We start from the raw sequence: 72,089 nt of genomic DNA, 5'->3' as shown, positions 1-72,089 counted from the left end.
TACCGTATTTTACTATATACCGGTATTGATGCACGGACCGGTTTGAGTTTTCACTTTATGTTTTATAACGGTTTTTCAGTGTTTGGTTTGTTAAATGTGATGCGCAACTCCGACATGTGTAATGTCCAATTTGATAGTTTACTCAATTTTCTACCTGAGTCATCGCTCTCCTTCACCTCCCGCTGCTGCGTGCCGCTAACCACACCAAGCCCTGCTCCCTGTCACTCAAGGAGAGATCAGTTGCTTGACCACGGAGTCACGAGCACTTTCTTGCCGTTTACTCTTCATGGTCAGATGGATGCAACAATGTTGGTGACATGCTGCTTTCCACAAGCGTTCTATAATTATTGTACACTATTAGTTTGTGTATCTTACCGTCTGCAAACTACTGTTTGCTAGTTTGTCTTTTCTTAGCAAGGTGTTGCTAAAATAATTTGTGTTAGCCACTAATGCTAATCGCTAGCTAGCTGGCTAGCTAGCTTGCTAAATGTACTAAGAGTCAGAGCAAACGTAGCTAGTTAGCTAATACTGCCTTGTACGAGTGCTGGTGTAGGCCTAGATAAGCATGTTTGTACAACGGTATCTTATCAGAGAGGAATAGGCGAAGCATGAATATGTTGGCTAACTAGCTAGCTACATGAAGTAGGAAAACATCTAATTAGGGTCAACTGGAAACACTGACCAACACTTTGGTCCCTACCCTGTCAATAATTCCTCACTGACTTATTAATTCATTAACATGTCTAACAACAATGTATTCAAGGTTCTGCCCACTATATTCCAACTATAGAATTAGATTAATCATTATATTTCTATGATTCCAACAGTTCACCAATTAACTAGGCCTAGATTTTCTTGCCCACATCATGCTGTGTGGCACAGTATGGAAAATATAATAAAATTGCAGGAAATGCAGAAATTGATGAAAATGCTGAAAATTCAACAGTATAAATTGAGAAAGCCCCATTTTGTATTTGTATTTATTAAGGCAGCAGCTACTCTTCCTGGGGTCCAGTAATATTAAGGCAGTTATATACAATTAAAAATATTACATGGCATTACATTTCATAACACTTTTCACAACACATTAAGTGTGTTCCCTCAGGCCACTACTCTACTATCACATATCTATAATACAAAATCCATGTGTACGTGTCTGTAGAGTGCGTGTCTTATCATGTGTATGTGTGTCTGTGCCTGTGTCTCTTCACGTTCCCCGCTGCTCCATAAGGTTTTTATCTGTTTAAAAAAAATCTGATTCTACTGCTTGCATCAGTTACCTGATGTGGAATAGAGTTCCATGTAGCCATGGCTCTATGTAGTACTGTGCGCCTCCCATAGTCTGTTCTTGACTTGGGGATTGTGAAGAGACCTTTGGTGGCATGTCTTGTGGGGTATGCATGGGTGTCCGAGCTGTGTGCTAGTAGTTTAAACAGACACCTCAGTGCATTCAGCATGTCAACACTTACAAAAACACTTACAAAAACAAGTAGTGATGAAGTCAATCTCTCCTCGACTTTGAGCCATGAGAGATTTACATGCATATTATTAATGTTAGCTCTCCGTGTACATTTAAGGGCCAGCCGTGCTTCCCTGTTCTGAGCCTGTTTCTGGGATGCTTGATTGTTTTCATTGTTTACTGGGAAGCTTAGCAGAAGTAGACATGCTCATGTTATTTATGTTAGTGCAGGGTGCGCTGCACCCAGTGGACTTCCTACTAGGGCACACCGCCTCAGTGCTAACAGTATAACTCTGGTTCATAGGCACATGATTAATGCATACAATAGCTGTAGGATCAGCAGAGGCATTCAGGGCAGTTAGAGGGACATAAATTAGGTTACTTACATTATGTCTTCCAACGCCCCTGGTATAATGTACATTTGCTGAAGCATTATGACAACTCAGCAACACAATGGTAGGGATTAACTGAGCTGGGATTGGGTCATTGATAAGTCATTGTCTCAACTCAGCCTTATAATGCTGTGAAATGATCCAGGAACTCAAATTTTTTGGGTGGATCCCTTCCTCCTTATAAAACTAGCTTTGTTTCCAGAAGGTATCGAAATTGTGAATAAATGTTACACCCACAGAGTTGCAGTAGTCATGTAGCCAGTTATGGAGGGCTAAAAGTATTCTGAAACGTTCAATGCCATGATTTAGGAGGGCACAGGGCCAGATATTATGGGGAGTTTGTTGGTGTCAAGCAGAGACCCATTCATAATGTCATTGAATCCCACATGAACTATGATAGACTCAATTTCTTGCTGCAGGTTTAAAATGTTTGGGAGCAGCTTATTGATGTCCTGCACTCAGTTTTTGCTCCAGGTACTGAGACATTTCTCACCATTGAACTGCCCAATACAACGGCTGGAGAAGGGGATGGAGAAATCCGGCCATTCCTACACCTCACACAATTCATGGAACCTTTCACGGGCCCACGAGAAGCAGGATAGCATACGCCCGCAGCTCCCGGCGATAGGTCCAGACCTCCCATGGCAGGCAATGCCCCGTCAGATCCAGAGAGACGGAAAGGAGCAGAACTCGATGACGAAGCCGCTGCTGGAGTCCGCGTAGTTGGAGTCAGCTCAGCCGTCGCAGACACAGGCAGTCCCAGCGATGAAGGTGCATGTAGATCAGGCACCAGGGCTGCAAAGCTATTCCTCATAACAATCTTCTCCGGACCTCTCGCAGACACTCCAGTCCACTTAGCAGAATGCCGCTGCCTTCGGTCTCCACGACTTGTGACATGGGACCAGCGCTGATTGGAACAATCCTCTTGCTGTTCTCCGTCTACTCTACTACAAGATGGAGGAGGAAAAGCAGATGGAGACGACTTCCTTGGCAGGCAGATTCCAGGTAGCACAGGCCATTCTGATAGGGACAGATGACAAGGCGGGGATACATCCATCAAGTCCGAGTGGCATCCAGCCACAGGTGTTGAGAACGAGAAAGTTCCAATTTGCGTTTTCCCCAAAGGTTCGTGACAGGAGTTCGTGGCAGGAAATCACTTATAATTTATGTGTTGCTACCCTAGGGGTCATGAACTACTCAGAAAGCATATTTAGAACTTTTACCGTCAAAAATGTGAAAAATATCGTGATATGATATTTTGTCCATATCGCCCAGCCCTAATTTTAATTATTAATGTGCAAACATTTCTAAAAACATGTTTTCACTTTGTCATTATGGGGTATTGTATGTAGATGGGTGAGAAACAAAATCAATTTAATCTATTTTGAAATCAGGCTGTAACACAACAAATCATGGAATAAGTCAAGGGGTATGAATACTTTCTAAAGGCACTATGTTGACACCTGCAGATGGGTCACCTATAGCACACATAGAGACATGTAAGTAGTACACAGTACAGGCCTATTGATGCTGTAAGTCGCTCTGGATAAGAACATCTGCTAAATGACTAAAATGTAAATGTAATATCACAGAGAAAGTGCAATTTTTCATAGTGCAAAAGCATTGTGCAAAATGCAAAAAATACCATAAACCTCATTATAATCTTGCATTCTGATTTTATTTGAAACTTGTCGTCAACAATGTGCGATATGACGAGGCGATTATTTAACTTGAGTTTAGTAAACTGAGCAATACATAAATAGACAATTTATGTATGTCATGCCACATGGTCATATGTAGCCTACTGTGAAATCTCTCAAGGTTTCTTCTACCTACTGCCGAGTTAGGCCCAGGTTTCTGTCAAGCACTTGCTGTCAAACATGTCGGAGATATTGTGTTGAAAGACATTGACATTTCTGAATGATTTTTATGACGATAGGCTACATGGAAACTTATATATATTTTCCTAGATACAGATAAATGCTAAACTCTTTCATAGACTATGCCTGTAAACAGTGTTGGCTAATGTTACATAGCAATAGTCAAATGAGGAGTTGCTAATTTATGCGGATGCTATGAGATTTCAGTTACTTAAGCCTTGCTAATGGTGGCTAATGCTGCAAAGTTACTAGGCAGCTGACTGTACTCAATGAGGCTAACGCTATAGAGTTACTGACAGCTGGAAGTCTCACTACTTACAGTAAACACTAAAAGTGCTAGCTAACAGCCAGGTTTAGCTAATGTGGCTGGTGCTATAGTAGTGAGACAAAGGGATACTTGCTAATAGCAGCTAACACCTCAGTATTGCTAAAGAGAATCCTATCACCAATGGTGGTTGAGGCTGTTTGGTTATTGGTGATGCTAATGCTACAAAGTTGCTAACAGCCTTAGCTAAAAAAAAAATCAGAAACTTGTGGGTACATTGAAGCCTGAGTTATGGTGGCCAGTACCACATGTACTGTCAACAGAGAAGCACACAGTCAAGATTTGCATGCCAAGAGAGAGAACGCTGTAGGGAGTTCCCCATAGAACCCCCACCCTCCCCCTGAAGAGAGGGAGAAAGATAGGGAGGGAGAGGAGGGCTGGAGGGGCTGTGCAAGTTGTTTTGTCTGAGACACAGGAAAGGGGCCGGGGCTAATCTGAGGCCGTCTGTTTTGAGAGTGTGTGTTTGTTGATACTGTGTGTATGTGTGTGTGTGTGTGCGCGCCCACGGTAGAACTAGAGAGAGGTAGTTAATTCAATATGCCCTGGCAGAATAAATCCTAACTGCTGAGTGAAGACATCATGTCTCACCTTCTGTGACCTTCTCCCCAACAAGAGGGGGAGGGAGAGAGCGAGAGAGAGCGAAATAGGGAGAGAGAGGGGGAGCTGTAGAGACATAGCTGTAGACTAGATCAGGCTTCAAATGTCTAAGGACTTTGCTCAAAGTCACATGTAGATCCATATCCTGTCTTTCTGTCACCCTCTCTCCCGTTCTCTGTCTCTCTCTTTCTCTGTCACACACACACACACACACACACACATGCATGAACACACGCACGCAGGCACACACAAACACACACACACATTAAATACTGTACAAACTCAACCCCCTCCATTTACACATAATTAACCTCCCTGCCACACACACACCCTTTCCCCTGCTGTTTCCAGAATGCTCCAGGTACAGTCAGAACAGTATTGACCCCAGCAGCTGTAGTAGCAGAGCAAAAGTGACATCATCACACACTACATGAGACTTGGTACAGGGTGCGAATTATACATTGACTCTTGGAGGTGCCCTGAAAAGTTCTCTACATAAACAATTTATATTTTCATATTTTCAAGGTTTATGAGGGTGCCCTGATTTGAAATGGGAGAAGCCAGTGTCACGGGCGGGATCTGAACCCAGGTATCCCAAGGGAGAAACCAATGTCTTGACCGTTAGACCAAGTGTGACACTGATTTTGAAGTCGCAGGCAGTGCTGCCTCATTATGAGACCATGTGTCCGACTCATGTCCGCTACATTCACCTCCCTTAGACCACCTCCTCCACAAGAGACTATCCCACAATTGGGTGCCATTGAACCCAAAATAAAATATTTGCTAAATAAACTAAAGGAAAAAAGGTATCCTACAGGAGAAACCAATGACTTGACCGTTAGACCAAGGGTGAGGGTGACACTTATTTTGAAGTCCCAGGCAGGGTTACCTCATCACAAGACCATAAGTCGGCCTCATGTCCCCTACACCAGCATCCCCGGTAACCCCTATCATTTCATCCCTGACTTTAGCCCAAGCCTGTATAAACTGAGGCTAAAGTCTCTTGTGTCTCTAATGTCTCTGTTCCTCTTCCATAGAAACCTCATGAAAGATTATCATGAGGTTCCATCTTTGCTTCAATCTGCATGACAGACAGTATATTTTCACATCCGTTTAATATTTAATCATATTTATTTTCAGTGTTAAACAATATGAAATATAACCACATTGCCTATTGATTAAAACATGCTGTCATTTTGTACAGGAATATATTTATTTTTAACAGTTGGGTCATTCCACCAATAGAGTGCCTTTTAGGTAGTGTACTTTTGTAAAAAAAAAATATATATATATATATACAGTGGGGAAAAAAGTATTTAGTCAGCCACCAATTGTGCAAGTTCTCCAACTTAAAAAGATGAGAGAGGCCTGTAATTTTCATCATAGGTACACGTCAACTATGACAGACAAATTGAGATTTTTTTTTCCAGAAAATCACATTGTAGGATTTTTAATGAATTTATTTGGAAATTATGGTGGAAAATAAGTATTTGGTCACCTACAAACAAGCAAGATTTCTGGCTCTCACAGACCTGTAACTTCTTCTTTAAGAGGCTCCTCTGTCCTCAACTCGTTACCTCTATTAATGGCACCTGTTTGAACTTGTTATCAGTATAAAAGACACCTGTCCACAACCTCAAACAGTCACACTCCAAACTCCACTATGGCCAAGACCAAAGAGCTGTCAAAGGACACCAGAAACAAAATTGTAGACCTGCACCAGGCTGAGAAGACTGAATCTGCAATAGGTAAGCAGCTTGGTTTGAAGAAATCAACTGTGGGAGCAATTATTAGGAAATGGAAGACATACAAGACCACTGATAATCTCCCTCGATCTGGGGCTCCACGCAAGATCTCCCCCGTGGGGTCAAAATGATCACAAGAACGGTGAGCAAAATCCCAGAACCACACGGGGGGGACCTAGTGAATGACCTGCAGAGAGCTGGGACCAAAGTAACAAAGCCTACCATCAGTAACACACTACACCGCCAGGGACTCAAATCCTGCAGTGCGAGACGTGTCCCCCTGCTTAAGCCAGTACATGTCCAGGCCCGTCTGAAGTTTGCTAGAGTGCATTTGGATGATCCAGAAGAGGATTGGGAGAATGTCATATGGTCAGATGAAACCAAAATATAACTTTTTGGTAAAAACTCAACTCGTCGTGTTTGGAGGACAAAGAATGCTGAGTTGCATCCAAAGAACATCATACCTACTGTGAAGCATGGGGGTGGAAACATCATGCTTTGGGGCTGTTTTTCTGCAAAGGGACCAGGACGACTGATCCGTGTAAAGGAAAGAATGAATGGGGCCATGTATCGTGAGATTTTGAGTGAAAACCTCCTTCCATCAGCAAGGGCATTGAAGATGAAACGTGGCTGGGTCTTTCAGCATGACAATGATCCCAAACACACCGCACGGGCAACGAAGGAGTGGCTTCGTAAGAAGCATTTCAAGGTCCTGGAGTGGCCTAGCCAGTCTCCAGATCTCAACCCCATAGAAAATCTTTGGAGGGAGTTGAAAGTCTGTGTTGCCCAGCGACAGCCCCAAAACATCACTGCTCTAGAGGAGATCTGCATGGAGGAATGGGACAAAATACCAGCAACAGTGTGTGAAAACCAAAACAGTAACCAAAACAACAAACTTAACCGTGACGGTCCAAAGGCTAACACACAAGCCTAAACATGAACATAACAAAATTCCACAACGCAGGCAGGAAAACTGGCTGCCTAAGTATGATCCCCAATCAGAGACAACGAGCGACAGCTGCCTCTGATTGGGAACCACACCCGGCCAAACATAGAAATACAAACCTAGAATATATTCACACCCTGACCAAACTAGCTAGAGTTATATAGGCCAGGGCATGACAGCTAAACACAAAGATATACCATTACATTTTATATTCTAAATTTAATAAAACAACAAACTTTTGAATGTAGTTTTTATGACGTGCACCCCATAAGAAGTAATACCTCATAGCCTACACAGGTTATACACGTGTAGCTTGTTCTTGTTGTCAGGGACTTCATGTGTAGCAAGTGAAGTGGGAGATTTGTAATCAATGCAAAATGGAATTACAATTACGGAATGAAGTTGTCTAAATGAGAAGTAGAAGGCTACAATGATCAACCAACAGGTAGGCTGTTGTTTAATATGAATGGAGTTGTTGTAGACAATGACAGGGAGAGCAGCAAAAAAAAACGAAATTAGCCTTGCTACTGTAGCTAGTTAGCATTTTTACATTGATTTGATGCAGTCAAGATAGGCACTACCAGATGGTATGATAGCTCACCTATAAAGCGACAAGTTTGTCCTAACTAGCGCAAGTCGGTTTGGCTACTTTTTTCTCTCCCTCCATGCCACACACATAGACTGTCACACACACTGGCCCCTGCTCCTCTTCCGCCGCTTCCCCATCCTTCCCCAAACAAGCAGTGCGCAGCGCACCGGCTCTCTCCCGAGTCGCACGAGCAATTCCCCAACAAGTTAAACATGTATTTTGACTATCTGGATATCCGAAAAAATATCATGATATTATTCGGATTGTGAAATCATTTAAAATGGCCATCCCTAATACCTCACTTCCTCTTTCTTCCAGGTCTTTCTGCAGCAGCGGGGATAGGTGTGGATGACCTCCGGAGGCTGTGTATCCTGCGGCTGAGCTTTGTGAAGGGCTGGGGGCCCGACTACCCCCGGCAGAGCATCAAACATACCCCCTGTTGGGTGGAGGTACACCTGCACCGGGCTCTGCAGCTGCTGGACGAGGTACTACACACCATGCCCTTGGCCGACCCAGGACCCGCTAACTGAGTGAAAGGAAAGAGGAACAGTTAAAAATCCATACTGGGTTAAAAACTTACAATCACACATACACACACACTGATTCCCCCTCTTGACGATACATATAGACCGATACAGATTGACACATGCACATACAACCACATACATGTTTTCTTTCTATTTAACGCAATGTAGAGCCACTCAAAGCCCCACAAAGGCTAACCTCAATCTCTCCGTCACACACAGACACACACTCAAGCAGCCAAAAATCACTGCACTCTCCTTAACCACTTGTACTGTCTCCCACACGCCCATGCAACCACTAACCAAACCTGTGGGCATGCAGACATAAAACTACTGATGTCTTTAGCATACTTTCCAAGTTTTGTGAACATTCATTCTTTTTCACAACTCCCACATGCTAAACACAAACACTACAAAGCAGCCTTGACCCCTGAATTACCTTTCATAGAGGTTCTTTATTATAGTATAATCAGGTAACTTTAGTGAATATGTATACTGAGTAATTTATGTTTATTCTTCTTCTGTTCTCTACAGAAATAGATATGCACTGTAGAAATCTAGGGATGTGTTTCAGAGATCCAGTGTCCTGACATGATACAAGCACTTTGGTACTCCTCAAATGCACACACAATCCACACTTGCTTATTTCCTGCTTACACACACACACACACACACACATACACACACGTCAGAAATCCAGAGATCACCCAAACCCAGGAGGACTAAAGAACTTGACCCAAATAACTTATGAACAATATGACCTGGTCATACACAAATCTCACACAAAAAAATCTGATGTGGATTCCGAGGTTAACCTAGAAGATGTACAGAGTTTTTGGCAAATCCAGACCAATAGAACAGACACTTGATATCAGTGATTAGAACCTGGGTCACAGAACCAAAATGGCTCGGAACTGTGGAAGAACCACAGAGTGATGGAACCAGCGTCATAATTAACCTAGCCAGCCAACCTTTTGTCATCTCTGTGCTTGTGTTGTGTTCTCTTGTGTGTGGATCTCAACTCAAATAGTTAGGCATTCTTATCTTGTTAGCTCTATAATAAAGCTAATTTATTTTCTTACCAAACGACGAAAAAAGCCAAAAAATGTCAGCTTTAAAATAGTTGTGTGGGTATTTGTGATGAAGCAGTACAGTGTATGTAACCAAACAGTTTGCCATACGGCGGAACTCACCAAAACCAGAATACCTCATGATAACAGTGTAAACCCACAGTTTGTCTTTCAGCCAAAACCTCAGACGCGCAGCATTTTCTCTTGTAAGTTCCCCCTTAAGGCGTCCGCATGCTTCCCAGCCGAAACAATTTGGAAGAGTTTGTGCATATATTATGACAACATTTTGTGACGTTTTTGTTTGTTTTGGACATCGGTAAGGTTTTTTTCGGCTGTTCCCGGCACACAACATTTTTTCTCGAGGACAGCCGAAGGTCGGGAGCCGGAGTCTACGCCCCTTCGTCCGTGATTGGTCAATTGTAGGGATTCTTCAATAAAGTATTTGGGTGTGTTTGTAAATTGCCTCCATTGTGTCAGAGTGTGCTCTGGGTCATTCGTAAATTCAGAGCGTTGTCAGATTGTCTGTTCTAAATTCAGAGCGTTTCGCTCTCGGAGCATTCAGAGTGCACACTGGACGCACTGGCCGAGGAGTAGGGTTGATCCGAGTATTCTGACCTCAACGACAGTGAAGCACCCAAACTAACTGGCTAAAGTTGGCTAGTTTGCTAGCTAGTTCCAGACACAAATGAGAGACCATTTTACTCGCCCTAGCAGAGCTGGTTAGGCTGTTTTCATGTTATCTAGAGCGTTAGTGACTGTAACTGTGCCGCTGGCAACAATTTAATTCCGTTTTTTTGCAGACGTTTACTGACACCGGTCATATTCATCGGGTGTTGCGTGATCGTAAATTCATCAGTTATTCTGTGCTCTGGCACACTCAGACAAGAGTACTCTGAAATCGGAGTAAATAGCCAGAGTAAATTTACGAACACACCCATGGTTGTCACTCAATGAGAGACGACTCGTTTTCATGCACATTTTTTCATTGAGAAATACTGCACCAAACATCTTAGTTAGATGTAAAATGAATGACAGATTTCTTGAGTTATCTTAGATTAATTCTGACTATTTTGAGGAAGTGTATACTGGCTACGGCATGTCAAAATTGACAAACAGTACTATTGCCGCTTTTTTCTCGTTTTTCAAGGGAGTATGCGAGAACACTCTTTTGGTTCACTAGCCGCCAGCCGAACTGAAGCATGCTGATGCCTTTACAGCCTCATATCACACTATGCCTTTATCACCAAATCAGTATAAGATATAATATGGAGTGGACCCACAATGGAGCCTTGGGGAACACCAAGACATGATCCAGGCTGTAATACAGTAGTTATTAAGCTTTAAAAGTTTAAATCCAGTGACTCGTGGGAATACCGTATTTTCCGCACTATAAGGCGCACTTAAAAGCCTTTAATTTTCTCAAAAAACGACAGTGCGCCTTATAATCCGGAGCGCCTTATATATGGATCAATTGGTTAATTGGTTGATCCATACTGGTTGTACACGGCGCTCAAGGCGCTCTGTCAAAATGCTTCAGTATGAAAAACCAATAAAAACAATTTAATAATAATGAAATGTTTCAGTACGACTGGTAAACTACAAAGCCGCACCGCTTGCAGCATTACGGCTACCGTAGTCAGTAAACACCGGTACTGTGCTTACTCACAGTCCCACACCACTTGTGTGTGTATAAAGACCCCAAAATGGCACCTTTCAAGAGACACGCTTACGACGCAGAGGTCAAGCTCAAGGCTGTCGGTCACGCAGTAGAATATGGGAATAGAGCAGCAGCGAGAGAATTCAACATTAATGAATCAATGGTACGGAAGTGGAGGAAGCAAGAAGATGACCTGCGCCAAGTAAAGAAGACTAAACAGAGTTTCCGTTCAATTCGGACACTGAAGAGAAGAATTCGAGGGATTCGTGGATGGGGAATGAACTGAAAAAGTGAGCTTTACGTGTTATACGTAACTGAACAATGTTGAGTTATGCACTAACGTTTGATTTAGTGGTATCAGACTGTTTCTTTTACTACGTGTATACTGAATCAGGGAAAAGTTCCCCTCCACGTTTGGGATAAGAGTGAGCAAGGCTGGGAGATATTGTTAATATGCACATTAACGTTTGAACAACGTTACCATGGGAGTGAACGGAGTTGTCAGAACGCTTAATAAAGTTTAGACTTTATCTGACTGTTTTGTTGACATTCCCTTTAGCACAGCTCCATCTAGTGGATACATAACGCAACCCCAGTCAAACGTTTGACTACAGTATCTTCTATTCTATGCGCCTTATAATCCGGTGCGCCCTATATATGAAAACAGTTCTAAAATAGGCCATTCATTGAAGGTGCGCCTTATAATCCGGTGCACTTTATAGTGCGGAAAATACGGTAATCTTTTGAGAAGAGACCCAACACAACTTATAAAAATATCATTGTAATAGGATGCCCCAACTTTGGATACAATGATTCAATCTCAGTCAGTTTAAATTAGGCCAGAATAATATCACTTATACTGTGACTGACACTGAGTGTACAAAACATTAAGAACACCTTCCTAATATTTTTTTTGCATTCATTTAAATCAGGTACCCTAGTTTTGGTAACAATCAACCTCAAGCCTACTGAAGTGAAGTTATGACAGATGTTCTAACATTGATGCATGATATGATATGCAAGCTAATCATTTAAGACGTGGTAACACACTTTCTACAACAGCAGGAAGTAGGCCAGCCTTCATGATTTTGCGTTGAAGAACCTGAACTGAATGCAAACCTTCACGCTATCCAGGGGCAGGAACATGAGTGCTTTTATTGGATCCTTCCTGTGCTCTGGTGCATTTGATACCTGTGCCTTTCCATTCTCCAAGTCAGGCTTTTTAGGGATGTACTTCACAGACGCTAGGGTTTATGTCGTTCATAAGTTGGACATCTCCAAAGCATGACTATTTGCTCCAGTTGGAGTGTGATTTCTACTAAGCCTACATGTTGGCAAAATAATAATAATAATATAATATGCCATTTAGCAGACGCTTTTATCCAAAGCGACTTACAGTCATGTGTGCATACATTTTTACGTATGGGTGGTCCCGGGGATCGAACCCACTACCCTGGCGTTACAAGCACCATGCCCTACCAAATGACCTATAGAGGACCACATACCCTATGCTCAAGGTCAAAAGGTAAATTCTTTCCCCCATAGTTAGCAAATCAGAGGTGTCCATTTATTCTCACTGTTTGTGATTTGTGCCTTTAGTTTTAGTCAAAGTAGATGACACCCCTCACAGTGGATTGTAACACACAAACAATACTTTGTCTTCCTTTGTCTGTAGATATACAGTACCATGATATACGGGTTGTCATCTCAATAGGTTTATCCCTTCTGTTGAGTGTGTTGGTTGGGGGGAAATAAAAAAGAACACAGCTCAAGTGTTTGTACATGTCACTGAGTTTTGCTGATCAATTCGGGCAATGCAGCAATAAGAAGTGAAATGTGTTGAGCTCAACAGCCCCTGAGTTAGATTGAGACCAACATCTAGTGGTTCCCTCAGGTACTGGGTTACAGCCCCATTGTAGGTGTTATTACATAACATGTTATTATTGCATCAGGCTGGTATTGGATTAATACTGTTTGACAGTTATACCCCAAATATCCATATAGCCCTTGTGGTTTTATTTAGCCTTACCGAATTATTATGTTACTAAGGTGTCTAATAGGAATTGGAAAACTTGCTGCCCCTTGAAACTGCGCATGCACTCCACACCCCCATGTCACAATTTATTTCATTATTTATCACTTAGGCTCTGGGACTGTTTCGTATTCAGGGATGAAGACAGGTTTAAAACTATTGTTGCTCCATCTATGGCTCTGCTTATCATAGTGCTATATCTACCCCACTACATCTCCCCTCTACCAATGCTTTAACCATTGAGAATAGGTTTGCAAAGATAACAGTAGTTTACCAAAGTTACCAGAATCCTTAGTAATTTAGGTAATTAACAGAAAATCTATGGCAATCTATCGTAACTTTGGTAATTTATACTTCAATAACTTTTAAAAAATGCATTCATATATAATAATCCTTTTTTTATATATCGGTGTCCATATTGTCCATTAGTTTCTAGTAAATAGACCATATGGTTAAAGGAAAAATAGTCTTATTAATGAAAAAAGCATGTAATCAACAATGGCATTATTTTACATTTTAGTCATTTAGCAGACACTCTTATCCAGAGCGACTTACAATAGATATAACTCTGCAACTCTTCCAACCATTGACTCTTTTTTTTTTTTTTTTTTTTACAACTGCCATCAGTTTGAAGCCAGAACAATGACAACAAATACGTACAGTGCATTCGGAAAGTATTCAGACCCCTTGACTTTTTCAACATTTTGCTACGTTACAGCCTTATTCTAAAATGGATTAAATAGTTTTTCCCCCTCATCAATCTACACACAATACCCCATAATGACAAAGCAATAACAGGTTTTTAGAAATGTTTGCACATTTATTACAAATAAACAACTGAAATATCACATTTACGTAAGTATAATATAATAATAATATGCCATTTAGCAGACGCTTTTATCCAAAGCGACTTACAGTCATGCGTGCATACATACCATTTTTTTGTGTATGGGTGGTCCCGGGGATCGAACCCACTACCTTGGCGTTACAAGCGCCGTGCTCTACCAGCTGAGCTACAGAGGACCCTTTACTCAGTACTTTGTTGAAGCACCTTTAGCAGCGATTACAGCTTTGAGTCTTCTCAGGTATAACGCTACAAGCATGAGACACCTGTATTTGGGGAGTTTCTCCCATTCTTCTCTGCAGATCCTCTCAAGCTCTGTCAGGTTGACGGGGAGCGTTGCTGCACAGCTATTTTCAGGTCTCTCCAGAGATGTTCGATCGGGTTTAAGTCCGGTCTCTCCTGGGCCACTCAAGGACATTCAGAGACTTGTCCCGAAGCCACTCCTGCGTTGTCTTGGCTGTGTGCTTAGGGTCATTGTCCTGTTGGAGCAGGTTTTCATCAAGGATCTCTCTGTACATTGCTCCGTTCATCTTTGCCTCGATCCTGACTAGTCTCTCAGTCCCTGCCGCTGAAAAACATCCCCACAGCATGATGCTGCCACCACAATGCTTCACCGTAGGGATGGTGCCAGGTTTCCTCCAGACGTGACGCTTGTCATTCAGGCCAAAGAGTTCAATCTTGGTTTCATCAGACCAGAGAATCTTGTTTCTAATGGTCTGAGAGTCCTTTAGGTGCCTTTTGGCAAACTTCAAGCGGGCTGTCATGTGCCTTTTACTGAGGAGTGGCTTCCATCTGGCCACTCTACCATAAATGCCTGATTGGTGGAGTGCTGCAGAGATGGTTGTCCTTCTGGAAGGTTCTCCCATCTCCACAGAGGAACTCTAGAGCTCTGTCAGAGTGACCATCAGGTTCTTGGTCACCTCCCTGACCAAGGCCCTTCTCCCCTGATTCCTTAGTGTGGCCGGGCAGCCAGCTCTTGGAAGAGTCTTGGTGGTTCCAAACTTTTTCCATTTAAGAATGATGGAGGCCACTGTGTTCTTGGGGACCTTTAATGCTGCAGAAATGTTTTCGTACCCTTCCCCAGATCTGTGCCTCGACACAAGCCTGTCTCGGAGCTCTACGGACAATTCCTTCGACCTCATGGTTTGGTTTTTGCTCTGATATGCGCTGTCAACTGTGGGACCTTATATAGACAGGTGTGTGCCTTTCCAAATCATGTCCAATGAATTGAATTTACCACAGGTGGACTTCAATCAAGTTGTAGAAACATCTCAAGGATGATCAATGGAAACATTATGCACCTGAGCTCAATTTCGAGTCTCATAGCAAAGGGGCTGAATACTTATGTAAATAAAATGTTTCTATTTTATTTTTATTGTATTTTTATAAAATTGCTAAAAATTCTAAAAACCTGTTTTTGCTTTGTCATTATGGGGTATTGTGTTTAGATTGCTGAGGAAATTGTTTTATTTAATCCATTTTAGAATAAGGCTGTAACGTACCAAAATGTGGAAAAAGTGAAGGGGTCTGAATACTTTCCGAAGGCACTGTAGATCATTTGTGTTCACTTGTCGCATCTGTGCTTGGTTGCGTTTTCCCTGTGTTTGTGTCACCGATGCACTTGGGACCTGGCTGCGCGCTGCTCATTCTAAAAATATAACTTTTGGTAGGCTAATCAAAACAGTGGTCTGAATACTTTCCGAAGGCACTGTTGACATAGTAAAAAAATAAATATATATATATATTTCATGCTGAAACCCTCATATTAAACATTAATGGTATTCACTAAGTTGATCATTTATATTTAGGATAATGTTTTACAGCTTATATTTTACATGTGATAATGCTACACAGAGGGCCAGAGATAAATACAGACACCTATGATAATATGACTACCCAAAAGGGCCACTTGATGTCTTATGATAGATAACATTAAATCCTTGAAAGATAAAAACAATTCTGGTAGTTTACTGGTAAACTGAAAGTATCCAGTAATATACCCTCCCTTTGCAACCCTAATTGAGACCCATGTCATGTTCCTCTGCATTTGACCACATTCAAACTGATACCTGTCACAAAAGAGAACGTGAGTGAGATGACGGCCACTCAACAGGAATCGTACATCATTCCGTACATAAATTAACTATTTCATTTTAAAACAGAAAATATAATAGACAATATGTTATCAAGTGTGAAATTACTCAATTTGGCTATTTTATGGGTATTGTTATGTCTATTATTGTTGTAATTGTAATTATTTTATTGTAAAAAGACATGCTGCTCTTGTAATGTTGACTGTACACCAAAGTGAAATAAAAATACAGCATTGTAATTTTGATACAAACTTTGTTTTGTCATGTGTTGCCACTGTTTAAATGACTTTTCATGTTCATTTAGTTATAATATTCAGGTCCTTCAAGTCCTGAGGAATGGAATTAATAGTTTCTTCTCACAGCCACTGTATCTCTGGCTTTGAGGAGAGACTATTATTCTAGTGGCCGTAGTCTTGCTACTGTTCAGGTTGAACACTGGAGGGCATTCTCTCTCTATCCAGCCATACCCTTTCCCCTTTCCCTTTTAGTAGTAGCAGGAACTGATGACAGACTGGGAAAAACACACCATATGTTGCAGAATCTATTAGTTACATTGGCAACCTATCATAAACAGTGCTTATGCATTGGGAATAGATTTTACATTCTATTCATCCTATTGACTTTTTAGTATAGCCTTTTCTATATTCTGTTCCAAACAATTATACATAACCTAGGCTATCCTATATTAGTCAATGGTACCCATATTAGCATTTTCGCACTTCATGTCCACATTATCCCGGAGTAGAATGTTTTATATTGTGTAACTCAATTGTGATATTGTTATGGCATACAATTCAAAATAATGTCCTACATTAGGACTTCATAACTGTTGGGTTCTAACTTGAAATATACTTATTTCTGTCACTATAGAAGAACTTATTGATTACGTTACATGTATGATAACTGTTTATGTTCTCTGTCAATGAAGGGTGAATAAGGAATGTATGGAAAGTTACTGAGGGAGGCAAAGGGCAACAATCTCTGATAAGGCAGGCCAGCTGCGGAACTAGGGCAGAGCGAGGAATTCGGCCCGAGGTCAAGTCAACAGATGAAGTGAGAAGAAACCTCTGGGAGGGGGGCCAGAGGGGCCCACCCCAACAACCGTCCTACTACAGTCCTATCTCACACTTCCACACCCACGAAAGTTCTTGCATCAGGCAAGGCCATGACTACACCAGTGAGAGGAACCAATTAAGTTCCTGCCTAGCAACAGAGATGTATTGGCTGTCTAGATGTGTAAGGAGTTGACCTCGCCTAGTAGGAGGTTAAAAATATATGTGCTTGTGTAATCATACCTTGTCTTTGCAGCTGTATGACCCAATGGGATGAATAAACTTGGCTTGAGCTTTTTCTAGTCACCATTTCAGTTATTAATATTTGTTCTGAACCTAACATAACCCATTCATAACCCATACATACTGCATTCATGAGCACAGACATGAGTGCACACCATTGGTGCATACAGACACACACACACAAAGGAGGGAAGTTGTGTACAAAGACTTGTGCTTTTAGTTGTAACGACTTGCTTGTGTGTGTGTGTGTGTGTGTGTGTGTGTGTGTATGTGTATGTATGTGCATGTTCATACTCTTCCTCATTGTTGTTGCTGTTGTTCACATTGAAGAGAACCTGCACACCGGGGGTGTTTCTCACGGGGGTGTTTCTCAAAATGCATACTACCATGCTCCGAGCATGCAAATTGGAGCACGGGATGGTCGGAGTTGGAGTCCAAATCAAAGTATGCCAAACGGAGCAAGGAGGACACTTCTCGAATGCGTACTCCATTTGTACATATTTAGAAGCATGTATCGATGCAAGCTTCAATGGAAAGTATGCAAAGAAATATGACGCAACCATGTAAAAAACGATGCAAAATTGATTGAACTCAATGGTGGCCATTATTTGAGCTGAAGCGAGAGAAAATACCCTCAGACTTCAGAATGAAATGTTGCCTATTCACATTTACATTTTTACATTTACATCATTTAGCAGACGCTCTTATCCAGAGCAACTTACAGCTTTGACTGGGCTGAGCGGGAACTGTGCTTCCGTAGAGGTAGGGGGGCTAGCAGGCCAGAGGTGGATGAACGTAGTGCCCTCGTTTGGGTGTAGGGTCTGATCATAGCCTGAAGGTAAGGAGGTGCCGTTCCCCTCACAGCTCCGTAGGCAAGCACCATGGTCTTGTAGTAGATGCGAGCCTCAACTGGAAGCCAGTGGAGTGTGCGGAGGAGTGGGGTGACATGAGAGAACTTGGGAAGGTCGAACACCAGACGGGCTGCGGCGTTCTGGATAAGTTGTAGGGGTTTAATGGCACAGGCAGGGAGCCCAGCCAACAGCGAGTTGCAGTAATCCAGTGCCTGGATTAGGACCTGTGCCGCTTTCTGTGTAAGGTAGGGTCGTACTCTGCAAATGTTGTAGAGCATGAACCTGCAGGATCGGGTCACTGCTTTGATGTTAGCAGAGAACGACAGGGTGTTGTCCAGGGTCACGCCAAGGTTCTTTGCACTCTGGGAGGAGGACACAATGGAGTTGTCAACCGTGATGGCGAGATCATGGAGCGGGCAGTCCTTCCCCAGGAGGAAGAGCAGCTCCGTCTTGCCGAGGTTCAGCTTGAGGTGGTGATCCGACATCCACACTGATATGTCTGCCAGACATGCAGAGACCTGGTTATCAGAAGGGGGAAAGGAGAAAATTAATTGTGTGTCGTCTGCGTAGCAATGATAGGAGAGACCATGTGAGGATATGACAGAGCCAAGTGACTTGGTGTATAGAGAGAATAGGAGAGGGCCTAGAACTGAGCCCTGTGGGACACCAGTGGTGAGAGCACGTGGTGTGGAGACAGATTCTCGCCACACCACCTGGTAGGAGCGACCTGTCAGGTAGGACGCAATCCAAGAGTGAGCAGCGCCGGAGATGCCCAACTCGGAGAGGGTGGAGAGGAGGATCTGATGGTTCACAGTATCAAAGGCAGCGGATAGGTCTAGAAGGACAAGAGCAGAGGAGAGAGAGTTAGCTTTAGCAGTGCGGAGAGCCTCCGTGACACAGAGAAGAGCAGTCTCAGTTGAATGACCAGTCTTGAAACCTGACTGGTTTGGATCAAGAAGGTCATTCTGAGAGAGATAGCAGGAGAGTTGGCTAGAGACGGCACGCTCAAGAGTTTTGGAGAGAAAATAAAGAAGGGATACTGGTCTGTAGCTGTTGACATCGGATGGGGATCGAGTGTAGGTTTTTTGAGGAGGGGTGCAACTCTCGCTCTCTTGAAGACGGAAGGGACATGGCCAGCGGTCAAGGACGAGTTGATGAGCGAGGTGAGGTAAGGGAGAAGGTCTCCGGAAATGGTCTGGAGAAGAGAGGAGGGAATAGGGTCAAGCGGGCAGGTTGTTGGGCGGCCTGCCGTCACAAGTCGCAAGATTTCATCTGGAGAGAGAGGGGAGAAAGAAGTCAAAGCATAGGGTAGGGCAGTGTGAGCAGGACCAGCGGTGTCATTTGACTTAATAAATGAGGATCGGATGTCGTCAACCTTCTTTTCAAAATGGTTGACGAAGTCATCCACAGAGAGGGAGGAGGGAGGGGGAGGAGGAGGAGGATTCAGCAGGGAGGAGAAGGTGGCAAAGAGCTTCCTAGGGTTATTTAGAGTGGTAGAAAGTGGCTTTAGCAGCGGAAACAGAGGAAGAGAATGTAGAGAGGAGGGAGTGAAAAGATGACAGGTCCGCAGGGAGTCTAGTTTTCCTCTATTTCCGCTCGGCTGCCCGGAGCCCTGTTCTGTGAGCTCTCAATGAGTCGTCAAGCCACGGAGCAGGAGGGGAGGACCGAGCCAGCCGGGAGGAGGTCAAGCGTATTGCCTGCCTTGTGAGTAGGGGGGGATGGTGAGAGGGTGAGGTCAAAAGAGGAAAGGAGTGGAAAGAAGGAGGCAGAGAGAAATGAGTCAAAGGCAGACGTAGGGAGGTTAAAGTCACCCAGAACTGTGAGGGGTGAGCCATCCTCAGGAAAGGAACTTATCAAGGCGTCAAGCTCATTGATGAACTCTCCAAGGGAACCTGGAGGGCGATAAATGACAAGGATGTTAAGCTTGAATGGACTAGTGACTGTGACAGCATGGAATTCAAATGAGGAGATAGACCAGGGGTGTCAAACGTCCGGCCCGCGGGCCGGATCAGGCCCGCAAACGGGTTTAATCCGGCCCGCGAGATGATTTTGTAAAGTATAAAAATGCGCTGCAATTTTTCAATAAACTAAACTGCTGTTCCAATTGCGTCCACTGGATGGCGCAATAGCAATTGTGTTAAGCAAGCAAACTGTTTATACCGGGGCAGAGCAAGTAGGTCAAGCACGTGCAGCCAATGAGCTACTTTGTTTTGCCCGCGATATTTATTACGGCTTCTACTTTTAACATTATGTGCTTTGGCACCCTCATTGCCCCAATATGTCTCTGTCAAAAAAGAGAAAAGTTGACACAGAGTGCAGAGTGTTCCAAGAAAAATGGTCATCCTCCTATTTATTCACGGAATTGAATGGGAAAGCTGTATGTTTGGTGTGTTCACAGCATGTTGCAGTGCTGAAAGAATATAACCTTCGTCGCCACTATGTGAGTCTTCATGCCGACAAATTTGACAACTTTCAAGGACAGCGGAGAAGAGAGAAGGTGAATGAACTGTTGGCGGGTCTGAAGAAACAGCAGTCTGTGTTTACTCACAGCCGAGACATCAGTGACGCTGCAGTGAAAGCTAGCTACCTCATTGCTAATGAAATCGCAGTGGCTTCAAAACCATTTAGTGAGGGTGAATTTGTAAAAACATGCATGATGAAGGCAGCGGAGATTGTGTGCCCTGAAAAGCGGCAGGCTTTTGCAAATATCAGCCTGACAAGAAACACAGTTGCAGACAGGATTTCCGATCTTTCAGTGGATTTGGACAGCCAGTTGAAGCAAAAAGTAAAGTCATTTATTGCGTTTTCGGTTGCAATTGATGAAAGCACGGACATTACAGATGTTGCACAACTGGCCATTTTCATCCGCGGAGTTGATGACACATTGACCGTCACCGAGGAGTTCGTGGAGTTGGTGCTGATGACAGATACAACGACAGCAGCTGATATTTTTACCGCACTCGTCGGCGCGCTGGACAGGGTCGGAGTGGACTGGTCCCGCGCTGTCAGCCTGGCTACAGATGGTGCGCCCTCAATGATCGGGAAAAAAGCAGGCGTTGTGACAAAGTTCAGAGAGAAAGTGCAATCTGCAAATGGAGGAAGTGATTTTTTGACTTTTCACTGTATTTTGCACCAGGAGGCTTTGTGTTGCAAGTCATTAAAGATGGATAACGTCATGAAGGTGGTCATCCAAACTATTAATTTCATCCGATCCAGAAGCCTGAATCCCCGTCAGTTTGACAGCCTTCTCAGAGAGAAAGACCACATCTATGGCCTGCCATACCACACTGAGGTAAGATGGTTAAGCCGAGGTGCTGTGCTGAGGCGTTTCTTTGATTTACGAGAAGAAATTGAACAGTTCATGGAAGAAAAGGGCAAACCAGTGTTAGAATTTCATTCCGCAGAATGGATGCAGGACCTTGCATTTATGGTGGATGTTACAGAGCACCTGAATAACTTGAACAAACAGCTGCAAGGGCGCAACAAAGTTGTCACGCAGTATTATGACAGCATACGTTCTTTCAAGTTGAAGCTGTCATTGTGGGAGACGCAACTTGCCGGTGGTGATGCAGCTCACTTCCCTTGTCTGAAAAATGTGTGCGCGACCCAACATGTGGCAGACATGAAGCGGTTCAAAGATAAAATAACGGGACTGTTACGGGAGTTTGAGCAACGCTTTCAGATTTTTGGTGAACTGGAGAAAGACTTCAACGTTTTTTGCTCGCCATTCACCGTGAATCCCTCTGATCTGCCCGTCAGCATCCAACTTGAAATAATAGACTTGCAGTGTGACTCGGATTTGAAGGGCAAATTTGCTGCAGCTGGCTTGGACACATTTTATCAGAATCTCTTGCCAGGTTACCCCAACTTGACAGCCCTCGCTGCAAAACTGTTGTGCATGTTTGGAACCACATATCTTTGTGAGCAAGTTTTCTCTGTAATGAGCATAAATAAAACAAAGCTGCTCTCAAGGCTCACGCACAAGCACTTGAATCAATCAATCAATCAATCAATTTTATTTTATATAGCCCTTCTTACATCAGCTAATATCTCGAAGTGCTGTACAGAAACCCAGCCTAAAACCCCAAACAGCTAGTAATGCAGGTGTAGAAGCACGGTGGCTAGGAAAAACTCCCTAGAAAGGCAAAACCTAGGAAGAAACCTAGAGAGGAACCAGGCTATGAGGGGTGGCCAGTCCTCTTCTGGCTGTGCCGGGTGGAGGTTATAACAGAACCATGCCAAGATGTTCAAAAATGTTCATAAGTGACAAGCATGGTCAAATAATAATCAGGAATAAATCTCAGTTGGCTTTTCATAGCCGATCATTAGAGTTTAAAACAGCAGGTCTGGGACAGGTAGGGGTTCCATAACCGCAGGCAGAACAGTTTAAACTGGAATAGCAGCAAGGCCAGGCGGACTGGGGACAGCAAGGAGTCACCACGGCCGGTAGTCCCGACGTATGGTCCTAGGGCTCAGGTCTCTCAGTTGGCTTTTCATAGCCGATCATTTAGAGTTGAAAACAGCAGGTCTGGGACAGGTAGGGGTTTCGTAGCCGCAGGCAGAACAGTTGAAACTGGAATAGCAGCAAGGCCAGGCGGACTGGGGACAGCAAGGTGTCATCATGCCCGGTAGTCCTGACGTATGGTCCTAGGGCTCAGGTTCTCAGAGAGAAAGAGAGAACGAGAGAATTAGAGAGAGCATACTTAAATTCACACAGGACACTGGATAAGACAGGAGAAGTACTCCAGGTATAACCAACTAACCCCAGCCCCCCGACACATAAACTACTGCAGCATAAATACTGGAGGCTGAGACAGGAGCGGTCCGGAGACACTGTGGCCCCATCCGAAGAAACCCCGGACAGGGCCAAACAGGAAGGATATAACCCCACCCACTCCGCCAAAGCACAGCCCCCGCACCACTAGAGGGATATCCCCAACCACCAACTTACAATCCTGAGACAAGGCCGAGTATAGCCCACAGAGGTCTCCACCACAGCACAAACCAAGGGGGGGCGCCAACCCAGACAGGAAGATCACGTCAGTAACTCAACCCACTCAAGTGACGCACCCCTCCCAGGGACGGCATGAAAGAGCACCAGCAAGCCAGTGACTCAGCCCCTGCAACAGGGTTAGAGGCAGAGAACCCCAGTGGAGAGGGGAACCGGCCCGGCAGAGACAGCAAGGGCTGTTCGTTGCTCCAGCCTTTCCGTTCACCTTCACACTCCTGGGCCAGACTACACTCAATCATATGACCTACTGAAGAGATAAGTCTTCAGTAAAGACTTAAAGGTTGAGACCGAGTCTGCGTCTCTCACATGGGTAGGCAGACTGTTCCATAAAAATGGAGATCTATAGGAGAAAGCCCTGCCTCCCGCTGTTTGCTTAGAAATTCTAGGGACAATTAGGAGGCCTGCGTCTTGTGACCGTAGCGTACGTATTGGTATGTACGGCAGGACCAACTCGGAAAGATAGGTAGGAGCAAGCCCATGTAACTCTTTATAGGTTAACAGTAAAACCTTGAAATCAGCCCTTGCCTTAACAGGAAGCCAGTGTAGGGAAGCTAGCACTGGAGTAATATGATCAAATTTCTTGGTTCTAGTCAGGATTCTAGCAGCCGTACTTAGCACTAACTGAAGTTTATTTAGTGCTTTATCCGGGTAGCCGGAAAATAGAGCATTGCAGTAGTCTAATCTAGAAGTAACAAATGCATGGATTAATTTTTCTGCATCATTTTGGACAGAAAATTTCTGATTTTTGCAATGTTACGTAGATGGAAAAAAAGCTGTCCTTGAAACAGTCTTGATATGTTCGTCAAAAGAGAGATCAGGGTCAAGAGTAACGCCTAGGTCCTTCACAGTTTTATTTGAGACGACTTTACAACCATCAAGATGAATTGTCAGATTTAACAGAAGATCTCTTTGTTTCTTGGGACCTAGTACAAGCATCTCTGTTTTGTCCGAGTTTAAAAGTAAAAAGTTTTCAGCCATCCACTTCCTTATGTCTGAAACACAGGCTTCTAGCGAGGGCAATTTTGGGGCTTCACCATGCTTCATTGAAATGTACAGCTGTGTGTCATCCGCATAGCAGTGAAAGTTAACATTATGTTTTCGAATAACATCCCCAAGAGGTAAAATATATAGTGAAAACAATAGTGGTCCTAAAACGGAACCTTGAGGAACACCGAAATGTACAGTTGATTTGTCGGAGGACAGACCATTCACAGAGACAAACTGATATCTTTCCGACAGGTAGGATCTAAACCAGGCCAGAACTTGTCCGTGTAGACCAATTTGGGTTTCCAGTCTCTCCAAAAGAATGTGGTGATCGATGGTGTCAAAGGCAGCACTAAGGTCTAGTAGCACGAGGACAGATGCAGAGCCTCGGTCTGACGCCATTAAAAGGTCATTTACCACCTTCACAAGTGCAGTCTCAGTGCTATGATGGGGTCTAAAACCAGACTGAAGCATTTCGTATACATTGTTTGTCTTCAGAAAGGCAGTGAGTTGCTGCGCAACAGCTTTTTCTAAAATTTTTGAGAGGAATGGAAGATTCGATATAGGCCGATAGTTTTTTATATTTTCCGGGTCAAGGTTTGGCTTTTTCAAGAGAGGCTTTATCACTGCCACTTTTAGTGAGTTTGGTACACATCCGGTGGATAGAGAGCTGTTTATTATGTTCAACATAGGAGGGCCAAGCACAGGAAGCAGCTCCTTCAGCAGTTTAGTAGGAATAGGATCCAGTATGCAGCTTGAAGGTTTAGAGGCCATGATTATTTTCATCATTGTGTCAAGAGATATAGTACTAAAACACTTAAGTGTCTCTCCCGATCCCAGGCCCTCGCAGAGCTGTGCAGATCCAGGACAGCTAAGCCCTGGAGGAATACGCAGATTCAAAGAGGAGTCCGTAATTTGCTTTCTAATGGTCATGATCTTTTCCTCAAAGAAGTTCATGAATTTATCACTGCTGAAGTGAAAACCATCCTCTCTTGGGGAATGCTGCTTTTTAGTTAGCTTTGCAACAGTATCAAAAAGAAATTTTGGATTGTTCTTATTTTCCTCGATTAATTTGGAAAAGTAGGATGATCGAGCAGCAGTGAGGGCTCTTCGGTACTGCACGGTACTGTCTTTCCAAGCTAGTCGGAAGACTTCCAGTTTGGTGTGGCGCCATTTCCGTTCCAATTTCCTGGAAGCTTGCTTCAAAGCTCGGGTATTTTCTGTATACCAGGGAGCTAGTTTCTTATGACAAATGTTTTTCGTTTTTAGGGGTGCAACTGCATCTAGGGTATTGCGCAAGGTTAAATTGAGTTCCTCAGTTAAGTGGTTAACTGATTTTTGTCCTCTGACGTCCTTGGGTAGGCAGAAGGAGTCTGGAAGGGCATCAATGAATTTTTGTGTTGTCTGAGAATTTATAGCACGACTTTTGATGCTCCTTGGTTGGGGTCTGAGCAGATTATTTGTTGCGATTGCAAACGTAATAAAATGGTGGTCCGATAGTCCAGGATTTTGTGGAAAAACATTAAGATCTACAACATTTATTCCATGGGACAAAACTAGGTCCAGAGTATGACTGTGGCAGTGAGTAGGTCCAGAGACATGTTGGACAAAACCCACTGAGTCGATAATGGCTCCGAAAGACTTTTGGAGTGGGTCTGTGGACTTCTCCATGTGAATATTAAAATCACCAAAAATTAGAATATGATCTGCTATGACTACAAGGTCTGATAGGAATTCAGGAAACTCAGAGAGGAACGCTGTATATGGCCCAGGAGGCCTGTAAACAGTAGCTATAAAAAGTGATTGAGTAGGCTGCATAGATTTCATGACTAGAAGCTCGAAAGATGAAAACGTCATTTTTTTTTGTAAATTGAAATTTGCTATCGTAAATGTTAGCAACACCTCCGCCTTTGCGGGATGCACGGGGAATATGGTCACTAGTGTAACCAGGAGGTGAGGCCTCATTTAACACAGCAAATTCATCAGGCTTAAGCCATGTTTCAGTCAGGCCAATCACATCAAGATTATGATCAGTGATTAGTTCATTGACTATGACTGCCTTTGAAGTGAGGGATCTAACATTAAGTAACCCTATTTTGAGATGTGAGGTATCACGATCTCTTTCAATAATGGCAGGAATGGAGGAGGTCTTTATCCTAATAAGATTGCTAGGGTGAACACCACCATGTTTAGTTTTGCCCAACCTAGGTCGAGGCACAGACACAGTCTCAATGGGTATGGCTGAGCTGACTACACTGACTATGCTATTGGCAGACTCCACTAAGCTGGCAGGTTGGCTAACAGCCTGCTGCCTGGCCTGCACCCTATTTCACTGTGGGGCTAGAGGAGTTAGAGCCCTATCTATGTTGGTAGATAAGAGGAGAGCACCCCTCCAGTTAGGATGGAGTCCGTCACTCCTCAGCAGGTCAGGCTTGATCCTGTTTGTGGGTGAGTCCCAGAAAGAGGGCCAATTATCCACAAATGTTATCTTTTGGGAGGGGCAGAAAACAGTTTTCAACCAGCGATTGAGTGCTGAGACTCTGCTGTAGAGCTCGTCACTTCCCCTAACTGGGAGGGGGCCAGAGACAATTACTCGATGCCGACACATCTTTCTAGCTGATTTACACGCTGAAGCTATGTTGCACTTGGTGACCTCTGACTGTTTCATCCTAACATCGTTGGTGCCGACGTGGATAACAATATCTCTATACTCTCTACACTCGCCAGTTTTAGCTTTAGCCAGCACCATCTTTAGATTAGCCTTAACGTCGGTAGCCCTGCCCCCTGGTAAACAGTGTATGATCGCTGGGTGATTCGTTTTAAGTCTAATACTGCGGGTAATGGAGTCGCCAATGACTAGGGTTTTCAATTTGTCAGAGCTAATGGTGGGAGCCTTCGAGTCTCAGACCCCGTAACGGGAGGAGTAGAGACTAGAGAAGACTCAGACTCAGACTCCGACTCGCTACATAATGGGGAAAACCGGTTGAAGGTTTCTGTCGGCTGAATGAGCGACACCGGTTGAGCATTCCAACAGTATTTCCCTCCAGAAGCCATGAGAAAGTTGTCCGGCTGCGGGGACTGTGCGGGGGGATTTATACTAACATTACTGTCTGTACTTACTGGTGGCACAGACGCTGTTTCTTCCTTTCCTACACTGATATTACCCTTGCCTAACGATTGCGTCTGAAGCTGGGCTTGTAGCACAGCTATTCTCGCCGTAAGGCGAGAATTCTCCTGTATATTATGAGTACAGCGACTGCAATTAGAAGACATCATGTTAATGTTACTACTTAGCTTCGGCTGTTGAAGATGTTGATGAACCATGTCCAGATAAAGCGTCCGGAGTGAAAAAGTTGAATAAGGGAAAAAAGTTGCGATGGAAAAAAGGAAAATAACGTAAAGTTGGCAGCTAAAACGCACAGGAAAAAGACTCTTCTGACTCTTCTGTCTCGGGATAAACGTCCGGGGTGAAAAAAGTTTAACGAAAAAAGATGAGTGAGGACAAAACTAAAAAGTTGGTAAATTTGTTGAACACAGAGATTGATTAAACGTTTATTAAAAGTAAAACGTGAATAGTTTGTTAGGTAGCCAAGTAGCAACAAACAGCAGAGCAGCACGGAGACATCCTGAAGTTGGCTGCCACTCAGAATGTGACGCCTGATATTGATGCGCTGGTGAAAGCTAAAAGATGCCAGGTATCAGGAGTCAAATAAACTATGCAACCCCACTTAAAGTGCTGCATGAGACACCCTGATATAGTTCTGTGATCTGTGATATACTTCTGTGAATCACTGAGGCATTGTGTGTTTGTGTGTTCTTTGTCCTCAGAACTTTCAAATAACTTGAGGTGTTTTATGATTAATAGTGATGTTGTGCTTTTAGACACACTGTCCTCAGGCTCCAGCTTTATGTTTATATGTTTTTATGTTGATGTGCTATTGTTTTTAATTGATTTTATTTTATTTGTATATTTAACCTATTCTTGACTCTGTGGTTCTTGCACTTGTTTGGGGAACAGGATTTCATTATTTTTATCTACATTTCTGCCTGAGAAATGACACCCTGATATAGTTCTGTGATCTGTGATATACTTCTGTGAATCACTGAGGCATTGTGTGTTTGTGTGTTCTTTGTCCTCAGAACTTTCAAATAACTTGAGGTGTTTTATGATTAATAGTGATGTTGTGCTTTTGGACACACTGTCCTCAGGCTCCAGCTTTATGTTTATATGTTTTTATGTTGATGTGCTATTGTTTTTATTTGATTTGATTTTATTTGTATATTTAACCTATTCTTGACTCTGTGGTTCTTGCACTTGTTTGGGGAACAGGATTTCATTATTTTTATCTACATTTCTGCCTGAGAAATGACACCCTGATATAGTTCTGTGATCTGTGAAACAGTTCTGTTAATCACTGAGGCATTGTGTGTTTGTGTGTTCTTTTTCTTTAGAATTTTCAAATAAACTTGACGTGTTTTATGATTAATAGTGATGTTGTGCTTGTACTATTTTGGACACATTGTCCTCAGGCTCCAGCTTTATGTTGTATGTTGATCGTATTAAAACAAAGAAAACAATCTGAAGTTGTTGTTTTTAAGTTATATATACCATGATTTTTCCGGTCCGGCCCACTTGGGAATATATTTTCCTCCATGTGGCCCCTGAGCTAAAATGAGTTTGACACCCCTGAGATAGACAGATGGGTCAGGGGAAAAAGAGAGAATGTCCACTTGGGAGAGATGAGGATTCCTGTGCCACCGCCACGCTGACCAGATGCTCTCGGGGTATGCGAGAACACATGGTTAGACGAGGAAAGAGCAGTAGGAGTAGCAGTGTTTTCTGTGGTAATCCATGTTTCCGTCAGCGCCAAGAAGTCGAGGGACTGGAGGGTAGCATAGGCTGAGATGAACTCTGCCTTGTTGGCCGCAGAACGGCAGTTACAGAGGCTGCCAGTGACCTGGAACTCCACGTGGGTCGTGCGCGCAGGGACCACCAGATTAGAGTGGCAACAGCCACGTGGTGTGAAGCGTTTGTATGGCCTGTGCAGAGAGGAGAGAACAGGGATAGACTGACACATAGTTGACAGGCTACAGAAAAAGGCTACAATAATGCAAAGGAGATCGGAATGAAATGAACTAAACATCTGGGATGTTTAAACATCTCATATGTTGCTTGACTACAATATTTTATCTTGATACGTTAATAAATACATGCTGTGTTAATTTTGGTATACCTGCATACGTACCGTAGTTTGCAAGCCCATAATAAGTCAATAGGGCTAACTGGTTAGCTACTACTGTTATCTAACCAATAATTGTTAGCTAGCTACCCACAAAGAATTTACATCTATCTTGCATACTATTTGTTTTAGGTAATTTTGCCTGTTAAACTATTTAGTTAGCTACATTATTACGATTCACATATAGCTATCAGCTGATAGTTATGAAGTAAAACGGTTGCTTTGTGTATATCTTTTTTAGTCTCTATTGCCATTGTCCTGGCTGGAAGATGGTTCAGTGAATGGGTAAGTCCATAGGTCAATAGGGCTAACTGGCTAGCTAGCTAGCCACAACATCTTTTACATCTACATTGCAGAACATTAGTTTTAGGTCATTTTTGCCTTTTTAACTAGCTGGCTAGCTAGATTATTACGATTCACATATCTAGCTGATAATTATGAAGTAAAATGTTTGCTTTGTGTATATCTTGTTTCGTCTATTGTTGCCATTGTCCTGGCTGGAAGAAGGTTCAGTGAATTTATACAACAGGTGTGTCTAATCCTGAATGCTGATTGGTTAAAACCGCATTCCAGCCTGCTAAATCTATGATGTTAAAATGCCTATTTACTCTGTTATGCTGACTGTGCAATCCACTGTCTCATCAGACCAGCCAGGCAATTTATAAACTTTAGACATTATCTCACATTTCTTTTAGACTAACATTTTGTTTTTTAGCAGCTGAGATTTTTATAAACCTTGCTGTCAGTCTCTCCGACATTTGCAACATTGTTGGTTTGCTCCTGACGAGAGCACATTTTCTATGCCAGGCGATATCGCAACTCATTAGCTCATTGTTATGGATGTGTCCAAATAAATGTCACTAGAAAACAGCTTAAACAAATGCAGTTACTGTTGTTATTCTGGCTGCACTGTTTGCCATGACTGTAAGTTAGCCGTAGTTGGCTAGCAAGGGATAAGAACATTGCCAGCCAGTATGGAACATTTAGAACGAACGACTGGGTCGCATCTCTGGCAACCGAACCGATAGAGCGAAAAACCAGTCGGCTTGGGTAGCAACCCTAGAATTGTGTTGGGACTATATCTTGTGGAAGGATGAAATAGTATGAATAAATTCATTAAAATAACGTTAATAATCATTTTTTGAATATGTTGGTAACCCGTTATATAAAAGTGATAAAGCCCTCGAAGCCGGTGTTTGAAGGATATATTGGCACGGTTTGCCGGCCCTCAACTTTTTTGTTGTTGTCATTTAGCAGACACTCTTATCCAGAGTGACTTACAGGAGCAATTAGGGTTAAGTGCCTTGCTCAAGGGCACATTGACAGATTTCTCACCTAGTCGGATCAGGGATTAGAACCAGCGACCTTTCGGTTACTGGCACAATGCTCTTAACCATTAAGCTACCTGCTGCCCCCGGGCTTAACAACACCCGTGCCAATACATCCTCCAAACACCGACTTCTCTGGCATTATCACTTAAGGGGAGGTGAAGCGTGAGGTAATACAGTAGGGGGAGTAGGAGTGCTTCTGAAATGTAATGTTTTACGCATTCTCCATACTCTCGTCCTCACAAGAACGTACTCAAGAGAACGTCGTCTGAGAATGCAAATGGAGCATGAGAGTGTGGAGCACGGTAGTATGCATATTGAGAAACATCCCGGGTCTCCTTGTACACCTGTGTTCCTCCTTCGTCTCCCTTTTCTCCCCCTCCATATCCAACTTCACATTTCTCAATGGCAGCCATGTTTAGTGCCAAGATATCGACCAATAAAAATCGTCAGAATGTTACGAGGCACTCAAATCTGCTCTAGAGACTCAGGGAGGCCAGTGGAGGACTTTGAGGAAGGGTTTGCTGGTGTTTGCTACTATTAATTTAATATTACATCTACATCCAATATGCTCACTGTGATTCAATTTGACATCTTATATTCATAATTACAAACTTTTGCTATTATTTTCACAGCAGACATGGACCCCATCTTCAAAAAGTTGGTATGGCAGGTGCAACAACCTCGACCGCAAGGTTCTACAGAGGGTGGTGAAGAATACAGTGAGGGAAAAAAGTATTTGATCCCCTGCTGATTTTGTACGTTTGCCCACTGACAAAGAAATGATCAGTCTAAAATTTTAATGGTAGGTTTATTTGAACAGTGAGAGACAGAATAACAACAAATAAATCCAGAAAAACGCATGTCAAAAATGTTATGAATTGATTTGCATTTTAATGAGGGAAATAAGTATTAGACCCCCTCTCAATCAGAAAGATTTACATTTACATTTTACATTTTAGTCATTTAGCAGACGCTCATCCAGAGCGACTTACAGTTAGTGAGTGCAAAAAGGAGTGGGACAAAATCCCTCCTGAGATGTGTGCAAACCTGGTGGCCAACTACAAGAAACGTCTGACCTCTGTGATTGCCAACAAGGGTTTTGCCTCCAAGTACTAAGTCATGTTTTGCAGAGGGGTCAAATACTTATTTCCCTCATTAAAATGCATATCAATTTATAACATTTTTGACCAGAGTTTTTCTTGATTTTTTTGTTGTTATTCTGTCTCTCACTGTTCAAATAAACCTACCATTAAAATTATAGACTGATCATGTCTTTGTCAGTGGACAAATGTACAAAATCAGCAGGGGATCAAATACTTTTTCCCCAACTGTACACAGTCCATCACTGGGGGCCAGCTCCCAGCCCTACAGGACATCTACACCAGGCGGTGTCTGAGGAAGGCCTGGAAGATCACCAAGGACTTCAGCCACCCCAGCCAAGGCATGTTCTCTCCGCTTCCGGTACCGGAGCATACGGTCCCGGACCAACAGTTTCCGAGACAGCTTCTAACTCCAGGCCAACTGTTGAAAAGCCGACGTTAGCTGTCCACCTGCACAACCTGCTGTTCAACTGCACCATAAGAGACTATTTGCACTGACTACACACAACACACACACTACCGTCACTGCTGCTATAAATTTCTTCAATGTTTTATTACTGCTTACTTTATTTACTTATAAATAACTCATATTATTGACATAGCACATTTCATAGTACATACTATATATTCTATAGTGTACAGTACCTTCAGAAATTATTCATACCCCTTGACATACAGTGAGGGAAAAAAGTATTTGATCCCCTGCTGATTTTGTACGTTTGCCCACTGACAAAGACATGATCAGTCTATAATTTTAATGGTAGGTTTATTTGAACAGTGAGAGACGGAATAACAACAAAATAATCCAGAAAAACATATAAGTATTTGACCCCTCTGCAAAACATGACTTAGTACTTGGTGGCAAAACCCTTGCTGGCAATCACAGAGGTCAGACGTTTCTTGTAGTTGGCCACCTGGTTTGCACACATCTCAGGAGGGATTTTGTTCCACTCCTCTTTGCAGATCTTCTCCAAGTCATTAAGGTTTTGAGGCTGACGTTTGGCAACTCGAACCTTCAGCTCCCTCCACAGATTTTCTATGGGATTAAGGTCTGGAGACTGGCTAGGCCACTCCAGGACCTTAATGTGCTTCTTCTTGAGCCACTCCTTTGTTGCCTTGGCCGTGTGTTTTGGGTCATTGTCATGCTGGAATACCCATCCACAACCCATTTTCAATGCCCTGGCTGAGGGAAGGAGGTTCTCACCCAAGATTTGACGGTACATGGTCCCGTCCATCGTTCCTTTGATGCAGTGAAGTTGTCCTGTCCCCTTCGCAGAAAAACACCCCCAAAGCATAATGTTTCCACCTCCATGTTTGATGGTGGGGATGGTGTTCTTGAGGTCATAGGCAGCATTCCTCCTCCTCCAAACACGGCGAGTTGAGTTGATGCCAAAGAGCTCCATTTTGGTCTCATCTGACCACAACACTTTCACCCAGTTCTCCTCTGAATCATTCAGATGTTCATTGGCAAACTTCAGACGGGCCTGTATATGTGCTTTCTTGAGCAGGGGGACCTTGCGGGCGCTGCAGGATTTCAGTCCTTCACGGCGTAGTGTGTTACCAATTGTTTTCTTGGTGACTATGGTCCCAGCTGCCTGGAGATCATTGACAAGATCCTCCCGTGTAGTTCTGGGCTGATTACTCACCGTTCTCATGATCATTGCAACTCCACGAGGTGAGATTTTGCATGGAGCCCCAGGCCGAGGGAGATTGACAGTTATTTTGTGTTTCTTCCATTTGCGAATAATCGCACCAACTGTTGTCACCTTCTCACCAAGCTGCTTGGCGATGGTCTTGTAGCCCATTCCAGCCTTGTATAGGTCTACAATCTTGTCCCTGACATCCTTGGAGAGCTCTTTGGTCTTGGCCATGGTGGAGAGTTTGGAATCTGGTTGATTAATTGCTTCTTTGGACAGGTGTCTTTTATACAGGTAACAAGCTGAGATTAGGAGCACTCCCTTTAAGAGTGTGCTCCTAATCTCAGCTCGTTACCTGTATAAAAGACACGTGGGAGCCAGAAATCTTTCTGATTGAGAGGGGGTCAAATACTTATTTCCCTCATTAAAATGCAAATCAATTTATAACATTTTTGACATGCGTTTTTCTGGATTTTTGTTTTGTTATTCTGTCTCTCACTGTTCAAATAAACCTACCATTAAAATTATAGACTGATCATTTCTTTGTCAGTGGGCAAACGTACAAAATCAGCAGGGGATCAAATACTTTTTTCCCTCACTGTATTCCACATTTTGTTGTGTTACAGCCTGAATTCAAATTGTATTAAATATATGTTTTCTCTCTCAGCAATCTACAAACAATACCCCATAATGACAAAGTGAAAACATGTTTTTAGACATTTTTGCTAATTTATTGAATGAAATACAGAAATATCTAATTTACATAAGTATTTCACCCATGAGTCAATATATGTTAGAATCACCTTTGGCAGCAATTACAGCAGTGAGTCTTTCTGGGTTAGTCTCTAAGAGCATTGCACACCTGGACTGTACAATATTTGCACATTATTATTTTCAAAATTCTTCAAGCTCTGTCAAGTTGTTTCTTGATCATTGCTAGACAGCCATTTTCAAGACTTGCCATAGATTTTAAAGCCATTTAAGTCAAAACTCTAACTAGTGCACACAGGAACATTCAATTACATTTACATTTACATCATTTAGCAGATGTCGTTTAGCAGATGTCGTCTTGGTAAGCAACTCCTGTGTATATTTGGCCTTGTGTTTTAGGTTATTGTCCTGCTGAAAGGTGAATTTGTCTCCCAGTGTCTGTTGGAAAGCAGGCTGAACGCAGTTTTTCTCTAGGATTTTTCCTGTGCTTAGCGCTTTAAAAAAAAATTTTTTATCCAAAAAAACTCCCTAGTCCTTTCAGATGACAAGCATACCCATAACATGATGCAGCCACCACCATGCTTGAAAATATGAAGACTGGTACTCAGTGATGTGTTGTGTTGGATTTGCCCCAAACATAACACTTTGTATTCAGGACATAAAGTTAATTTCTTTGCCAAATGTTTTTGTTGCTGTTTTACTTTAGTGCCTTATTGCAAAACAGGATACATGTTTTGGAATATGTTTTATTTTGTACAGGCTTCATTCTTTTCACTCTGTCATTTAGGTTAGTGTTGTGGAGTAACTACAATGTTGTTGATCCATCCTCAGTTTTCTCCTATCACAGCCATTAAACACTGTAACTGTTTTAAAGTCACCATTGGCCTCATGGTGAAATCCCTGAGCGGTTTCCTTCCTCTCCGGCAACTGAGTTAGGAAGGGCGCCTGTATCTTTGTAGTGACTGGATGTATTGATACACCATCCAAAGTGTAATTAAGGACTTCACCATGCTCAAAGGGTTATTTAATGTTTTTTTTTTTTTTTACCCATCTACCAATAGGTGCCTTTCTTTGCGAAGCATTGGAAAACATCTGTGGTCTTTATGGTTGAATCTGTGTTTGAAATTCACTGCTCGACTGAGTCAAGGGGTGTGAATACTTCCCGAGGGCACTGTATGAGTAGACTTTTATTCTGTATTTTTCAACATAAATCACTGTTGTTCCAGTTAAGCCCCAACTTCAAGGTTCTAGCAGTCCTAACCTGTTATCATGGCTCACATCAACACCATCATCCCGGAAACCCTAGATCCACTCCAATTCGCATACCGCCCCAACAAATCCACAGATGACGCAATCTCAATCGCACTACACACTGCCCTTTCCCACCTGGACAAAAGGAACACCTATGTGAGAATGCTGTTCATTGACTACAGCTCAGTGTTCAACACCATATTGCCCACAATAAGCTAAGGACCCTGGGACTGAACACCTCCCTCTGCAACTGGCGGGCCTCCCCAAGGTGGTAAGGGTAGGCAACAACACATCTGCCTCGCTGATCCTCAACACCAGGGCCCCTCAGGGGTGCATGCTTAGTCCCCTCCTGTACTCCCTGTTCACCCACGACTGCGTGGCCAAGCACGACTCCAACACCATCATTAAGTTTGCTGGCGACACAACAGTGGTAGGCCTGATCACCGACAACGATGAGCCTATAGGGAGGAGGTCAGAGACCTGGCCGTGTGGTGCCAGGATAACAACCTCTCCCTCAATGTGAGCAAGAGAAAGGAGATGATTGTGGACTACAGAAAAAGGTGGGCCGAACAGGCCCCCATTAACATCGATGGGGCTGTAGTGGAGAGAGTTTCAAGTTCCTTGGTGTCCACATCACCAACAAACTATCATGGTCCAAACACACCAAGACAGTCGTGAAGAGGGCACAACACCACCTTTTTCCCCTCAGGAGACTGAAAAGATTTGGCATGGGTCCCCAGATCCTCAAAAGGTTATACAGCTGCACCAGAGCATCGTGACCGGTTGTATCACTGCCTGGTATGGCTACTGCTCGGTATCCGACCGTAAGGCGCTACAGAGGGTAGTGCGTAAGGCCCAATACGTCACTGGGACCAAGCTTCCTGTCATCCAGGACCTATATACTAGGCGGTGTCAGAGAAAGGCCCAAAAACTGTCAAAGACTCCAGTTACCCAAGTCATAGACTGTTCTCTCTGCTACCGCATGGCAAGCGTTACAGGAGCGCATAGTCTAGGTCCAAAAGGTTCCTTAACAGCTTGTACTCCCAAGCTATAAGACTGCTGAACAATTAATCAAATGGCCACCCGGACTATTTACATTGACCCCCCTTTGTTTTTACTACCTCGACTAACCTGTACTCCTGCACATTGACGCGGTACCGGTACCCCCTGTATATAGCCTCGTTATTGTTATGTAATCTTATTGTGTTACTTTTTATTTTTTACTTTAGTTTATTTCGTAAATATTTTCTTAACTCTATTTCATTGTTGATTAAGGGCTTGTAAGTAAGCATTTCACGGTAAGGTCTACTACACCTGTTGTATTCGGTGCATGGGACAAATACAAATGTATTTGATTTGATTTGACAGGTGTATAAAATCGAGCACACCAGCCATGTGCTGTTATTGTGTAGTGGAAACATCTAGGAGCAACAACGGCTCAGCCGAAAAGTGGTAGGCCACACAAGCTCAAAGAATGGGATCGGCGAGTGCTGAAGCGCGTACCGTGTAAAAATCATCTGTCCTCGGTTGCAACACTCACTACCGAGTTCCAAACTGCCTCTGGAAGCGACGTCAGTACAAGAACTGTTCGTCGGGAGCTTCATGAAATTTTCCATGCCGAGCACCGCCAAAGCCTAAGATCACCATGCGCAATTCCAAGCGTCGGCTGGAGTGGTGTAAAGCTCGCCGTCATTGAACTCAGTGGAAACGCGTTCTTTGGAGTGGGAGATCACGCTTCACCATCTGGCGGTCCGACGGACGAATCTGGGTTTGGCGGATGCAAGGAGAATGCTACTTGCCCGAATGCCCAGTGCCAACTGTATAGTTTGGTGGAGGAGGAATAATGGTCTGGGCAGTGGTGTAAAGTACTAAAGTAAAAATACTTTAAAGTACTAATGTACTTTTTACTCCATGCATTTTCCCTGACACCGAAAAGTACTCGTTACATTTTGACAGGAAAATGGTCCAATTCACACACTTATCAAGAGAACATCCCTGGTCATCCCTACTGCCTCTGATCTGGCGGACTCACTAAACACAAATGCTTTGTTTGTAAATTATGTCTGAGTGTTTGAGTGTGCCCCTGGCTAACCGTCAATTAAAAATAAATAAAATTGGTCCGGCTGGTTTGCTTAATATATGGAATTTTAAATGGTTTATACTTTTACTTTTGATACTTAAGTATATTTTAGCAGTTCCATTTACTTTTGATACTTAAGTATATTTAAAAACAAATACTTTTAGACTTTTACTCAAGTAGTATTTTACTGGGTGACTTTCACTTTTACTTGAGTCATTTTCAATTAAGGTATCTTTACTTTTACTCAAGTATGACAATTGAGTACTTTTTCCACCACTGGGTCTGGGGCTGTTTTTCATGGTTAGTTCCAGTGAAGGGAAATCTTAACTCTACAGCATACAATGACATTATAGATGATTCTGTACTTCCAACTTTGTGGCAACAGTTTGAGGAAGGCCCTTTCCTGTTTCAGCATGACAATGCCCCCGTGCACAAAGTGATGGTCCATACAGAAATTGTTTGTTGAGATCGGTGTGGAAGAACTTGACTGGCCTGCACAGAGCCCTGACCTCAACCCTATCGAACACCTTTAGGATGAATTGGAACACAGACTGCGAGCCAGGCCTAATTGGCCAACATCAGTGCCTGACCTCACTAATGCTCTTGAGGCTGAATGGAAGCAAGTCCCCGCAGCAATGTTCCAACATCTAGTGGAAAGCCTTCTCAGAAGAGTGGAGGCTGTTATAGCAGCAAAGGGGGGACCAACTCCATATTAATGCCCATGATTTTGTAATGAGATGTTTGAGGAACAGGTGCGCACATACTTTTGGCCGATAAATCCCGGTAAATCTCGGTAACCGGGTTCCTGCCATTCAACCTTTGCCCAAACAGTTTGGACGCTACAAACGGAAGTTGGCACATTGGACGGTACCAACTTCAGACGAGTACCCTGACACTTGTTGGGGTCAAAGACGCTTCGGACACTACAGATGTTTTCGTGAAAAGACTGATTTTCGGGATGTCTCATGGTTTGACAAACACTGCTCTATCTCTGTCACCTTTCACTGCAAATGTGGAAGTGCGACATCGGTGGATGCAGTGGATTGAGACGCATCCAATGCAAAAACCCCCAAATATCTCTATGTTAAACTGACGGATTTTGATGGGGATCTTTTTTATTACGCTACTTAGATTGACGCACCGGTGCGTTAAATTACTCTAGGGGGTTAAAGACATTTTGATAATTCATTCATTACTACATTTAGCTAACATTAGATAGTTAATCCAGAGATTCTTACCTTTGCCTTAATTTGGCAGTCACGTCCAGATCATCATGGCATTTGTAGTTCTTTATGATAGCCACATTAGCAGCTTATTAGCATTTCATTTTTGGGGGGTAAATACAGGTGAATATATTGATAAAAGACACCTTAGAGAGCCCTAGAGAGATTTATACAGTTATCACAACGTCATGCCAGGGTAAGCCTACACAAAACACAGCCCTTATTTTTTGTGTTTCTAAAATCCCCTATAGGAAAAATGAATGGTGGAAAAATGATTGGAACCATTTTTCCCTGTTTGACCACAAGGTTTTATGGGTATTATGACTCATACTGTGGTACTCTATACACACACACACCTCTCCCCCCCTCCCCTCCGACTCCTCCTCTCCTCCCAACCTGGAGTCAGGTTCACGTTATATGCCAACCCATCCAGCCTGACCAACCACCCTACTTTCGTATTTGACTTAAGTAAGCTTCTGTCTTATGGAACCATACCAAACGTAACATATTATAGTAATTTAAGTGTCACGGAATTACATCTACTATGTTACGTATAGTCTATGAGACCAGGCTGCTTCTCCCTCCCTCTATTCCTTCCTGATGGAGAGTGTAGTTGTCATTCTGTCATACAGTCTGTGACCTGTTGTAACAATGCGTTACCTGATTCTATTCATTCTCCTCTGCTCCGGAACTCTCCTGTCTATTACACTCATAGACTACTACCAACACCAAAGGTACGTTTGTAATGCTGTGTATGTGTGCGTGTGTGTGTAATGAGGAAATTTAAGAGTGATTTATACTGAACATAAATAAAAGCGCAACATGCAACAATTTCAAAGATTTTACTGAGTTACAGTTCATATAAGGAAATCAGTCAATTGAAACAAATTCATTAGGCCCTAATCTATGGATTTCACATGACTGGGAATACAGATATGCATCTGTTGTTCACAGATACCCCCAAAAAAGGTAGAGGCTTGGATCAGAAAGCCAGTCAGTATCTGGTGAGACCACCATTTGCCTCATGCAGCGCAACACATCTCCTTTGAAAAGAGTTGATCAGGCTGTTGATTGTGGCCTGTGGAAGGTTGTCCCACTCCTCTACAAACATGCTCAATGGGTGATATGTCTGGTGAGTATGCAGGCCACGGAAGAACTGGGACATTTTCAGCGTCCAGGAATTGTGTACAAATCCTTGCGACATGGGGCCATACCTTATCATGCTGAAACATGAGGTGATGGCGGCGGATGAATGGCACGACAATGGGCTTCAGGATCTCATACATTTACATTTACATTTTAGTCATTTAGCAGACGCTCTTATCCAGAGCGACTTACAGGAGCAATTAGGGTTAAGTGCCTTGCTCAAGGGCACATTTACGTCATTTAGCAGACGCTCTTATCCAGAGCGACTTACAAATTAGTGCATTCACCCTATAGCCAGTGGGAAAACCACTTTACACTTTTTTTTTGGGGGGGGTAGAAGGATTACTTTATCCTATCCCAGGTATTCCTTAAAGAGGTGGGGTTTCAAATGTCTCCGGAAGGTGGTGAGTGACTCCGCTGTCCTGGCGTCCTGTGCATTCAAATTGCCATCGATAAAATGTAATTGTGTTCGTTGTCTGTAGCTTATGCCTGCCTATACCATAACCCCACCGCCACCATGGTGCACTCTGTTCACAACGTTGACATCAGCAAACCGCTCGCCCTCACAACACCATACACGTGGTTTGCGGGGTTGTGAGGCGGGTTGGACGTACTGCCAAATTCTATGGTAGAGAAATTAACATTCAATTATCTGGCAACAGCTCTGGTTGACATTCCTGCAGTCAGCATGCCAATTGCATGTTCCCTCAACTTGACATCCATGGCATTGTGTTGAGTGATAAAACTGCACATTTTAGAGTGGCCTTTTATTGTCCCCAGTGCAAGGTGCACCTGTGTAATGATCATGCTGTTTAATCAGCTTCTTGATATGCCACACCTGTCAGGTGGATGGATTATCTTGGCAAAGGAGAAATGCTCACTAACAGGAATGTAAACATTTGTGCACAAAATTTGAGAGAAATAAATTATTTGTGCGTATGGAAAATTTCTGGGATCTTTTATTTCAGCTCATGAAACATGGGACCAAAACTTTACATGTTGCGTTTATATTTTTGTTCAGTGTAGTTTAAAGTGATCAACACAATGTTTAGCATATTTGGAGTTTCTGTAATACACATAATTTCCAGTGTTCTGTTTGTGACACTCAAGGTGCGGGTTCATGGTCACTAGACTTGAAGCTGAATGTTATGGATTATTCTCATATCTGTTGATAATGCTTGACGCCAGATTGGAGGTAAAAGGACCGAGGACACAATTATTATTCACTGTTAAATTGTATCGATAACATTCTGTGAACACTGTGTGATTCTGTAGCAGCTGACAAAGTCACTATCTTTTTATTTGGCTTTCACACAAGCCTACCGGGCTGGTGCTGTCTAATTAGGATATGAAGGGCCTGTCTCCAAGAGGCCAGTTACATTTTATTTCTGCTTCTGTGCTGGTGGTGGCTCCCTGTTTCAACTTGCAATAAACCAGATAGATTTACCAATGACTGCTCTCCTTCCACTGGGCAGAGACGTCAGTTCAACATCTAGTTTTGATTTAAATTTGGATGAGTTGTCAATTAACGTGAATTCAATGTGAAATAAAAAATAAATAAAAAAAATAGAAAGGAAATTCCCTGATGTTGATGACTTTTTGCAAATCTGTTTCCCACATTGATTAAATGTCATCACATTGCATTATTGTTGAAATGAAGTGGAAACAACGTTGATTCAACCAGTTTTTGCCCAGTGGGCTTTATGTTCACCTGGAAATTCATATTACTCTGTGTTTGTGTGTGTGTGTGTGTGTATATGTGTGTGTGTGTGTGTGTGTGTGTTTGTACTTTATTTATTCCAGTAGGGGAAGTTGGTTTGTCAAACAATTTCTGTGTGTGTGTGTGGTACCCTGCAAACAATGACACATTTTGTATTTTACATTAGTCAAAAGTAATGGAGTCTGTTGCCCATGTTGTGAATGGTTGCTGTTCATACAAGGACCTGTACATTGCTAGACATGACCACAACTGCTGCACATGATGCCACTGTTTTGATTAGCCTACCAAAAGTTATATTTTTAGAATGAGCAGCGCGCAGCCAGGTCCCAAGTGCATCGGTGACACAAACACAGGGAAAACGCAACCAAGCACAGATGCGACAAGTGAACACAAATGATCTACAGTGCCTTCGGAAAGTATTCAGACCCCTTCACTTTTTCCACATTTTGTTACGTTACAGCCTTATTCTAAAATGGATTAAATAAAACAATTTCCTCAGCAATCTACACACAATACCCCATAATGACAAAGCGAAAACAGGTTTTTAATTTTTTTTGCACATTTATTAAAAACTAAAAACAGAAATACCTTATTTACATAAGTATTCAGACCCTTTGCGATGAGACTCGAAATTGAGCTCAGGTGCATCCTGTTTCCATTGATCATCCTTGAGATGTTTCTACAACTTAATTGGAGTCCACATATGGTCAATTCAATTGATTGGACATGATTTGGAAAGGCACACACCTGTCTACAGTGAGGGAAAAAAGTATTTGATCCCCTGCTGATTTTGTACGTTTGCCCACTGACAAAGAAATGATCAGTCTATAATTTTAATAGTAGGTTTATTTGAACAGTGAGAGACAGAATAACAATTTAATACATTTTAGAATAAGGCTGTAACCTAACAATATGTGCATCAAAGGGTCTGAATACTTCCTGAAGGCACTGTAACTGGGGATAGCTAGCTAGCATAATGTCACAAGCATGATGAGCTCGCCATGGTGTTTTTGTCCTACCAAATCCACAAGAAGGTTCTAGTGTATCCTTCTGTCCTTTACTGTTAATGGATGTGGATGTCCAGTTCAGGTCCCAGGATACTAATGACTATAATGATTATGTATTTACAAGTTCATTGCAATTTCCTCTTTAGCGCCATCTGTTCAATACCTGATAAAGCAGACCCAGAAGACCTGGGCGTTCATTTCAACACCCCAGGAAGGTCCATTTAATAACTGTAAAATGTACACAGATTAACCACACTTTAATGGACATTTTAAACATAATCCTTGAATTACAGTACCAGTCAAAAGTTTGGACAAACCTACTCATTCAAGGGTTTTTCTTTATTTTTACTATTTTCTACATTGTAGTAACCAAAAAAGTGTTAAACAAATCAAAGTACATTTTATATGTGAGATTCTTCACATATATTACCCTATTTGGTAAAAGACGAAGTCCATATTATGGCAAGAACAGCTCAAATAAGCAAAGAGAAACGACAGTCCATCATTATGTCATGAATCCCGCTTCCTGAGCCTGTTTCTGCCTGTGTTGCCTGTTTTCTGTTCTGAAGTCTGTTTTCTGAGGTTCCTGAACACACCCTGTCTGGTTGCCAGGCGACGAAGCTAGGCGGGGATCTCTCTATTACCCGCACCTGCATCTCATCAGCTATCTGCACAACTGGTCCTGATCATCACCTCTCCACTTCATAAGCTCTGACCTGACATCCATTCCCTGCCGGATCGTTAGCCATGAACATCATTCTCCCGGAACATTCACCCCACCCCTGCCTGGTCGTCGGTGGCTTCTGTGACATCATCGGATCTGCCTATTCACTCCCACCAACTCACCTCCGCTGCCCGCTCCGTCTCCTGGATTATTCTGCTTCCACATTTGAATCTGTAAATAAATACTCACCTTCGTTCTACTCACCTTGTCCTGGTCTGCTTCTGGGTTCTGCTTTAGAGAATCGTGACACATTACTTTAAGACATGAAGGTCAGTCAATACGGAAAATGTAAAGAACTTTGAAAAACATCAAGCGCTATGATGAAACTGGCTCTCATGAGGACCGCCACAGGAATGGAAGACCCAGAGTTACCTCTGCTGCAGAGGATAAGTTCATTAGAGTTACCAGCCTCAGAAATTACAGCTCAAATAAATGCTTCATAGAGTTCAAGTCACAGACACATCTCAACAATCAGGCCTTCATGGTCGAATTGCTGCAAAGAAACCACTACTAAAGGACACCAATAATAAGAAGAGACCTGCTTGGGCCAAGAAACACGAGCAATGGACATTAGACCGGTGGAAATTTGTCCAAATTATAGATTTTTGGTTCAAACCGCGGTGTGTTTGTGAGACGCGGTGTGGGTGAACGGATGATCTTCGCATGTGTAGTTCCCACTGTAAAGCATGGAGGAGGATGTGTTATGGTGTGGGGGTGCTTTGCTGGTGACACTGTCTGTGATTTATTTAGAATTCAAGGCACACTTAACCAGCATGGCTACCACAGCATTCTGCAGCGATACACCATCCCATCTGGTTTGGGCTTAGTGGGACTATCATTTGTTTTTCAACAGGACAATGACCCAACACATCTCCAGGCTGTGTAAGGGCTATTTTACCAAGAAGGAGAGTGATGGAGTGCTGCATCAGATGACCTGGCCTCCACAATCCCCTGACCTCAACCCAATTGAGATGGTTTGGGATGAGTCGGGTGGCAGAGTGAAGGAAATGCAGCCAACAAGTGCTCAGCATATGTGGGAACTCCTTCAAGACTGTTGGAAAAGCATTCCAGGTGAAGCTGGTTGAGAGAATGCCAAGTGTGTGCAAAGCTGTCATCTAGGCAAACAGTGGCTATTTGAAGAATCTCAAATATAAAATATATTTTGATTTGTTTAACACTTTTTGGGTTACTACATGGTTCCATATGTGTTATTTCATAGTGTTGATGTCTTCACTATCATTCTACAATGTAAAACATTTTCAAAATAAAGAAAAACCCTTGAATGAGTAGGTGTGTCCGAACATTTGACTGCTACTGTAGATGACATTGATTTTAGCGTTGGCAAATTGGCTTAGTCTTGTAGTGAGGAGCTAGCTAGCTTCATAAACATATTTTTGGGAATTCTGAAATGTATTGGAATAAATGACCAAACTATAAAACTAGCTTGCCAGCTATGGGTAGCTAACTACCTGACAGGAGTGCTAGCTAGCTATGTTAGCTTTCTAGGTACATTAATAGCTTTAGGTTGGTTGTTTTTAAGCTCAACTTCAAGATTTCCACCAAGGACGTTGCCTCTCTGATCATCCCTCTCCCTCTCTTGGGCAAGGGACATTTAAGGTACACTCGGATGTGACGATGTAAAACGTAATTCAAAGGCTGAGGGCTTAGGGCTGAGGGCTGTCTACCATTATTTGGTTTGGCCACCATCAGAGGACTCTTCCAGTATGTGTTCTTGATGAAAAAACATAACCATACATTCTATGTTCTCATCTGTGTTTTGCCATCTGTGCTGTTCTGGTTTTTGCAGTTAAAATAAATGGTTGAATGTTCATTGGAGTCTTGTCCACCTCAATCTCTAACCGGAGCCGGATTTCCGAGTACTGCATAATTGTCTTTTCATACTAAACCTTATAGACTAGTTTACAACCTTATCTAGTCATAAAGCCTTTCTATGATAGGTCACTTCTCTGATTAGGCTAAATGATAAATGTGTGTGTTTTTTGTGTGCATGCGTGTGTTTGTGTGTTGCAGAGATGGGTTCCTGGACTCTGTCCAGAAGATGTTGCAGTGCAGGAGACTGCGAGAGAAACTGGTGACCATGACTACTATGAAAAAGTAGGTGGAGTTTTGAATTAGATTTTTTTTTGGGATCCCCATTAGCTGACACCATGATGCAAGCTAATCTTCCTGGGGTCCGAGAGAGAAAGATTCTATGTAAGATATTCTTTACTGGAAAGTCTGAAAGTCTGATCAGATCAACCAGACAATCCATCCTGATCCAACAAGTTCTCCATCTATATGTTTATTTACATTATGAGTGTGTGTGTGCAACAAGATTTCACGGTTTGACATGGTCTGAATTCAGTATTCTACGTTTGTCCACATTTGTCTAAACGTCATAATTTGACGGTTAATTTTAGGAATGAATTCTGATTGGTTAAGTAACCTTTTACTAGGGTGGGCTAAATCAGGGTCACAGAGTGTTTCTTGGTAGTCTTAAACAAATCTACTTTGAAACAAAAGTATACACCTCACACACATGGTATGGGCCCAAATATAGAGTTGAAATGTATTCAATTTTGAGTTTACATCCCAATATTACACTTTATATACATCACAGAAGACTGAAATATAACAAAACCATTTCACATAGAAGCACCGGATTTTCGGCTGTTTAAAATAAATAATGTTGATTAATTATGAAATTATGAAAAATATTAATAACATTTCATCGATGAGGCCAGTAGAGGGCGATTTGGTCATTTAACTGCAGGAAAGGGTTTTAAGGGTTAAGGTTTGGGAGAGGGTTAAAACAGAAACAACTCGAAGGTTATGTTTAGGTATTAATTCCAAATAGTTAAGGTAAGGGTTAAGGTTCGGGAGAGGGTTAAAACAGAAACAATTCGAAGGTTATGTTTAGGTATTAATTCCGAATAGTTAAGGTAAGGGTTAAGGTTTGGGAGAGGGTTCAAACAGAAACAACTCGAAGGTTATGTTTAGGTATTAATTCTGAATAGTTAAGGTAAGGGTTAAGGTTTGGGATAGGGTAAAAAAAATAACAAATTAAATACAAACGAATGCCTAGCACTGGGAATGAACCCACGATTCTTGGAGCCAACGACGCAAGACTACTTGATAGTAATAATGCTCACCGTTGCCCCTAGTGGCCAGTATTGAAGGCATCTCCCGACGTCGTGGGGACCTGGACGAACGTTGAATATTGCATTGGATCTGGAGTGACCTGGCTGGTGTGTGTGTGTGTGTGTGTCTGTATGTGTGTGTCAGAGTAGACATTGCCCTGTTCTCTCAGGAGGTGAGAGAGCTGATGGACTGTCCTTGGAGACTCAACCTCACACACAGAGAACTACACAGGTGAGATACACACCAGTGGAGGCTGGTGGGAGGAGCTATAGGAGGACGGGCTCATTGTAATGGCTGTAGTGGAATGAATGGAACTGTATCAAATACATGGAAACCACATTTGAACCCATTCCAAATATTCCATTCCAGCCATTACAATGAGCCCGTCCTCCTATAGCTCCTCCCACCAGCCTCCACTGATATACACACACACACACACACACACACACACACCTTGCTCAGTCTTGCGATCGTCTCCAACAAACTTCCTGTCCTTCCCCCCCAGGACAGAGTTGTGGTCATGCTGTAATGCTTCTGACAGGCTGATGGTGACCAGACAGAACACCAATCAGAACCAGATTCTGGCTTATGATGGAGAGAGGTGGAGGAAGAGAAAGGTGGACCAAGCACTATGGGAGATGCTGCCTCAGGTTTGTGTGGGTTAGTTCTTCTATCCTTGTGGGGAGCTAAAATTCCCAAAAGTCCCTACAAGGATAGTCAAACCAGGACAATTGTCGCCCGTGGGGACATTTCCCACGTCCCCATCAGGACAAAGGCTATTTTAAGCTTAGGGGTTAGGTTTAGGGTTAGACTTAGGGTTAGGGTAAGGGGTTGGTGATTATGAGTTAGATTTAGGGTTTGGGTTAGGGGTTAAGAATAGGGTTATGGTTATAGTAAGGGTTAGGGTTAGTGGTCAGGGAAAATAGGATTTTTAACAGAAATCAATTTTATGTCCCCATGAGGATAGAATAACAAAACGTGTGTGTGTGTCTGTAGACCGTGCCCTGGAGTAAAGGTTCATTGAGTCGTTGTGCCGTGGTGGGAAGTGGAGGAATCCTGCAGAACAGCAGCTGTGGAGCGGAAATTGACAATGCTGATTATGTCATCAGGTATCAGCAACAACATCTATCAATCAAGCAAGCAATCAATCAATCAATTTGTTATAGGTAGTAATCTATAGCAATGTAGTGCTGTTGTGTAGGGTTTAACGTTGACGTGATGTATGAATGTTGTTGTTTATAATGTTGTTTGAACATTGTGTAGACATTCTGTGTATGTGCTCCCGAGTGGCGCATCTCAGTGCTTGAGGCGTCACTACAGACCCCCTGGTTAGATTCCAGGCTGTATCACAACCGCCCGTGATTGGGAGTTCCATAGGGCGGCGCACAATTGGCCCAGCTTCGTCCGGGTTTGGCCGGTGTAGGCCGTCATTGAAAATAAGAATTTGTTCTTAACTGACTTGCCTAGTTAAATAAAGGTAAAAAATATGTTGTTAGAATGTTGTTTTATCCTATCGAAACCGGCACCTCTTTCTGAGTCCATCACTAGTTTGTATATGGCGCTCTTATTCAAATCAAATCAAATCAAATGTAATTTGTCACATGCGCCGAATACAACAGGTGTAGGACCTTACCGTGAAATGCTTACTTACAAGCCCTTAACCAACAATGCAGAGTTTTATTTTATTTAATTAAGTAACAAAATATTTGCTAAAAATATATAATAAAAAATGGAAAAAAAAGTAACACAGTAAAATAACAATAATGAGGCTATATACAGGGGGTACCGGTACCGAGTCAATGTGCGAGGGTACAGGTTAGTTGAGGGAATATGTACATGTAGGTAGGGGTATTCAGTTGTCATGTGAATGTTGCGTGAATATTGATGTAAAGTTGTGTGAATGTTGATGTAATGTTGTGTGAATGTCGATTTAATATTCTGTGAATGTTGTTGTCTAGATTGTTGTTTCTAATCTTGTGTGAATGTTGTGTGATCTTAGTTGTTTGTAATGTTGTGTGATTGTTATTGTTGTTGTTGTTGTTAGGTTTAACCTGGCTCCTATCAACAAGAGTCGTGACGTGGGAGTGAAGACAGACCTCATAACAGCCAACCCTTCCCAGATCATTAAAGGGTACAGTATATACTCTATCAATACACATGATCAGATACAGTTAAAGAGCTCTATTTTCATGTCATCTGACCGAAGCACCTGTTCCAATCCTAGAGCCAATGCCGTTTATCAAACTCCAGGCGGTGCTATGGTCAGATGACATAAAAATAGAGCTTGGTGTTGAAAAATAGAAGCATATGCAGAAAAGTAGTTCATACCTACAGTAAAATATGATGGTGGATCTTTGATGTTATGGGGCTATTTTGCTTCCACTGGTCCTGAGGCCAGGGTATAGATCAGCTTTAATATTGCAGATAGATTGTAACTTCCATCAATGTAATTGTCTGCATCACTTCCAATCCCCCATATGTTTTTTTTTCTCCCGCAAATATATATATATATATATATATATATATATATATATATATATATATATATATATATATATATATGTATATATATATATATATATATATATACAGTGGGGGAAAAAAGTATTTAGTCAGCCACCAATTGTGCAAACTCCACTATGGCCAAGACCAAAGAGCTGTCAAAGGACACCAGAAACAAAATTGTAGACCTGCACCAGGCTGGGAAGACTGAATCTGCAATAGGTAAGCAGCTTGGTTTGAAGAAATCAACTGTGGGAGCAATTATTTGGAAATGGAAGACATACAAGACCACTGATAATCTCCCTCGATCTGGGGCTCGACGCAAGATCTCACCCCGTGGGGTCAAAATGATCACAAGAACGGTGAGCAAAAATCCCAGAACCACACGGGGGGACCTAGTGAATGACCTGCAGAGAGCTGGGACCAAAGTAACAAAGCCTACCATCAGTAACACACCACACCGCCGGGGACTCAAATCCTGCAGTGCCAGACGTGTCCCCCTGCTTAAGCCAGTACATGTCCAGGCCCGTCTGAAGTTTGCTAGAGTGCATTTGGATGATCCAGAAGAGGATTGGGAGAATGTCATATGGTCAGATGAAACCAAAATATAACTTTTTGGTAAAAACTCAACTCGTCGTGTTTGGAGGACAAAGAATGCTGAGTTGCATCCAAAGAACACCATACCTACTGTGAAGCATGGGGGTGGAAACATCATGCTTTGGGGCTGTTTTTCTGCAAAGGGACCAGGACGACTGATCCGTGTAAAGGAAAGAATGAATGGGGCCATGTATCGTGAGAATTTGAGTGAAAACCTCCTTCCATCAGCAAGGGCATTGAAGATGAAACGTGGCTGGGTCTTTCAGCATGACAATGATCCCAAACACACCGCCCGGGCAACGAAGGAGTGGCTTCGTAAGAAGCATTTCAAGGTCCTGGAGTGGCTTAGCCAGTCTCCAGATCTCAACCCCATAGAAAATCTTTGGAGGGAGTTGAAAGTCCGTGTTGCCCAGCGACAGCCCCAAAACATCACTGCTCTAGAGGAGATCTGCATGGAGGAATGGGCCAAAATACCAGCAACAGTGTGTGAAAACCTTGTGAAGACTTACAGAAAACGTTTGACCTGTGTCATTGCCAACAAAGGGTATACAGTGGGGAGAACAAGTATTTGATACACTGCCGATTTTGCAGGTTTCCCTACTTACAAAGCATGTAGAGGTCTGTAATTTTTATTATATGTACACTTCAACTGTGAGAGACGGAATCTAAAACAAAAATCCAGAAAATCACATTGTATGATTTTTAAGTAATTAATTTGCATTTTATTGCATGACATAAGTATTTGATCACCTACCAACCAGTAAGAATTCCGGCTCTCACAGACCTGTTAGTTTTTCTTTAAGAAGCCCTCCTGTTCTCCACTCATTACCTGTATTAACTGCACCTGTTTGAACTCGTTACCTGTATAAAAGACACCAGTCCACACACTCAATCAAACAGAATCCAACCTCTCCACAATGGCCAAGACCAGAGAGCTGTGTAAGGACATCAGGGATAAAATTGTAGACCTGCACAAGGCTGGGATGGGCTACAGGACAATAGGCAAGCAGCTTGGTGAGAAGGCAACAACTGTTGGCACAATTATTAGAAAATGGAAGAAGTTCAAGATGACGGTCAATCACCCTCGGTCTGGGGCTCCATGCAAGATCTCACCTCGTGGGGCATCAATGATCATGAGGAAGTTGAGGGATCAGCCCAGAACTACACGGCAGGACCTGGTCAATGACCTGAAGAGAGCTGGGACCACAGTCTCAAAGGAAATCATTAGTAACACACTACGCCGTCATGGATTAAAATCCTGCAGCGCACGCAAGGTCCCCCTGCTCAAGCCAGCGCATGTCCAGGCCCGTCTGAAGTTGGTAATGACCATCTGGATGATCCAGAGGAGGAATGGGAGAAGGTCATGTGGTCTGATGAGACAAAAATAGAGCTTTTTGGTCTAAACTCCACTCGCCGTGTTTGGAGGAAGAAGAAGGATGAGTACAACCCCAAGAACACCATCCCAACCGTGAAGCATGGAGGTGGAAACATCATTCTTTGGGGATGCTTTTCTGCAAAGGGGACAGGACAACTGCACCGTATTGAGGGGGAGGATAGATGGGGCCATGTATCGCGAGATCTTGGCCAACAACCTCCTTCCCTCAGTAAGAGCATTGAAGATGGGTCGTGACTGGGTCTTCCAGCATGACAACGACCCGAAACACACAGCCAGGGCAACTAAGGAGTGGCTCCGTAAGAGGCATCTCAAGGTCCTGGAGTGGCCTAGCCAGTCTCCAGACCTGAACCCAATAGAAAATCTTTGGAGGGAGCTGAAAGTCTGTATTGCCCAGCGACAGCCCCGAAACCTGAAGGATCTGGAGAAGGTCTGTATGGAGGAGTGGGCCAAAATCCCTACTGCAGTGTGTGCAAACCTGGTCAAGACCTACAGGAAACGTATGATCTCTGTAATTGCAAACAAAGGTTTCTGTACCAAATATTAAGTTCTGCTTTTCTGATGTATCAAATACTTATGTCATGCAATAAAATGCAAATTAATTACTTAAAAATCATCCAATGTGATTTTCTGGATTTTTGTTTTAGATTCCGTCTCTCACAGTTGAAGTGTATCTATGATAAAAATTACAGACCTCTACATGCTTTGTAAGTAGGAAAACCTGCAAAATCGGCAGTGTATCAAATACTTGTTCTCCCCACTGTATATATATATATATATATATACAGTTGAAGTCGGAAGTTTACATTACATTTACATTACATTTTAGTCATTTAGCAGACGCTCTTATCCAGAGCGACTTACAGGAGCAATTAGGGTTAAGTGCCTTGCTCAAGGGCACATTTACGTCATTTAGCAGACGCTCTTATCCAGAGCGACTTACAAATTGGTGCATTCACCCTATAGCCAGTGTCCCTCACGACGCCAGCTGTCCTGGCGTCGTGAGGGAGCTTGTTCCACCATTGGGGTGCCAGAGCAGCGAACAGTTTTGACTGGGCTGAGCGGGAACTATGCTTCCGCAGAGGAAGGGGAGCCAGCAGGCCAGAGGTGGATGAACGCAATGCCCTCGTTTGGGTGTAGGGACTGATCAGAGCCTGAAGGTACGGAGGTGCCGTTCCCCTCACTGCTCCATAGGCAAGCACCATGGTCTTGTAACGGATGCGAGCTTCAACTGGAAGCCAGTGGAGTGTGCGGAGGAGGGGGGTGACGTGAGAGAACTTGGGAAGGTTGAACACCAGACGGGCTGCGGCATTCTGGATGAGTTGTAGGGGTTTAATGGCACAGGCAGGGAGGCCAGCCAACAGCGAGTTGCAGTAATCCAGACGGGAGATGACAAGTGCCTGGATTAGGACCTGTGCCGCTTCCTGTGTAAGGCAGGGTCGTACTCTCCGAATGTTGTAGAGCATGAACCTGCAGGATCGGGTCACCGCCTTGATGTTAGCGGAGAACGACAGGGTGTTGTCCAGGGTCACGCCAAGGCTCTTCGCACTCTGGGAGGAGGACACAACGGAGTTGTCAACCGTGATGGCGAGATCATGGAACGGGCAGTCCTTCCCCGGGAGGAAGAGCAGCTCCGTCTTGCCAGGGTTCAGCTTGAGGTGGTGATCCGTCATCCATACTGATATGTCTGCCAGACATGCAGAGATGCGATTCGCCACCTGGTTATCAGAAGGGGGAAAGGAGAAGATTAGTTGTGTATCGTCAGCGTAGCAATGATAGGAGAGGCCATGTGAGGATATGACAGAGCCAAGTGACTTGGTGTATAGGGAGAATAGGAGAGGGCCTAGAACTGAGCCCTGGGGGACACCAGTGGTGAGAGCACGTGGTGCGGAGACAGCTTCTCGCCACGCCACTTGGTAGGAGCGACCGGTCAGGTAGGACGCAATCCAGGAGTGAGCCGCGCCGGAGATGCCCAGCTCGGAGAGGGTGGAGAGGAGGATCTGATGGTTCACAGTATCAAAGGCAGCAGACAGGTCTAGAAGGACAAGAGCAGAGGAGAGAGAGTTAGCTTTAGCAGTGCGGAGAGCCTCCGTGACACAGAGAAGAGCAGTCTCAGTTGAATGACCAGTCCTGAAACCTGACTGGTTTGGATCAAGAAGGTCATTCTGAGAGAGATAGCAAGAGAGTTGGCTAAAGACGGCACGCTCAATAGTTTTGGAAAGAAAAGAAAGAAGGGATACTGGTCTGTAGTTGTTGACATCAGTGGGATCGAGTGTTGGTTTTTTGAGAAGGGGTGCAACTCTCGCTCTCTTGAAGATGGAAGGGACATGGCCAGCGGTCAAGGATGAGTTGATCAGCGAGGTGAGGTAGGGGAGAAGGTCACCGGAGATGGTCTGGAGAAGAGAGGAGGGGATGGGGTCAAGCGGGCAGGTTGTTGGGCGGCCTGCAGTCACAAGTCGCAGGATTTTATCTGGAGAGAGAGGGGAGAAAGAAGTCAAAGCATAGGGTAGGGCAGTGTGAGTAGGACCAGCAGTGTCATTAGACTTAACAAACGAGGATCGGATGTCGTCAACCTTCTTTTCAAAGTGGTTGACGAAGTCATCCACAGAGAGAGAGGAGGGGGGCGGCGATTCAGCAGGGAGGAAAATGTGGCAAAGAGCTTCCTAGGGTTAGAGGCAGATGCTTGGAATTTAGAGTGGTAGAAAGTGGCCTTAGCAGCAGAAACAGATGAAGAAAATGTAGAGAGGAGGGAGTGAAAAGATGCCAGGTCGGCAGGGAGTTTAGTTTTCTTCCATTTCCGCTCCGCTGCCCGGAGCTCTGTTCTGTGAGCTCGCAATGAGTCATCAAGCCACGGAGCTGGAGGGGAGGACCGAGCCGGCCGGGAGGATAGGGGACACAGAGAGTCAAAGGATGCAGAAAGGGAGGAGAGGAGGGTTGAGGAGGCAGAATCAGGAGATTGGAGGGAGAAGGATTGAGCAGAGGGAAGAGATGATAGGATGGAAGAGGAGAGAGTAGTGGGAGAGAGAGAGCGAAGGTTGCGGCGGCGCATTACCATCTGTGTAGGGGCAGAGTGAGTAGTGTTGGAGGAGAGCGAGAGAGAAAAGGAAACAAAGTAGTGGTCGGAGACATGGAGGGGAGTTGCAGTGAGATTAGTAGAAGAGCAGCATCTAGTAAAGATGAGGTCAAGCGTATTGCCTGCCTTGTGAGTAGGGGGGACGGTGAGAGGGTGAGGTCAAAAGAGGAGAGGAGTGGAAAGAAGGAGGCAGAGAGAAATGAGTCAAATGTGGACGTAGGGAGGTTGAAATCCCCCAAAACTGTGAGGGGTGAGCCATCCTCAGGAAAGGAACTTATCAAGGCGTCAAGCTCATTGATGAACTCTCCAAGGGAACCTGGAGGGCGATAGATGACAAGGATATTAAGCTTAAATGGGCTAGTGACTGTGACAGCATGGAATTCAAATGAGGAGATAGACAGATGGGTTAGGGGAAAAATTGAGAATGTCCACTTGGGAGAGATGAGGATTCCTGTGCCACCACCCCTCTGACCAGATGCTCTCGGGGTATGCGAGAACACATGGTCAGACGAGGAGAGAGCAGTAGGAGTAGCAGTGTTTTCAGTGGTAATCCATGTTTCCGTCAGCGCCAGGAAGTCGAGGGACTGGAGGTTAGCATAGGCTGGGATGAAGTCAGCTTTGTTGGCAGCAGAACGGCAGTTCCAGAGGCTGCCTGAGACCTGGAACTCCAGGTGTGGGGTGCGTGCAGGGACCACCAGGTTAGAGAGGCAGCAGCCACGCGGTGTGAGGCGTTTGTGTAGCCGTGCAGTGAGGAGAGAACAGGGATAGGCAGAGGCATAGTTGACAGGCTGTAGCAAATGGCTACAATAATGCAGAGGAGATCGGAATGAAATGAGCTAAACATCTGGGAGAGGAGAGAGCAGGGCCTCCCTCACCAAAACTTCCACCTCAGAAACTATAATTGTTTCACTGAACCACCCGAACAAAAACTCTCCCAACTTCCACCTTTAGAAATCAGAATTGTTGTGAACCACAGCGGTTCAATGTTTCAAGGAATAGACTCAACCCACTTTATTCAGCTAGCTAACTATGACACCATAGCTAACTAGCATGCTAGCATCCAATAACACACAGTTTAGCACCAACACTTGGTCACAACAAACCACCAATAGTGTGTTAACACACTAAACAGATAATTCGTGTCCGTGTCTAGTTCCTTTCATAACGCAGCAATAATTAAACGTTGGCTAGCTAGCACAAATAAATTGTATTTAGCTGCCACAGTACAGCACACAATGGCTACTGTGTTGACTCTGTTCGAAAAACGGCTAGCTAGCTAGCTTCGTGCTACACCCGGCACCGCCGAAAACAATGCTAACCTACAATAACTACCCACAACAGCCCACGATGCCTAACTATGACACCATAGCTAACTAGCATGCTAGCATCCAATAACACACAGTTTAGCACCAATACTTGGTTACAACAAACTACCAATAGTGTGTTAACACACTAAACAGATAATTCGTGTCCGTGTCTAGTTCCTTTCATAACGCAGCAATAATTAAACGTTGGCTAGCTAGCACAAGTATATTGTATTTAGCTACTACAGTACAGTTAGCTGGTCGTGTTGGCTAGCTAGCAATTTACACTAGCGGGAGAATTATACTAGCAGCATTTGAAGAAAGTTGTCATCTAATCTCTCATGGACAGATTCTGTGCATAAAAACGAAGAATCTGTCACGGCGGGATTGAATTCATAGGATAACGAGCAGCAGTAGTTCCTGTGTTTGGGTTTTCATCACTGATTATTTGGACGCAAGGTTACATACACTTAGGTTGGAGTCATTAAAACTCGTTTTTCAACCACTCCACAATTTTCTTGTTAACAAACTATAGTTTTGGCAAGTCGGTTAGGACATCTACTTTGTTCATGACACAAGTAATTTTTTCAACAATTGTTTACAGACAGATTATTTCACTTATAATTCACTGTAGCACAATTAAAGTGAGTCTGAAGTTTACATACACTAAGTTGACTGTGTCTTTAAACAGCTTGTAAAATTCCAGAAAATGATGTCATGGCTTTAGAAGCTTCTGATAGGCTAATTGACATCATTTGAGTCAATTGGAGGTGTACCTGTGGGTGCATTTCAAGGCCTACCTTCAAACTCAGTGCCTCTTTGCTTGACATCATGGGAAAATCAAAAGAAATCAGCCAAGACCTCAGAAAAACAATTGTAGACCTCCACAAGTCTGGTGGGAGCAATTTCCAAACGCCTGAAGGTACCACGTTCATCTGTACAAACAATAGTATGCAAGTATAAACACTATGGGACCACGCAGCCGTCATACCACTCAGTAAGGAGACGCGTTCTGTCTCCTAGAGATGAACGTACTTTTGTGCGAAAAGTGCAAATCAATCCCAGAACAACAGCAAAGGACCTTGTGAAGATGCTGGAGGAAACAGGTACAAAAGTATCTATATCCACAGTAAAACGAGTCCTATATCGACATAACCTGAAAGGCAGCTCAGCAAGGAAGAAGCCACTGCTCCAAAACCACCATAAAAAAGCCAGACTACTGTTTGCAACTGCACATCGTACTTTTTGGAGAAATGTCCTCTGGTCTGATGAAACAAAAATAGAACTGTTTGGCCATAATGACCATCGTTATGTTTGGAGGAAAAAGGGGGTCGCTTGCAAGCCGAAGAACACCATCCCAACCGTGAAGCACGGGGGTGGCAGCATCATGCTGTGGGGATGCTTTGCTGCAAGAGGGACTGGTGCACTTCACAAAATAGATGGCATCATGAGGAAGGAAAATTTTGTGGATATATTGAAGCAACATCTCAAGACATCAGTCAGGAAGTTAAAGCTTGGTCGCAAATGGGTCTTCCAAATGGACAATGACCCCAAGCATACTTCCATAGTTGTGGCAAAATGGCTTAAGGACAACAAAGTCAAGGTATTGGAGTGGCCGTCACAAAGCCCTGACCTCAATCCTTAAAGATTTTTGTAGGCAGAACTGAAAAAGTGTGTGCGAGCAAGGAGGCCTGCAATTGCTAGGATTAAATGTCAGGAATTGTGAAAAACTGAGTTTAAATCTATTTGGCTAAGGTGTATGTAAACTTCCGACTTCAACTGTATGACTTCAACTGTACATACACACACACACACATATATATATATATATATATAAATATATATATATATATATACACACACATACATATCCTTTTTTAAATGATATTTCCCTTCATTACTTTCCAACCCCACCACCCCTTCCCTAATTGGAGTAAACTTGTGAACAACAATGCTTAGGCCTCTACTTCCAGCTTATACATATTATATACATTTTATGGACACTGTCAAATTTTACAATAATTATATTTTGTTTGTTTTTACTCCTGAACTTCCTCCGTTCATTTTCATAATGTCCATCTGGTTTGCTTCTATATGCCATATTTTTCTAACTGTGCTCTTTCACAAAAGCTCTCAACCTATAACTTGTATACTTATTATGAACACAGTATACCCTACATGAGTTATCTTGCTGTTATTAGTTGTTGTTATTAGTCCCATCCTTCAGCTCCATTCAACACCACCCATCTATCTCTTAACACCATCCATATTGGATTTCTATTTGCCATATATTTTTCAACTGTACTGTGATGTTTTACAAAAGTTCTGAACCTTTCAATTCTCATTGTTTCTACAGATTGTAAATTGAAAATAAACATTTTTGCTTAAGTATTATTATATTATTGATCGATTGACTATGACTTTTCAGATCACCCAGTAGTGCTAACTGCAGGGTTAGCTCCAGGTAAATATTGCAATCCTTTAGCCATTCCTGGACCTTTGTCCAAAAACAAGCTACAAATGGACAGTACCAAAACAAATGATCTAATGATTCTGTCTCTTCGCAGCAAAATCTGCAGAGCTGGGAAGATTGTATACCCCATATAAATAACATTCTATTGGTAGCAAGAATTTTATATAATAATTTAAATAGAACAATTCTAAGTTTTGAATCCGGCGTCGTTTTGCGTATCAGTTCATAAACACTATGCCATGGAATCGGTACGTCAAAAATCTCTTCCCAACTATTTTGCAATCTATATGGGACGGCTGTCAATCCTTTGGTCCTTAATTGAAACTGGTATACTTTTTTATTTATCACAATTTTCTTTAACCAATTATGTTCTTTAATGCAAGGCCAACAGACAAGTTCCTTACTTTTTCCCCCTTCCACTTTCCTCTTCCATTTTTTGCGGTAATGCTGCAATTATTTGGTTGTAATTTTGGGTAGAGCAGACATTTCCATATGTTTTTGTTAGCTGCATGTGGTACATAACTCCACCAGTCCTACCGATAATATCATTTACGAAGATTATACCTTTTTTAAACATTTTGTCCAAAAAAATTGTTTTTCATCAATTAGTATATTTGAGTTTAACCACAAAATTTGTTGCAATATTTGTTCTGTCGTTTCTGGAGGATTAAATTGAAATTGCAACCAACTTTCTATGGCTTGTTTTAGAAATAGTGATATTTGGGAGATTATTTATTTTTCAAATAACGGAAAGTGAGAGGTTGTAATCTGAATAAAGGGAAAAAGGCCATTCTTGAACATTGGGTGAGACAATCTTACTAATTTGCTAGAGAACCAGTTCGGATTTAAGTATAACTTTTGTATGACTGAAGCTTTTAGTGATAGGTCTAATGCTTTAATATTTAATAATTTCTGTCCTCCGAATTCATATTCATTATATAAATAGGCCCGTTTAATTTTGTCTGGCTTGCCGTTCCAAATAAAATTGAATATTTTTTTCTCATATAATAAAAAAAAACTGTAGGCAAGACCATAAGCAAATAGACAAACTGGGATAATACTAAAGAGTTTATATCAATGATGTCGCTCTTGCTGCTGGTGACTCTCAGATCCACCTCTACGCAGACGACACCATTTTGTATACATCTGGCCCTTCATTGGACACTGTGTTAACAAACCTCCAAATGAGCTTCAATGCCATACAACACTCCTTCAGTAGCCTCCAACTGCTCTTAAACACTAGTAAAACTAAATGCATGCTTTTCAATCGAACGCTGCTGGCACCCGCCCACCCGACTAGAATCACCACTCTCGACGGGTCTGACCTAGAGTATGTGGACAACTACAAATACCTAGGTGTCTGGTTAGACTGTAAACTCTCCTTCCAGACTCACATAAAGAATCTCCAATCCAAAGTTAAATCTAGAATCGGCTTCCTATTTCGCAACAAAGCCTCCTTCACTCATGCTGCCAAACATGCCCTCGTAAAACTGACTATCCTACCGATCCTTGACTTCGGCGATGTCATTTACAAAATAGCCTCCAACACTCTACTCAGCAAATTGGATGTAGTCTATCACAGTGCCATCCGTTTTGTCTCCAAAGCCCCATACACTACCCACCACTGTGACCTGTACGCTCTTGTTGGCTGGTCCTCACTACATGTTCGTCGTCAAACCCACTGGCTCCAGGCCATCTATAAATCACTGCTAGGCAAATCCCCGCCTTATCTTAGCTCATTGGTCACCATAGCAGCACCCACCCGTAGTCTGCGCTCCAGCAGGTATATCTCACTGGTCATTCCCAAAACCAACACCTCCTTTGGCCGCCATTCCTTCCAGTTCTCTGCTGCCAATGACTGGAACGAATTGCAAAAATCTCTGAAGCTGGAGACTCTTATCTCCCTCACTAACTTTAAGCATCAGTTGTCAGAGCACCTTACCGATCACTGCACCTGTACACAGCCCATCTGAAATTAGCCCACCCAACTACCTCATCCCTATATTGTTATTTATTTTGCTCTTCTTGAGTGTCTGATAATCTACCATTTACATAGGAGTGGTTAACACATGCTAATAACGGTCCTCTGAGTATATCCTCATAAAAAAGGTTTGGTATACCTCGACTGGTATGCCATCCAACCCTGGAGTTTTCCCGGACTTAAAGTCTTTAATTGCATCCAGAAGTTCCTTCTCTGTAATTTCACTTTCACATGAGTCTTTCTGTATGGCTGTTAGTTTTACATTATCAATAGAAAAATAATCTCTTCAATTTGCTTCAGTTAGAGGAGATGGAGGCGACTGAAACGAAAACATATGCTTAAAGTACTTTGTTTCCTCCTTCAAAATATCATTTGGTGAATCATGGGTGACTCCGTCATTTGTAACCAGTTTCAGTAAATTCTTTTTGGCAGCATTCCTATGTTGAAGATGAAAAAATTATTTGGTGCATTTTTCCCCATATTCCATCCAGTTTGCTTTATTTTTATAATATATTACACTTGATCTTTCTTGAATAAGTTTATCCATTTCTTTTAGTTTTTCCTCTAATGTATTCGGAGCCTCTATGTTACAGTTTTTATTGCTATCTATCTGTTCTGTTAGACCTTCTATTTCCTTTGTTAGTGTGGACTCTTTTGACCTAAATTGCTTTTGTTTTCTAGATGAGTACTGAATTGCATGGCCTCTAAAGGCACATTTAAAGGTGTCCCATACAATAAGGGGGATTTGCTGTACCTATGTTATGTCGGAAGAAATCAGTTATAAATTCCTCTGTCCTAGTTAAAAACAAGTTATCATCCAATAGGCTTTGATTAATTTTCCAATATCCTCGCCCACGTGGATATTCAGTAAGAGTAATGTATATGCCGATTATATGATGGTCCGACCGCATTCTGTACCCTATCAACACTTTTTAAACTTTTGGTGCCAACGAGAATGACATAGGAAAGAAGTCAAGACGACTAGCTTGATTGAGTCTCCGCCATGTATATCTCACTAGATCAGGATATTTAAGCCTCCATATATCTACTAGTTCTAATGTATCCATGACATTCACAATTTCCTTAAGAGCATGAGGGTGATTGTTTGTAGTGTGATTTCCTTTACGGTCCATTGAGCTATTTAAAATGGTATTATAATCTCCCACCATAATAATAGAGTATTGAATTGCTTGCATAGTTGATAATTTATTATATATATTGTCAAAGAAGTGTGGATCATGGAAATACTCACCAAGTATTATTCTATCTTCCAGCTAAAGGAGTCTTTTTCCACATTTTGTTGTTACAGCATGAACTTAAATTAAATTGAGATTTTATGTCACTGGCCTACACACTATACCCCATAATGTGAAAGTGGAATTATGTTTTTCGAAATGTTTACAAATTAATTTTAAAAAAGAAAGCTGAAATGTCTTGAGTCAATAAGTATTCAACCCCTTTGTTATGGCAAGCCTAAATAAGTTCAGGAGTAAAAATTTGCTTAATAAGTTACATAAGTTCCATGGACTCTGTGTGCAATAACAGTGTTTAACGTGATTTTTTTTTATGACAACCTCATCTCTAAACCCCACACATAAAATTATCTGTAAGGTCCCTCAGTCGAGCAGTGAATTTCAAACACAGATTCAACCACAAAGACCAGGGACGTTTTCCAATGCCTCGCAAAGACTGGCACCTATTGCTCCCTTTGAGCATGGTGAAGTCATTAATTACACTTTGGATGGTGTATCAATATACCCAGTCACTACAAAGATACAGGCGTCCTTCCTAACTCTGTGTTTGTTTTACCCCCTTTTGTTCCCCAATTGGTAGTTATAATCTTGTCTCATTGCTGCAACTCCCCAACGGACTCGGGAGAGGCGAAGGTCGAGAGTCATGCGTTCTCCGAAACACACTGCTCACTTAACACGGAAGCGAGCCGGAAGTCAGCTTGCAGGTGCCCATACCACCACAAGGACTTACTAGAGCACGATAGGACAAGGAAATCCCCCCAGCCAAACCCTCCCCTAACCCGGACAACGCTGGGCCAATTGTGCGCCGGTCACGGCCGGCTGTGACACAACCTGGGATCGATCCCGAGGCTGTAGTGGCACCTACACACTAGGTGCCGATGGGCCACTCGGGAGGCCCCCTTCCTAACTTGCCAGAGAGGAAGGAAACCGCTCATGAGTTCAATGGTGACTTTAAAACAGTTACAGCGTTTAATGGCTGTGATAGGAGAAGAGTGAGGATGGAGCAACAACATTGTAGGTACTTCACAATACTAACCTAAATTACAGAGTGAAAAGAAAGAATCTTGTACAGAATTAAAAAAATATTCCAAAACATGCATCCTGTTTGCAATAATAGTAGAAGTTGAAAAGCTTTAAGTTCCTCAGCGTACACATCACTGACATTCTGAAATGGTCCACCACACAGACAGTGTGGTGAAGAAGGCGCACCAGCGCCTTCTTCATTCGGCTTGGCCCCTAAGACCCTCACAAACTTTTACAGATGCACCATTGAGAGCATCCAGTCAGGCTGTATCACCACCTAGTACGGCAACTGCACCGTCCACAACTGTAGGGCTCTCCAGAGGGTGGTGAGGTCTGCCCAACGCATCACCGGGGGCACACTGCCTGCCCTCCAGGACATCTACAGCACCCGGTGTCACAGGAAAGCTAAGAAGATAATGAAGAATCTCAACCACACTATATATACAAAAGTATGTGGACACCCCTTCAAATTAGTGGACTCTGCTATTTCAGCCACACCCGTTGCTGACAGGTGTATAAAATTGAGCACACCGCCATGCAATCTCCATAGACAAACAGTGGCAGTAGAATGGCCTTACTGAAGAGCTCAGTGTCTTTCAACATGGCACCGTCATGCAGCCGCACACAAGCCTAAGATCACCATGTGCAATGCCAAGCGTCGGCTGGAGTGATGTAAAGCTTGCCGCCACTGGACTCTGGAGCAGTGGAAACGTGTTCTCTGGAGTGATGAAACACGCTTCACCATCTGGCAGTACGACAGACGAATCTGGGTGTGGCGGATGCCAGGAGAATGCTACCTGCCCCAATGCATAGTGCCAACTGTAAAGTTTGGTGGAGGAGGAATAATGGTCTGGGGCAGTTTTTTATGCTTTGTGCTAGGCCCCTTAGTTCCAGTGAAGGGAAATCTTAACGCTACAGCATATAATGACATTCTAGATGATTCTGTGCTTCCAACTTTGTGGCAACAGTTTGGGGAAGGCCCTTTCCTGTTTCAGCATGACAATGCCTCCGTGCACAAAGTGAGGTCCATACAGAAATGGTTTGTCGAGATCAGTGTGGAAGAACTTGACTGGACACAGAGCCCTGACCTCAACTCCATCGAACACCTTTGGGATGAATTGGAACTCCGACTTCGAGCCAGGCCTAATCGCCCAACATCAGTGCCCGACCTCACCAATGCTCTTGTGGCTGAATGGAAGCAAGTCAACCGCAGCAATGTTTCAACATCTAGTGGAAAGCCTTCCCAGAAGAGTGGAGGCTGTTATAGCAGCAAAGGGGGGACCAACTCCATATTAATGCCCATGATTTTGTAATGAGATGTTCGACGAGAAGGTGTCCACATACTTTTGGTCATGTAGTGTATTTATACTCCGGTCTCCGACATTGCTCGTCCTCATATATCTATATAAAAAAAATATTTTACCCCCTTTTTCTCCCCAATTTCGATCTTGTCTCATCGCTGCAACTCCCCAACGGGCTCGGGAGGTGAAGTTCGAGTCATGCGTCCTCCAAAACATTACCCGCCAAACCGCGCTTCTTAACACCCGCCTGCTTAATCCGGAAGCCAGCTGCATCAATGTATCGGAGGAAACACCATTCACCTGACGATCGAGGTCAGCCTGCAGGCGCCCGGCCCGCTACAAGGAGTCACTAGAGAGCGATGAGCCAAGTAAAGCCCCCCGGCCAAACCCTACCCTACCCTAACCAAACCCTACCCTAACCTGGACGACGGGTTAGTAAAAATAAAGAAAAACCCTTGAATGAGTCGGTGTTCTAAAACTTTTGACCGGTAGTGTATATAAATATATTAACAAAAATATTTTATGGGGGATTGGAAATTATGCAGACAATTACATTGATGGAAGCTACAATCTATCTGCAATATTAAAGCTGATCTACCCCCTACAAAAAAAAAACGTGAGAGTGGTGTGGAGCCTTTCTTGCATAACTCCTTAGATCAACTCAGCAGAACCGTCTTTGTTTCGGCGACGATCTTAGATTTGGCTATGAGACCGCTGCTGACATGACTGCCGCTGAGAAAACAGGGGAGGTTGAAATACCATCACTAATTGCTAATTGCCTAGCAGAGGTGAAGAGCACACCTGCCGGTACTAATTGCTGATTCCCTAAGAGAGGAGAAACCACTCCCCCTCCAATACAGCCAGTATGTAAACATACTTGGTAATAAATAAATAGAATAGTGCAGTTGTGAAATGGCAGCAGTGGTATGGTGTAAGGTGCATGAGTCTTTGGATGGAGGTATTTAGCAGTCTGTGAACTTGGAGATGTCTCTGGTAGTACTGCTGGACTGTAAATGATAGAACAGTTCACCATGTTGTTATAGGCTTTCTTTTGATGGTGCTGAAAGTTTATTTACTGTGCTGCCTTCTGGAGTGAAGACATCTGAGCTCTACAGCCTAGGGATCACCACCCTTTTCTTGTCCCAGGGCTCAATACTGCCAAACTTGTTTTACACTGCTTTTTTTCCAGTGTGATAGTTAATGTAGCTACCACGTTAGCTAGCTTGGATATCGATCAAATATTTTACCAGGCAGAGAAATTAGCAGTAGCTACAACATTATTACAAGACAATGTACCTAACATTGCTACCTTTCTGGCAAACATTATGAATACGTTTTATTTCAGTGTAAAAACAAAGATTTATATACAGTGTATATCTTTTTTTACCTGTTCTGAAGACATTGGAAAATGGAATAGATTAATCTTCTTTTCAATCTTGTCTGTAAACTGTTATCGCATCCACTATCAGTTAAAGATTTGCAGCAGCCTAGACTGTTCAGAGAGGATGTTGTTACTACGTCACTCCCAGCCGACTACCCATGAAGGGGGGGTGTTCTGGGAAATTGTAGAAATCAAATCTAGAAAAAAATCTGCATTCTTGTCAGAGGGGTCACTACAAAACATCTGTACACACATAGTTATGCAGTGCAGCTGTAATTCACCACAAAATCAACATTTTGTGGTCAATTAATTAGCACCCTCCCCAAGGCTCAGTGTTGTTATCCTCACAAGGGATAATCCTCACAAGGGATGATCCTCACAGGGGTGACAATAATTTGACCCCTTGAGATTTCTTTATTACTTAAACAAAATATTTTTCTATGAGCAATTTTATTACTATAAAAATAATATACTGTAAGTTCCCGATAGTTTTTTGTTGTTGCATACAATATAAACTACTGGTCAAAAGTTTTAAAACACCTACTCATTCAAGGGTTTTTCTTTATTTTGACTATTTTCTACATTGTAGAATAATAGTGAAGACATCAAAACTATGAAATAACACCTATGGAATCATGTAGTAACCAAAAAAGTGTTAAACAAATCAAAATATATTTTACATTTGAGATTCTTCAAATAGCCACCCTTTGCCTTCATGACAGCTTTGCACACTCTTGGCATTCTCTCAACCAGCTTCATGCGGTAGTCACCTGGAATGCATTTAAATTAACAGGTGTGCCTTCTTAAAAGTGAATTTGTGGAATTGATTTCCTTCTTAATGCGTTTGAGCCAATCAGTTGTGTTGTGACAAGGTGGGGGGGGGGGGGGGGGGGGTATACAGAAGATAGCCCTGTTATCATGGCAAGAACAGCTCAAATAAGCACAGAGAAACGACAGTCCATCATTACTTTAAGACATGAAGGTCAATCAATACGGAAAGTTTCAAAAACTTTGAAAGTTTCTTCAAGTGCAGTTGCAAAAACAATCCAGCAGTATGATGAAACTGGCTCTCATGAGGACCGCCACAGGAATGGAAGACCCAGAGTTAACTCTGCTGCAGAGGATAAGTTCATTAGAGTTACCAGCCTCAGAAATTGCAACCCAAATAAATGCTTCACAGAGTACAAGTAACAGACACATCTCAACATCAACTGTTCAGAGGGGACTGTGTGAATCAGGCCTTCATTGTCGAATTGCTGCAAAGAAACCACTACTAAAGGACACCAATAAGAAGAAGAGACTTGCTTGGGCCAAGAAACACGAGCAATGGACATTAGACTGGTGGAAATGTGTCCATTGGTATGGAATCCAAATTGGAGATTTTTGGTTCAAACCGCTGTGTCTTTGTGAGACGCGGTGTGTGTGAACGGATGATCTCCACATGTTTATTTCCCACCGTAAAGCGTGGAGGAGGTGGTGTTATAGTGTGGGGGTGCTTTGCTGGTGACACTGTCTGTGATTTATTTAGAGTTCAAGGCACACTTAACCAGCCTGGCTACCACAGCATTCTGCAGCGATACACCATCCCATCTGGTTTGGGCTTAGTGGGACTATCATTTGTTTTTCAACAGGACAATGACCCAACACACCTCCAGGCTGTGTAAGGGCTATTTGACCAAGAAGGAGAGTGATGGAGTGCTGCATCAGATGACCTGGCCTCCACAATCACCCGACCTCAACCCAATTGAGATGGTTTGGGATGAGTTGGACCGCAGAGTGAAGGATAAGCAGCCAACAAGTGCTAAGCATATGTGGGAACTCCTTCAAGACTGTTGGAAAAGCATTCCAGGTGAAGCTGGTTGAGAGAATGCCAAGAGTGTGCAAAGCTGTCATGAAGGCAAAGGGTGGCTACTTTGAAGAATCTAAAATATATTTTGATTTGTTTAAAACTTTTTTGGTTACTACATGATTCCATATGTGTTATTTCATAGTTTTGATTTCTTCACTGTTATTCTACAATGTAGAAAATAGTAAAAAAAACTAAAAAAAACTTGAATGAGTAGGTGTTTCCAAACTGATGACTGGTACTGTATGTAAATGTGATATTTCCGTTTTTAATTTTTAATAAATTTGCAAAAAAACTGTTTTTACTTTGTAGTTATGGAGTATTGTGTGTAGATTGATGTGGGGAAAAAAACAATTTAATCAATTTTATAATAAAGCTGTAACGTAAAGGGGTCTGAATACTTTCCGAATGCACTGTATATCGTTAATAATCATCTCTCTCCTATCTCGTCCACTCACCTGCCTCCTAACTCCTCCCCATCTGTCTCCTAACTCCGCCTCTCACCTGCCTCCTAACTCCTCCCCATCTGTCTCCTAACTCTGCCTCTCACCTGTCTCCTAACACCTCCCCTCGCTTGTCCTCAGATACCCTGACCTCCAGCGGAACCCTGGACCCCTGGTGGAACGCGTGTCAGTCTATGGCCACGCCCATCTGCTTCTCCACGCCTTCTCTTTTGGCTTTGGGACCACCTCCTGCTTCAAGGTGAGCTGCTATTTTGAGATGAGACTAGTTAGGGCCCTGCTACCCGGCACCGGCCCAACAGGACCCATTGCTATGCACCTGGTAAGGGCCGGGCCTATTTTTTTCATCAATAACTAGGGCATGGGCCGGGCTCGGTAGCATTTTTAAGAACGACAAAATTGATAACTAACATTTTGATCCTGGGGAGGAGAGGAGGGTTGGGCGAGGAGGGTAGATCGTAATAATGTCATTAATCAGTCTTTGTTCTGTCCGAGGTGTACCACGCCCTTCGTAAGGCCCGCCCCCAACAGGAAGTGGAGTTCTTTCACCCAGTCTACCTGCTTGAGCTGGACAGGTTCTGGCGTCGCCGCGGGCAACGAGCCCCACGGCTCTCTTCTGGTATGATGCTGGCCAGCACTGCTCTGGAGATTTGTGAACAGGTGTGTGTGTGTGTGTTGCCTCAGAAGAGGTTCCCGTCCAATCTGAAGTTTCCATGTCCTTGTGCAGGAGTGTTGGGACACAAAGGAGGAAACCATTGAATAGGACCGGCGCAAGCACACACCCTTGCCTCACACTAGTGTCTACTCCAAAGGGTTCAGACTCCTGACCACCAACTGTTATCCTGGCCATCATCCCCTCATGGAACTAACACAGGATGTTCACACATTTCCCGGGGGCAGCCATGCTGCAGGAGGACCTTCCAAAGGAGTTCACGTTGTACTGTGTTGAAGGCTTTGGAGAGGTCCACAAAGCCCATGAATAGGTATTGTTTCACTGCACTTGTCCTGCAGTTGGCGTGCACTGAAGATCATGTCCACGTGCTTCTGTTCTTTCTGAAGCCGCACTGGGACTCTGGTAGCATCTGCCACAAAGCTTGAATCTGAACGAGTACTTGAGCTTCAGTACGTGGATGATTGTGCTCTTGTGGCACATACCCAAGAAGCTCTACAAGCCACCCTCACAGCAGCTGTACAGACAGCTACAACTGGGCCGTCGTTCAGCAGGTGGTCAGAAAAAGCGTCTAAAGGACCAATTGAAGACTTCACTAAAGAAGTGTGGGATAAACCCTGCCTCCATGAACTGTTGCTGCAGACCGGCCTCTGTCATGAAGGAGTGCAGTTGGCTGAGGAGAAAAGTACTGAACGATGCCTGGCAAAGTGACAGAGAAGACATATGTCCATGGCTGCACTGGCCTCAACAACAGTGTGCATCCCGCATCGGATTATACAGTCATCAGCGAATCCACAAGCATTAGAGGTCATTAGAAGTCATTATTGGATGCGATCGACTACCTTAAGAGATTAAGTGTGTGTGTGTGCGCGCGTGCATGTATGTTTCTAAGTCTTTATCTCTCTCTGTCAGGTTCATCTGTACGGCTTCTGGCCCTTCCGTCTGGATCTATCCCAAAATACTTTGCCCCATCATTACTATGACAACGTTGGTCCAAGTCACTTCATGCACACCATGCCTAAAGAGTTCCTGCTATTACTACAACTCCACAGCCAGGGGGCGCTACAGCTACATGTTGGACCCTGTACACCCTAACAAGCGGATGGTCGGGGGGCAGGAACATAATTATAACAATTTGTACACTGCAAATTGACCACAACTAAGCCCAAAAAGAGGTTGTATTTGAAAATAACAGTAATTTCATACCTTGATTACACTGAGACACAGTATGGGCCCCCATTGACTTTGTTTGTCACTCTCACTCAGATATCATTAACATTTACATTTTAGTCATTTAGCAGACGCTCTTGTCCAGAGCGACTTACATCAGCAATTAGGGTTAAGGGCGTAAATCATTGCAAAATCTGTAGCATTGCAGGAAATTAGCTTTAAAACGGCAATAATGTATCTCTGCCCCATGGCAAAATGAGTAGAATTGCATGAAATGTGTTATAAAATTGCAAAATGTTCTCTCCGCTCCATTGCAAAATGTGTAGAACTGCAGAAAACTTACTGGGGGGCCCCCAACCAAATCTTGCGTAGGGCCCCCAAAATGCTAGAGACACACACACACACATACACACGCATGAAGAAATCCAAATAGAAGTATAACATTTTAATGTTTCCAATAAAATGCCTGTACACCCTAACCCCTACACCCTAACCCTTCACCATAACTCCTACACCCCTAACCCGTGTTAATACAACTCCACAGCCAGGGGGCGATACAGCTACATGTTGGACTCTGTCTAACCTACATCCTAAAAAGTTATTTATACATTATTTGTATGCTGTGGTTTTATATTTTATTGGAAACATTAAAATGTTATACTTCTATTTGGATTTCCTTACTGTATGGTTTTAATTTATTTTTCTATAAATGATTGATCCAATTATTTCTTCATGCGTGTGTTTGTGTGTATGTGTGTGTGTGTAATACAGGATCAGATGTTTCATATATGAAGATTAAGGTGAACAGAGCCCTATACTACGAATATGGTTTGAGGAGTTAGTGAGGTAACTTTGGTCAACCCTGAGTTCAACTCGGGATAACTGGTGACACAAAAGTAGCTCACCTTTTAGCCAGGTACATTTCTATGGCAATGAATCCTTCAGAACTAACCCGCTCTGGGGCAGGCTATCTCAGGGCTAACTACACTTATCCTGAATGAAGTGTTTGAGATGTGAGTTGAGGAACAATCATATTAGATTCCCTCCCTCTTGCAAAGAGTGCATCATCATCCCCTCCATGTTTTTTGTGTTAAAAATAGTAACATTAAAATGCCTATTACTTTACACATTTAGTAATAACAGGATGCATTTGCAACTTGATGCACAGTAAAACTTTTGTATGTTAAAGGGATACTTCGGGATTTTGGCAATGAGGCCCTTTATCTACTTCCCCAGAGGCAGATGAACTCGTGGATACCATTTTTATGTCTCTGTGTCCAGTATGAAGCTTTAGCACAATGAATGGAAGTCTATGGGTATCTGTTAGTATGCTAGCATGCTCTTTGCCAAAATCCCGAAGTATCCCTTTAATAAAATAATAGTATCTATAGAGGTGTAGAAAAAAGGTGCTCTTGAATTGATACACCACACCAAAGCACACCAAAGACAGCATTAATGATACATAATATAAGAATGGTGGCACTTCTAATAGCCTATTTCACACCATAGCCTGCTGAATTTGCAAGATAACTTTTCTTTCATTTTGATTTCGGCAAAAATAAAAATGTGCCACTGACTCGCCTATGGATTAATGTTTCAGCGTTGTCTACTGTACATGAAGAGGTTGCCTTCGACTAACCTAACATACCAGGCATAAGAGAAACGCCTGAGCGGAGTTCCCACGTCCGGTTTTCAGAAGAAAATGAAGCTAGGTTGAAAACCCTAGCCACATGCGACATGAATGTGCAGTTACAAGCCTGGCTCGAGCAAGCTAAAAAAAAAGCGATGGGTATATAATCAATATCCAACTTCGTAACATGGATGAAGCCTGAGCTGGAATGTGAAGCTAACTTAGATAACTTCAGAAAAGCCTGAGTACATCTAGCTAGATTCGTAGCACACCACTCAGGTTCATATTTGATGAATGTTCTAATATACACAAACTTGCAGCACCCCGCCATACGGCGGTAAATCATTGCATCTGATTAATTCCATTCGATGCGATTCCATTTTTGAGGACTGCCACCATATAAATACATTTTATTTATACTATTTATAAGCTATTGTCAACTTCCTGTCTATGGTTATTTTGCTCACTGATCACTGTCAATTGCTCACTGTCATCCTAATGTGTGCAACTATTATTGATGTCGCACAGAAAAGTTATTTAGTTGCAAATGCAACTAGGGCCATGTAAATAGGCTGATTGTTAGGCTACTCCATTTGAATCCATTGGTGGCACCTCGTGTGGCCGGCAGGGATGTAGCTCAGTTGGTAGAGCATGGCGTTTGCAACGCCAGGGTTGTGGGTTCGATTTCCAAAAAAATAAAATAATGTATTCACTCACTAACTGTAAGTCGCTCTGGATAAGAGCGTCTGCTAAATGACTAAAATGTAAAATGTAATTTAAAAGAAGGTTGGCGTTTATTGTCATGAGTCTTGTCCTGGAGGCAGAACTGAGCAATTTCCCCTTAAACCAGCTGCAAAGTCAAAATTGGCTATGTTGCTTCTTGGTCTTAATTTAAGGTTAGGGTTAGACATTAAGATTTGGTTTAGGTTTAAATAAGATTTTATAACTTTGTAGCTGTGCCAGCTAGTGACCACTCTGCAGAGCTGCCTCCAGAACATTATTCATTATCAAAGTCAGCGCAAAATTGTAGGAAGAGATCCTCCCGCAGCTGAGAAGCTTTTGGTATTATAATATACCACAGGAAGTTGGTGGCACCTTAATTGGGGAGGATGGGCTCGTGGTAATGGCTGGAGCTGAATGGTATGTGTTTCATGCAATTCCATTCTCTCCGTTCCAGCCATTATTGTGAGTCGTCCTCCCAGCAGCCTCTACTGTAATATACAGTAGATAACATGATATCACATAAAATATTGGCAGTGGCTCCTGATCCGTGGTCAGAACTTTTATTTCTGAGGCTCTGTATCCGTGAGTCTGCAAAATCTCGCAGTATCTTGTTATTTTGGATCGGGTTTTGACAAACAGGACAAACTAGACTGAATCTTTATATTGATCCTTGATGGCTGAATAAAAACATCTGACTAACACA

The 72,089-nt window shown here is 43.0% G+C and overlaps 1 protein-coding gene across 1 annotated transcript; it reads left to right on the top strand.

Annotated features, from left to right (window-relative positions):
* Positions 1-39,518: 39,518 nt before the first annotated feature.
* On the top strand, positions 39,519-69,526 carry LOC121585700 (alpha-2,8-sialyltransferase 8F-like). Its single transcript, XM_045218947.1, has 10 exons — positions 39,519-39,601; positions 45,496-45,579; positions 46,750-46,836; positions 47,111-47,255; positions 47,602-47,714; positions 48,650-48,736; positions 67,317-67,434; positions 67,689-67,853; positions 68,776-68,948; positions 69,505-69,526. Exons 1-10 carry the CDS (start codon positions 39,519-39,521, stop codon positions 69,524-69,526), a joined length of 1,077 nt encoding a protein of 358 aa, XP_045074882.1.
* The last annotated feature ends 2,563 nt before the right edge of the window (positions 69,527-72,089 follow it).

This window comes from Coregonus clupeaformis, unplaced genomic scaffold, assembly GCF_020615455.1.
Source record: "Coregonus clupeaformis isolate EN_2021a unplaced genomic scaffold, ASM2061545v1 scaf1924, whole genome shotgun sequence".
NCBI classification, from domain to species: domain Eukaryota; kingdom Metazoa; phylum Chordata; class Actinopteri; order Salmoniformes; family Salmonidae; genus Coregonus; species Coregonus clupeaformis.
The sequence above is the reverse complement of the archived record's forward strand: the minus strand, read 5'-3'. Positions and strand labels throughout refer to the sequence as shown.

Coding starts and splice junctions, on each gene's coding strand:
- LOC121585700 (XM_045218947.1), top strand. CDS start 39,519: ATGCGTTACCTGATTCTATTCATTCTCCTCTGCTCCGGAACTCTCCTG. Junction 47,256..47,601: donor TATGGGAGATGCTGCCTCAG/GTTTGTGTGGGT, acceptor GTGTGTCTGTAG/ACCGTGCCCTGGAGTAAAGG. Junction 68,949..69,504: donor CAGCTACATGTTGGACCCTG/TACACCCTAACA, acceptor AAAATGCCTGTA/CACCCTAACCCCTACACCCT.